The sequence below is a fragment of the Sarcophilus harrisii genome, chromosome 2 (assembly GCF_902635505.1).
Source record: "Sarcophilus harrisii chromosome 2, mSarHar1.11, whole genome shotgun sequence".
NCBI lineage: Eukaryota > Metazoa > Chordata > Mammalia > Dasyuromorphia > Dasyuridae > Sarcophilus > Sarcophilus harrisii.
Genome location: NC_045427.1, coordinates 109426426 through 109498514, shown reverse-complemented (window position 1 = coordinate 109498514; position 72089 = coordinate 109426426).

Genomic DNA, 72089 nt, shown 5'->3' with positions numbered 1-72089 from the left:
CTTGGGCTAAGAAAATCTATTCTCAGGTCTCCCTGGGCTCAGATTTGTATTCAGAAAGCTAGGGGCAAGCACAATGTGTTCTTATCCCAAAGCAGTCATTATCCGTTCCTGAGGAGAGAAGATTGTTCAATTGCACAAATATTCTGCTCCTTACTTGGAATACAGGTCTATTTTGTTGAGTGCTAGTCTGTCTTCTCAACTAGGAAAAGACAAAAAAGCAAACAGCCTGAAATAGTCTGACAATTCACTTTGCTAGATCATGAAGAAGTACCAAGTCTTGGAGTACCAAGAGTCTATCCTCCTGAGACCCAGGACTCCATTTATTTTGTCAGAAGACTAATTCACTGCTCTTTAAAAAATTGAGTTTTAATTTTAAAAAGGCACCAAATGGAATGCCCAAACTTTCCGTGTCCCAGACAAAGATTTTCAATCTGTAAGAACATCAGACTGATAGAGTCAAGTACCTGGGTTTACCAGGTTTAACAAATACTTAGAAAATGATTTCTAAAAAAATCAAAGTGGAAGAAACCCTTAGCTAAGTGCTCCATTGAAGATTTCACTAACCCTTAATTTCTTCATCAGTTCTTAAAATATTATACAGATGGGAAAGATAGTCAAAAAGAAACAAAAGTTCCCAAATATCATATAGCCATGTGATCAGTAATTCTATTTAGGATTTTATGAATATTAAGAAGGATACCAAAACTTTTTATCAAAAACCTATGAATCTTGGTTATTTATGATAATTGATATAATGAATGTGAGCAAAATATGTGAATTTGTGTTACTATCAAAACAGAAACCCTTAATAGAAAAACTAGCACTTCCTTTTCCCTTGGAAATACCCAAGCCAGAGCCGTTATTAAAGAAAAAGCAAGAGAAATGGTGGGAGAATAACCACTTCTTTTCTTTTTTTGTTTCTAGAAATTCAAAAGATAGCTCAGTGAGTCAGTTCTGAGAAAGAGTCATTGAATTCTGAAGGGAAAAAGTAACATAAAGCTAAATGAGCGTCAAGGTGAAAAGGATGGTGGGAAGGACAGTCTTCCTCCTCAGGCTATTTGATTTTTTTTTTCAATTCCCTGAGAAAGAACAAAATGACCTGGGCAGAGACCCCCTCTGAGCTCACTCTTCCTGTTCTTACAAGGTGTTAACTAGTTGGCCAACACAGGTAAAAAAGGTGGCCAGAGGGGGGCCATTTCTACAGAGGAAAGTGAGAAGTGTGACAAACTTGATATGAAAGCTCTTCATGGAGCTGAAGAGAGAAGCCATAGAGTAAAGGGGGATCCATTTACTAGAAGTGAGACTGGCAGCTGTGGAATTAAATGTTACTCTGTGTGTGTGTGTGTGTGTGTGTGTGTGTGTGTGTGTGTGTAAGAAAGAAAGGGAGATTGACAGACAGACAGACAAAGAAGGAAAGGATAAATAAGGGTAGGAGAAGGAGGGAAGGAAATTAGTATTTCTATAGCACCTACTATGTGCCAGACACTGTGCTAAGCACTTTTTACAAATTATATCCCATTTGGGGAGGGAGGAAAGAAGGGAAGAGAGAAAGGAGGAATCAAGGGAATTTTATTTACTTATTTCTTTCACAATGAATTAAAAATCACAAAACCTAGAGAAAGGAAGGAAATCTCAGGGAAATTTTTGTAAAGCTGTAACAAGTCACATTATTGTCCCATATCTCTGCTCTTTTTCATAACCAACTTCTAAGAAACAGCTGTCTCCATTCAGTTCACTCCACCCCCTTTCTCCTCACTAGCTTCTCAATCATCTGCAGACTGGCTTCTAACCAGAGCAATAGCTCTCTCCAAAGTTAGCAGTGATGTTTTAATTGCCTGATGACCTTTTCTTGGTCCTCATCCTTCTTGATTTCTTCGCGACATTTGACACTGTTGGCCATCCTCTCCTAAATATTTTTCTGGGGAGGAGGGAGGGTGTTTCATGGCACTACTTTCACTTGGTCCTCCTACCTTTTGAACACTCCTTCCCTGTCTTCTTTGGTAGTTCTTTATGCCTCTGTCCTGAGTCCTCCTCTCTCTTTTCTCTACATTCTCTTTCTCAACTACTTCTCTCTTGGCTAAATGTCATCTCTATGCAAACAACTCCCAGATAGATATAGGTATAAATATAGATATAGATATAGATATAGATATAGATATAGATATGGTATAGATATAGATATGGATGTAGATATATAGATACATATAAAACCCAATTCTCTCTCCTGAGCTCTGGTCCTATCATCACATTTCAAATTAGATGTCCCATAAATATTTCAAACAATATGTTCAAAACAAAGCTAATCATCCCCCTACCTCTTGGCCAGAGGAGTTCCATGAGAATTTTGGAGGCCTGAAGAATCCTGGGACTTACCACTGGTATCTGAGTAACATCCAAAAACAAATAAAGGTAAAGTTTACCTTGAGAGTAAAGAACAGATTGAATGAAGTGAGGAAAGCAGATTCAAGTTTCTACAAAATGTTCTACAATATTCCTAAAGCAAATATTTGAAATCTCTAATAAAACGATTTTCCAGAGCTATTAATTACCCCTTTGCCACACTGGCTTTCTCAGTTTGAGGCCAGTTTCCCTTGGACCCTTTGTATTCTTGTGGGACAGTTTATTACAGATTTTTAGAGAAATATTTTGGTCCACTCTTCTTACTAAAACATCTCTTTCTCAAAAAGAAAAAAAAAACTAAGTCTGGCTGCCTAGTTGATATCAGTGATAATGTGAGAGGAGAAGAATACTTTTTGGAGATTCCTAATCTATAGCATTAGAAAATCAGTACTCAGGGCTTCCCCTAGACCCTGAAAGGAAACATAATAGCCACACTCTGGGCATCTTTCTAATCAAGGAATAGGAGTTAGAATAGTAGCTCCAGCATATGTATCACATACAAATTACAAACCTAACATAGAAACAATGTGAGGTAGAAAATTTTGGAACTCAAAATCTTATAAAAGTGAATGCTAGAAATTGTCTTTATACATAATTGAGAAAAATGAAATCTACTAAAAATAAATTATTCTTTAAATTTTTTAAAATATAAAATTGTAACTGTATGGATATGTATACATATATTGGATTAAACATATATTTTTAACATGTATTGGAATGCCTGCCATCTAGGGGAGAAGGTGAGGGAAGGAGGGCAAAATTTGAAATGGAAGGTTTTGCAAGGGTCAGTGTTGAAGAATTACCCATGCATATCTTTTATAAATAAAAAGCTATAATAATTTAAAATTTTTTCTAAAATAAAACAAAATTGTATGAATTGTACTATATGACTTACCCAGACATTTTTGGGGAAGCTGGGGAGGGGGTGCAGTCATCATTCTGTTCAAAGCTGAATAAATTCTTGATTTACTTCATTGACAATCTCATCTCTCTAAAAGTAGAGCAAAAAATAAAAAGAGCTACTATTGGGGGCATAATCCTGACCAATAAGAACTCTCAAGGAAAGTGTCAATGACAAAAACCTGGCAAAAAATTCACTATGTCACTTTGGTATTCATAATAGTGAAAAAAGAGAATATGGATCACAGTCAAGACATGTGCCTAGACTTTAAGAAAACAAAATTTTCAATAGATTCAAAAGAAAAATATGACCCAAAATATCAAAGGAGATAAGAAATTCAGAAAACTCTAAAAAACAAAATTCTGATAATACAGTCACAAATTATCATTTAAGAGAAAGCATTTAAAGGAGGAGAGGGTATGTTCCAAGCAAGAAGAGACGATTCATTTGTGTGAAAAATGATGTGAGTTTTAACAGATGACTATTTTTCTTCTGTCTTTTCCATCAAGAAGAATGATCTTCAGACTGAAATAAAGAAAACAAGAATGGCTAAGAGAAGAGATGGGAAGAGAGCCTTAAATAAATGAAAGCCTCCAGGCCAACACAAATTACATCCCAGGGTGCTGAAACAACTTAAAAGTAAGACGTCCTAATCGCTGAATCACTGTCAATCCTTTTTTGAGAAATCGTGGAGACACGAAGAAGTACCAGACAACTGAAGACAAGCAATATTTTTGCATTTTCAAAATGATAAAGAAAGCTGGATTCCCAGAAACTGTTGGCCAAGGTGATATCATTCACTCTCAGATTTCTAAAATGAATAATTGAATTTGTAAGCAATGCAAAAGGAAATAGTAATCAATAGGATCTAAGATGGGTTCACTAATTAAACACTGTAATAGGATCAGAGTTATCCATTCCCATTTCCCTGAAATAGGGATCAGTTTCTTCAAAAGATAACAAAGCCACATCTGGAATTTGAGTGGCCCCTGTCTCCCTTAAAGCAATTTACTAAAAATAAAAAGGGAAAAAAAATCCCTATCCATGTGAAGTCAGTGCCCTTCCTAGTTGATGTGTATCTGAAGACCATACAAGTCACCACATCCTGTCCTGTTAAACAAATAATTTTCCATATGAAGATCAAGGAAAACTTGTCTATACAAGCTTCTCAAAATGGGGACAGGTTCACATAACTGAATATGAGGGTGAGGAGTAGTCACAAAAAAATTGGCAACAATAAAAGGTATCAAATATTCCACCAAAAATTCTTTATGTAAAAATTTAAAAACACATCCATCTCATTAATATGCAATTTTTCTTTCATCTTTAATAAATGATAAAATTACATGTATACTAAACAATTGTTTTAAAATAAATTTCTTTATGATTTATTATCATTAAGGGTTTAACTTATATATACCTATATACCCAAGATTATGTAAAAATTTCTTAGATTAAAAAGGGTCACAAGTGGAAAGAGTTTAAGAAGCCCTGCTCTATACAAGCTAAGTGCTGCTGTATCCTTCTTGTATTAAGATAAAGTGAACCTCCTTTTGTTAATTGTTCGATGATTTTAGTATATTTCACTTCATCTCAATATTTAACTTGAACTAACATGCTATTGGATTAAATCCACCCCTACCATGTCATTTCAAATTAACAGCATTACTTTTTTGAGGGGAATTACTAGGTCTTCAAATAATAATAATGAAAAAATAATATTTTTTGGTTTGTAAAACATTTTATATTTGATTCTCACAACAACTTTATTAGTTAGGTGCTATTATTAAGCATATTTTACTGACCAAGAAATTGAGGCTGAAATGTTAAATGACTTGCCCAAAATCACACAGCTATTAAAGACCTAAGACAAGATTCCAAATTAGTTCTCAGATTCCAAATTCAACACTTTGTATCAGCAAAGTATTTGATCAAGTTTCTGGTGACATCTTTGTGGATTGAAGAGATAAAGAAAAGCTGAGTGCCTTTTGTAATTTTAAATATCCATGTCATACTCAAGCCACTCCACCAAATCGTACCAATTTCCCCTCTTTGCTGTGTATTTTTTGTCTGTATTTTTCCAAAAAGGATTTCCCTCTCTACTGGAAACCTTCCTCTTATTCTTTTAGTATGTGAAAGACAACTAATATGCCATTTAATTGGTCTGTTATCTTGCCCAGTCCACTTCCTTTTCTAATAGAACATATCCTTGGTAACACATATTTTATGCTATTTCTTCCACTTAAGTCACTGTTAGCAGCGTATTATAGTTTGCTTATGCTGAGCATGCAACCTTATAATCCCTTTGGGGTTGTTTACAATTTTAATTCTTTTATCATGACTGTGCTCCATGATTTAAAGTTATGTTGTATCACCAGAAAAATATGAACATCATAGAAAGGCTATGTTGTAATAGTTGGGATCAGTGAAAGCACCGTGTAATTTCCCAAAAGTGATTTCTCTGTTGTTCATTTTCAGGCCCTGGTCACCATCCATCTGAAGCACTTGTTCAAAGAGAGAATATTGCCTTCACGAAATTGAAAATTCAGCTAAGTGGTGCAATGGATAGAACTCTAAACTTGGAGGCAAGAAGACCTGAAATAAAATATACTCTTAGATATTCACTGTGGGATCCTGGGCAAGTATTTTAACTTCTTTCTGCCTCAGTTTCCTCAATTATATAATGGGGAAATTAATAGTATCTATCATATAATGTGAGAATCAGATGCAATGATATTTGCAATATACTTAGCATAGTGCCTACAAAATATATTCATGCCTATGAAAAATAGGCACTCTCATACTAGGCACGTGAGAGGTTCTTAATAAATGCTTGTTCCCTTCCTCCTCTTTTCCTCGATTCTAATGATCCCAAAGATAAAGGCCTATCTTTTTTGATAGTTTTATAACTCAGCTGAGCTAAAATCTCATGCAATCTTTTATTGTTGCTTGGTCATTTAGTCATGATCAACTCTTCACGACGCTATTTGGGGTTTTCTTGGTCAAGATACTGAAGTGCTCTGCCATTTCCTTCTCCAGCTCATTTAACAGATGAGGAAACTGAGGTAAACAGTGTTAAGTGACTTACCTGGGTTCACATACCTAGTAACTGAGTCAAATCTGAACTCAGAAAGATGAGTCTTCCTGACTTCAAGTCTAGCAGTCTATCCACTGTGACAACTAGCAACCCCAATGCAATCTTAGGTGCATTAATAGAAACAGCATTCAGAAAATAAAGGGTTAATATTTACTATTTACACCACTCATTAATGCTCTGTTCTAGGTGTCTCATTTTTAAGGGAAAAATTTACAAATTAAAGCCTGCCCAGAGAAGGTACAACCATGATTATGAAAGGAAATTATATCCTATAAAGAGTACCTGAAGTGACTGAGGCAGCTTAGCTTAAGAAAAAAAGACTTACCAGAGAGATAAAAGCAATATCAAATAAAACAAGGATTATGTCATGTAAATGAAATAATAAATGGGTAATAGACCTCTTGAAGGGAAAAGAAATTCCACTTTCCCCTTAAGTGAAAAGTATGGCCTGGACCAGCAGAAATTTCAGAGATTTTGAGTTTTCACTCATATCCTAAGACCTGGAGAGAAAAAAACAGAAAAGAATTAAGGAAGAAGGAAGAAATGAGGTAGTTTACCTGTCTCCAGGTATGGTGTTTCCTGCAGCAGAAAAGATGGAAAATGACTGCAAATTGTTTTAACAGCAGTTGCACCAAAGATATCAACTGAGATAAGACTTCCCTTCCAGAGTCCATTAGGATCCATAATAAAACTAGTGGCAGCAGGTTAAAAATTAGGAAGACTGCTATTTGGCACTTTAAACTTGATTATGTGAGTGAAGCCTGGTAAACCCAGATTGTGTTCCAGTAAATGGTGAGGAACTAACTGTCCTTCTCCCTCTCTCCTGCTCCTATTTTGGCTGGGGGTAACTAGCTCTCATTTCTGAGCACTTCCATTTACTCTGCTATATATTATATTTTGATTTTATTCTTGATAAGTATCTGTTGTCAAACTGGGATATGTGTTTTTCTTGCATCCTCAGTGGAACAGCACTTATCATTTTAACCACACAGATAAAAGGATTCTTTCTTTTGACTAGAAAACTTTCCTGCTTCTAGATTAGAAACTAATCGCTGGTCCACTATTAGAAAATCTCTAACTGGGGGGCATTTCTGACAAGTCATTTCTCCAATATTTTCATTTCTTAAATATGCAAAGCAAAATTTCAAAGGGAAATTCAAGATTTCTCACTCCCAAAAAGCCTGCCTTTCTTTGTAGACCCATTGATGCGCTTCAGAGGGGTTTGGAAGGGAGATTAGAGAGATGTTGTGAATTTAGGGTCCCTTCCCCATAAACCTTGTTATATAGCGACCTCTAGTGTTGCAAATGAAGAAAAATTATTAAGTACTTACTAGGTACTTACTGGGCTAAAGGTGAAAGATATAAATTTTAAAAATGATATAGTTTCCTTCTTCAAGATATTTAAATTCTAATGAAAAATAACGCACAAAGAAGAATTTTGATCTTTTTGAGCCATTGGGAAGTAGATTCCCAAATCCCTTCTAGAAACTATGGGAGAATTGATTAAATCGTGGTTTTAGAACTAGAATAGCTGATGAGGTTGTAAATATGACTTTGGAGTGGAGAATGAAGGGAAGCATGGCTGAGAGATCTGCCTGAAATAGTGGGAGCAGATGTGGCAATCAGCAGTTGTGGATTGTTCCTTCCCAGAGTGGAACTTCTGAAGATGAAAGAATTTGGCAAAGATTATGTAATACCACGACCCAGAAGTTCAATCAACACATGAAAGTTGCAAGGAGACAAATTTCTTCTCAATAACAAGAAAAAACTTTTTGATGATTAAAGCTGCTCAAAATATAATGGACTGCTTTAAGACCAGCAGGATCTTCCCCACCCAAGTATTTAAGCAAAGACTACTATGACTATATGTTGAGAGATGCTGAATGAGAATGTATTACTGAACCAGATGGGAGGTTATACTAGTTGACCCTAAACTCCCTTCCAACTCTGACATTCTCTGAATCTCAAAGTCACCTAAAACTAAACAAAATATCATGTCTGTATCTTACTCTGTGATGTGAAGAAATTGGACTAGATAACTCAGAGAGTCACATTTTCTGCCCAAGCTTTGGACCCTACAGAATTGACAGGTCCTAGAGATTTAGCATGGATAGCCCTATGCCACAGAGACCCACAGAAAAATAGGAGCACCATAATAGAATATTGTTCTTAGTTAGTAACCTAATTGCATTAAAGCCTACTTTGAGTGACTGAGAAATTCCATGTTAAGTAAGCATCAAAAAGGGAGAGTAAATGCTGGTACATGGTAGATGCTTAAAGACCTGACTCATTCAGTCAGGGGGACCCTAGAAAGCTATATTTGTCAATATATACAATGTTACATCTATAAATGTATGTGTTATACATAATATATTTATGTATATGTATATGTGTGTATATATACATATACATGTGAATGTGTATATATAAATATATATATATGTGTTTGTTTTTTTTTATTTTCTAGGAGAACCAGTGACATCACAGAGTAATGTCTTTTTTTTTAATTAAAACTTTTTTATTGACAATACATATGCCTGGGTAATTTTTTACAACATTATCCCTTACACTCACTTCTGTTCTGATTTTTCCCTTCCCTTCCTCCACCTCCTCCCCTAAATGGCAGGCAGTCTTATACATGTTAAATAAGTTATAGTACATCCTAGATATGTGTGCAGAACCGAATAATTCTCTTGTTGCACAGGAAGAATTGGATTCAGAAGGTAAAAATAACCTGGGAAGAAAAACAAAAATGCAAACAGTTTATACTCATTTCCCAGTGTTCCTTCTCTGGGTATAGCTGATTCTTGTCTATCATTGATCAATTGGAACTGAATTAGATCTTCTCTTTGTCAAAAATATCCACTTCCATCAGAATACATCCTCATATAGTATTGTTGTTGAGTGTATAATGATCTCCTGGTTCTGCTCATTTCACTCAGCATCAGTTCATGTAAGTCTCTCCAAGCCTCTCTGTATTCATCCTGCTGGTCATTTCTTTCAGAACAATAATATTCCATAACATTCATATGCCACAATTTACCTAACCATTCTCCAATTGATGGGCATTCATTCAGTTTTCAGTTTCTGGCCACCACAAAGAGGGCTGCCACAAACATTTTGGCACATACAAGTCCCTTTCCCTTCTTTAGTATCTCTTTAGGATATAAGCCAGTATGTGACACTGCTGGATCAAAGGGTATGCACAGTCTGATAACTTTTGGGGCATAATTCCAAATTGCTCTCCAGAATGGCTGGATTCATTCACAATTCCACCAACAATGCATCAGTGTCCCAGTTTTCCTGCATCCCCTCCAACATTCATCATTATTTTTTCCTGTCATCTTAGCCAATCTGACAGGTGTGTAGTGGTATCTCATTTGCATTTCACAGAGTAATGTCTTAATTCATGGGTAAATTGGATTTAAGTGAGGCAGAGTTGCAACAAGGCATCAACCCTACTCTCTCCTCCATAATCATAGAAGTCCAAAAGCAAGACAAAAGTAAGAATGATGGGTAATGGCTCCAGATGCAGTGGATGATCCTGTTTCTCCAGTATTTTGCCAAACTCAGACATTCCACCCTGTTCCCCAGTGCTTGCTTCATCTGCCCTCATGGAAGATGGAATAAATTGTTTTCATTGTCTCGTTCCTCTATGGGAAGTTTTCACATGCTTCAGGTAGATACCCCCCTAACTCACTGATAGATTCATGACCCTTTGATTACACTCAACCTGATTTAGCCCATCTGCCTAGACAGTTTACCAGGACTTAGCCACTAAACATACTACATATTCTCCGAATCACAAGTGAGAGCTGAGTGCCAGATGGATGCCAAAGGCAGATGAGCAACCCTAAAGGAGACTCAGCAAACCCTTTCACCAGAGGTACTAGTTATCTTTTAATGTTACATATATGTACATGTATGTGTATATATGAACAAATGTGTGTATATGTATGATCAATGTAGGTATATACATAAATATATCCTATATATGTATTATAAGCATATACACATGTGAAATTATGTATATGTGTTTATGTGAATATATATGTGGGTGTATATTGTGTATGTAGAGTTAAACATATACCCATTATGTTAAACATATGTATACTAGTAAACATTTATATCATTGTTATTGTTACTCAATTAAAAAATATTGCTGATTGCCTCACCCATTCAGTTTCACCCATTCGTAACCTTGGACTTAAGATCAGAAAGAACCCGGCCAAGAAGAGATCTCTAAGGTTTTTCCATGTCTAACATTCTGTGGGAAGGACTATGACTTTTGATGATGTCAAAATTATGTTCTTATTAAACAGCCTAAGACCATATATATATTTTTAAGTCCAGCACATTCTTGAATCCTATTAGACTGGTGGCCAATTGATACTTTCAGATTTGTTTTCCCTTAAACTGCAACAATGGTTTCCACATGTTTTTCCCCAAAAGAAAAAAGCCTTCAAAGTTTCCACAAAGCAACTGCCACTAGGCGTCACTCTTCCCTAAGGTTTGGAAGGAAGTCTTGGACTATTAATTAAAGACAAGGACAAGTGAATCCAGAACTTATTTTTACTTTGTTTGAGTCCAAAGAAAGAGTTCAAAAGCAAAATTTCTGACTTTCTCCGTGGCTCCAAATTAACTAGTTCATACCAAAGTCTGAGAAATCAAACCACAGAGATAGATTCAGTTCATAAAAAGCAAAACATTTCTAATTTCCCCAGGCCAAATAAATAAATAAATAAATCAAGGCAAGGTCTCAGTGCAAACTGTATCTAAATAGGAATCTCTTCTATGGCATGTCTGACAAATTGTTATCCTGACCCCTTTTGAAGATTTCCTGTGAGAGGGAATCTACCACCTCCCAATTATTCCACTATTTGGGTGGCTCCACTTGTTAGGAAATTTTTCCTTAGTCTGCCTTTCTTGCAGCCTCTTCCCATTAATCCTACTTATGTCCTCTGGAGCCAAGCAAAACAAATCTAATCCATCTTCTGCAAGACAGCACAAAGCAACACCATGGCTCCCTTCCTTTTCAGTGGAAAATTAAACTGAAGTCCCCACCTTTCAAGAGTAGCATTACAAAAGCTTTTCTGCACTAATATACTTATTGGCAGGCCCATGAACTTTCCAATCTTTCTGGAGGGCAATTTGAAATCACAATTTTTAAAAGAGAGTAAAATGTCCATACCTTTAATCTGGAAACCCACTACAGGGCACATAATCCAAAGAGGTCAAAGACCAAAAGAAAGGTCCTTGATAGATCCAAAAATTCAGAGCAATTTTTGGCATTTTTGTTCATCAAAGTGATGAGAACAAAAAATAGATGCCCATAAATTAGGAAATGACTAAACAATTTATAGCATATGAGTATGTAGCAGGTTTTATTGTTGATGACTCCATGTAGGGATTTTTTTGGGATGATCACCCCTCTCTTTAACTGCTAATGGCCAATTTTCTTATTAATTCTCATTAGCCTATAAAAAGTATGGTTGGTTATTTCTTTAGAAATTAATAGAAATTCATGGTTCCTCTCACTAACTAATCAATCAGTTCTGATTCCCCAGTTCCATTTAAAAAAATAAGCCAGAGAAACCTCTATCTTATAAGCTTTCTCTCTTCCCTTTTTCTCAAACCCCAGTCGAAGAAAGATCATAAGCAGCTACGTAGCATAGTGATTAAAATTCTGGGCTTCCATCCTCAGCAACGAGATCAACCAAATCATTTCTAATGGAGCAGTAATGAACTGAACTAGCTATGCCCAGAAAAAGAACTCTGGGAGATGACTAAAAACCATTACATTGAATTCCCAATCCCTATATTTATGCACACCTGCATTTTTGATTTCCTTCACAAGCTAATTGTACAATATTTCAGAGTCTGATTCTTTTTCTACAGCAAAATAACGTTTTGGTCAGGTATACTTATTGTGTATCTAATTTATATTTTAATATAGTTAACATCTACTGGTCATCCTGCCATCTAGGGGAGGGGGTGGGGGGGTAAGAGGTGAAAAATTGGAACAAGAGGTTTGGCAATTGTTAATGCTGTAAAGTTACCCATGTATATATCCTGTAAATAAAAGGCTATTAAATAAATTTTTAAAAAAATAAAAAATAAAAAAAATTAAAAAATAAAAAATAAAAATAATAAAAATAAATAAAAATAAAATAAAATTCTGGGCTTCAAATCAGGATGACCTAAATTCAAAATTGGCTTCAGACCCTAAACAAGACACTTTAACCTCTGTCTACCTCAGTTTCCAATCAGGAAAGTTTACAATCTCTAGAAGAATCTCTATTCCTTCTTAAAGATATAGTAACAAAGGAGTATTGTAGCAAAATTATAAATATAATAAACCATTAAAATGAAGAAAAGCCAAAGAAGTATGGAAAGATTTTTTATGAACAAAGTAAACTTTACTTTTTTTATTTTTATGAACAAAGTAAAATTAGCAAAAGTGAAATCACAAAAAATAAAATAAATGAAATTGAATTGTATAATTATAATAACCAAACTTGGCTCCAGAGAAGAGAAGAAAAAATATGCTTCTTTCCTTCTTTGTAGAGGTGGAAAATATTCAAAAATGAATGGTCTAAGTATTGTGCTGGAAATACAAAGACAAAAATGAAATAGTTCCCATCTTCAACAAGCTAACACTCTGTAAGAGAATCTTAGTGCAGTTTTTTTCAAATATTTTATTTTTTTCCAATTACACGTAGGAATAAATTTTAACAATTTTTATTTGAACTTTTAAATTTTCTTCCTTTGTCCACTTCCCCCTTAATAAGAAGGCAAGTAGCTTATTTTTTCTTTGGGTTTTTTTTCCCCTTTTGATCTGATTTTTCTTGTTTAGTGTGATAAATTTATAAGTATACTTAGAATTGCACATGTTTAACCTATGTTAGATTACTTGCTATCTAGGGAAAAGGGTGTAAGGAGGGAGGAAGGGAGAAAAATTTGGAACATAAAGTTTTGCAAGGATGAATGATGACAGTTATCTTTGCATGTATTTTGAAAAATAAAAAGTTATTGTTATAAAAAAATTAAAAATAAAATTAATCTTTCAAAAATAAGAAGGCAAATAGTTTGATATAGGTAAAGCATGTTCAATCATGCAGAATACATTTTCATATTAGTTATGCTGTGACAGAAAACAGGCAAAACAAAAATAAAGTAAAAAAAAAAAAAAAAAAGATGCTTTGATCTGCATCCCGATTCCATTACGTTTTTCTCTAGAAGTAGAAAGCATTTTTTCATCATAAATCCTTCTGGGATCATTGTATTGCTGAGAATAGTCAAGTCATTCACAGTTGATACAATATTGCTGTTATTATGTACAATGTTTTCCTATTTCTGTTCGTTTTACTTTGTATCAGTTTATGTAAGTTTTTCAAGGTTTTTCTGAAACCACCCTGTTCATTTTTTCTTGAGTACAATAGTAGTCCATCACAATCACATGCCACAACTAGTTCAACCATTCCCTAATTGATGGACATTCATCCATCAATTCTTCAGCTTACAATTCTTTGCCATCACAAAAAGAGCTGCTATAAGTAATTTTGTACATAGATGTCCTTTTCCTTTACTTCTTCTAATCTATTTGAGATACAGACCTAGTAGTGATATTGCGGGGTCAAAGGACATAAGCAGTATTATAACTCTTTCAGCATCATTCCAAATTGCTCCCTAGAAGAGTTAGCTCAGTTCACAACTCCAACCATGTCTTGGTGTCCAATTTTCCCCTCCACCATTCTGTCATATTAGCTAATCTAATGGATGTGAGATGATACTTCAAAGTTGTTTTAATTTGAAAATTTTAATGAATAGTGATTTAGAGTATTTTTTTCATATAACCATAGATAGTTTTGACTTCTTCATCTGAAGAAGAAATTGTCTGTTCATATCCTTTGTTGATTTATCAGTTGGGGAATAATTTGTACTCATAAATGCAGCTTAGTTTTCTGTATATTTGAGAAATGAAGGGTTTATCAGAGAAACTTGTAAAAAAATTTCCCGAGCTTTCTGCTTTTCTTCTAATCTTGGCTGCCTTAGTTTTGCTTGTGAAACAAATTTTTAATAAGTTGATCAAAATTATTCATTTTACATCTTGTAATGCTCTCTTTCTCTTGTTTGGTCATAAATTCTTTCCTTATCCATAGATCTGACAGGTAAATTCTTCCTAGCTCCCCTAATTTGCTTGTGATAACACCCTTTATGTCTTAATCATGTATCCATTTTGATCCTTGTATATAACATATGATGGTCTCTACTTTTTAGTCCAGTTTTAAGCTTTAGCTGCACTAAGACTTTGGTGATAACCTGAATCAATTAAACACAAAATAAATCCAAAAAAAATAGAAGTAGGAGATGACAGCAGCTATTGGAGGATTGGAAAAACCCTCATGGAAAAGATGATATATGAGCTAGAATTTTAAAAGAAACAAAGGATGCTAGGTTAGAAATGAAGAGGGAAAGCATGGCAGGTATAGGGAACATCCAGTGCAAAGTCATGAAGACAGGAGATGAAATACTGAGTGTCAGGAACAGCAGGAAAGTCAATCTGTCTGGATCATAGAGTGTGATAAGGTGAGTAAGTTAAAATTCATTTGGAAGGTTTGGGACCAGGTTGTAATATGACATAAAAGCCAGTGATGTTTATATTTTTCTATATGATTCTATACTCTCAGTCTCTCTCTAAAGTTACCAAAGATCTCTCAAGTGACAAATTGAGTGACTATATCTTATCCTCATTCTCAGCCTCTCTGCAGTATTGGATTTTATTAACTAAAATCCCCTCTGAAATATTCTCTGCTCTCTGAGTTATTGTTACAGCTCTCTCTCGTTTCTCCCTTTACCAATCTGATCTCTTCTTCTGATTCTCCTTTGCTGCATTATCATGCATATTTCACCCTGTAAATGTGAGTATATAGCAAAGTTCTGCTTTGGCCCCTCTGTTCTTATAGATTTAGAGATAGAGGGAATATTAGAAGTTATCAAGTGAAACTTAATCATTTTCCAGATGATAAAACTGAGACTGAATTAGTGTGACCTGCCAAGGATCCTACAGTCAATAAAAGTCTAAGGCAGGTTTTGAACTCAGGTCTTCTGACTTCCAGGGATACATAAGTATTTCTCTCCCTCCTTCCCCACTTCCTTCCCTCTTTCTCTATTTCCCTCCCTCCTTCTCCTCCCTCTCTCTACTCCTCCCTTTCTCCCTCCTTCCTCCTGTCTCCCTCCTTCTCTCTCTTCCTCCCTCCTTCCCTTTGTTTCTTCTTCCCTTCCTTTCTCTCTCCCTTCTTCCCTTCCTCCCTCTCTCCCTTCCTCTCTCCCCCTTTCTCTCCCTCCCTTCCTCTCTTTCCCTTCCTCCATCCCTCTCTCTCCTCTTCTCTCTCTCTTCCTCTCTATCCTTCCTTTCTCTCTCCCCTTCCCTCTCTCTCTTTCTCTTTCTCCCTCCTTCTCTCTCCCATTCTCTCCCTCCCTTTTTCCCTTCCTCTCTCTCTCTCTCTCCCTCCTTCTCTCTCCCTCCTTCTCTCTCCCTTTGTCTCTCTCTCTCTCTCTCTCTCTCTCTCTCTCTCTCTCTCTCTCCCTCTCTCTTTCCCTCTCTACCTCCTTCCCTCCCTCTCTCCCCTCCCCACAAGCACTGGGCTCAATAAATTCTACAGGTTTAATTATCATTAGCACATTCATTTTCAAATCACTATGTCCAGCCCTAGTCTCTCTGCCTAGCTCCAGACTCCCATACCAATTGCCTACTGGATATTTTATCTCAAATTTCCTTACCTTCTTGGAGGAGACCTGGAATTAATCCTTCAATTGTATTCCCATTTTAAAAGAGTATCCAGGCAATCTGTCTCCTCATTTCTCATCCAGCAGCTGTCCTCTTTACTTCTCCATCATACCCTCACCCAAGTCCCTTCCCTCTGCCCCATTCTTTAGTTTCCTCCATCTAGTCTTTCTCTATTTAGAATGTAATCTTCTTAAGAGCAGAAAATACATTTTATTGTTTTTTTTATCCCCAATGCTTAGCACAGTGCCTGACACATAGTAGGCATTCAAAAAACCCTACTGATAAACTGAGTAACTGTATTCATCACATTGATTATCCTTGTAAGATGCAGCTGATCTAATTGGAAACCATTTCTAATTTTCTTGCTTGCAGTCAACCATTAGAGAAGGGAAGAGAAACGAAGCTTTAAAAAAAGTGCAAGTCCTCTGGGGAACCCAGGCCTTCTACTTCCTCCCAAGTTCTTCAGCAGGATTTTAAAAATTATTTCTCTGAGCCTTGGTTTCATCAAATAACTTCCTTAAATCCACAGCAAGGAAGTCTTAGCTATACATAACCACAGCCAAGAAATCCTCAGTCCCAGACCATTGCTTCAGCCACACCGGGCTAGGTCTTAACATGGGGAGGTTTGAAATGGAGGAAGGCATTCAACTGAGTGCCAAAAATGCAGAAAATATTTGAATTGATCTAGGCACGCAACAACCTGGGACAAAATCCAGTTGTGTCAGAAAATTCCTGCCAAGCCCTTTTCTAAAGGATTTAGTCAAGGGAAGAGACTGTCATACACTGGTAGCATGCTAATAGCCACTAAATAGCTTCAGTTCACCCCAGGCAAATGGGAAATTTTCAGCATATTCTTCTGCTGCATAAACTTGTCTGAATTGCTTCCATAAAAACGCTAGTAATACAGATCCATCAATAAATGAGATGACTTCTCATTTTTTTGTAAACAGAACTTGCCAGTGATGGCTGCGTTACTACATGCCCTCACTGCTCATTCTGAAGGTCCAGGACTGTCATTTCTGCAAGAACATGTTGGTCTATCTTTCTAAAAGAAAGGATTTTGAGGCTGTGTTTAAATTCACCTTCATTATTGACCCCACCTAATATTAACATTGTCTCAGAAGTGCCAACATTTTGGCAGCTTCAATTGGATTTCAAGCTGCCACTTGTTACTAGGAAACAAGCCATTCCTATTGGCATCCAAAGAGCACAGATTTAAAAAAGAAGGGACTCTAGAAGTTAATGAATCCAACCCCTTCATATCGCAAAGAGGCCTAGAGATTAGGTAAACTTTCCAGGATCACCCAGCTTGAGTCTCAGGTGGAATTTGAACTCAAGTCCTGACTCCAAGTTTCAGCACTCTATCCATTATGCTGTTCCCTACATCCCCCACCCCTTAAAAAAAAAAAGAGTCACAAGAGTATATTAGTAGCATAGACTTGTTCCCAGAAATTTTCTCCTAGACATTTTATTAGATACTGAGAATACAAAATCATGTGTGTGTGTGTGTATGTATTATGTATGTACTAAATTATCTTTTCCCTCAAGGAAAATACATTCCTGGCAGAGGAAGGAGTTGTGTTAGATAAAAAGCTAAGTAAATGTGAAGTACTTTAAGGGATGCAAAGAGCACTTATTCTTGGGGAGTTAGGAAAGGCCCCCAATAGGAGGTAGTATCTGACCTGAGCTTTGAAGGGAGGCAGGGATTCTGAGAGTCAGAGTTGAAGATGGAGAGCATTCCAGGCACGTGAGACTGCAAAAGTATAGAGACAGAGATGAAATGTTATTTGGTATGAGTCACATAATTGTTACAGAACCGATAAGGTACCTCCTTCTTCCCTCCCTCTTCCCCTTCCCCCCCACTGTGAGTTCTTCCAAAGACGGCATTTGAGGGATCTTTTTATATCTAGTTTTATTATCTCTCACATGATAAAACAAAAAAAAAAAAAAAAAACAAAAACATTCTTTTGGATGTGTGATTAAATGTTCATTTAGACCACTGAGGGAGGGAGGAAAGTGTTTCTTGGTGCTAAACCCTGAACAGGAAGTTAAAAAGGGAAGGGGGAAGGGAGGAGATTGAGACATGATAACCAGAAGGAAGAAGCAATTTAACAGAAATTACAGAATTGTTCTCTTCTACCTAAGCAGGTCAGAGAGGTTGTGGTTGTTGTTGATCCTTCTTTCTCAGAGAGGCCCATGTCATGGGAGGTGATGTCATGACATGCAAGTTGGATTTAAATGAGTCACCTGCCTCACTTTCCCCTCAAAAGCCAGCTGGGGCCAGTGGCCAGATATAGACCAAGTGGACTAGAATTGGCCCTGGATGCAGTGGGAGATCTTGGCCTTTTTAAGCTAGGGTCTTCAACAGGTTTCAATTTGACTGAGGCTGTATCTATGCAGTGATTAAGGCTAGGTAGCAATTAAGGCAAAGAATCTTCTCTTTTACTTAGTCAAAAAAAAAAATCTAAATAAATAAATGATTGCTATTTATATTCAGTCTAAGTCAATCAGAACCCAAACAGTGACTGAATGGGGCTTGGCCTAAGACTTCTTGGTGGTCAATTAGAATGAGATTGGTTTTAAGACATAGTTAAGAAAGAAATCTAATCAGTAAACACCTAGATATCTTAGGAAGGTTCTTGGGAGGGAGGAAAGAAGGAATGGAGGAAGAGAGGGAGGGAGGGAGGGAGGAAAGAAGGAATGGAGGAAGAGAGGGAGGGAGGAAGGAAGGAAGGAAGGAAGGAAGGAAGGAAGGAAGGAAGGAAGGAAGGGAAGGGAGAGAGGGAGGGAGGGAAGGGAGGGAAAAGAGGGAGAGAGGGAAGGGAGGGAAGAGAGGGAAGAGAGGGAGGGAGGGAAGGAGGGGAGGGAGGAAGGGAGGGAGGGAAGGGAAGGAGGGAGGAAGGAAGGAAGGGAGGGAGGGAGGGAGGAAGGGAAGGGAGGGAAGAAAGGGAGGGAGGGAAGAGAGGGTAGGAGGGAGGGAGGGAAGGAAGGAAGGGAGGAAAAAGAGGGAGGGAGGGAAGGGAGGAAGAGAGGGAGGGAAGAAAGGGAGGGAGGGAAGAGAGGGTAGGAGGGAGGGAGGGAAGGGAAGGAAGAGAGGGTAGGAGGGAGGGAGGGAAGGGAAGGAAGGGAGGGAGAGAAGGAAGGAAGGAAGGAAAGAGGGAAGAGAGGGAGGAAGGAAGGGAGGGAGGGAGGGAGGGAAGAGAGGGTAAGAGGGAGGGAGGAAGAGAGGGTAGGAGGGAGGGAGGGTAGGAGGGAGGAAGGGAGGGAAGAGAGGGAATAAAGGGAAGGGAGGGAAGAGAGGGAAGGGAGGGAAGAGAGGGAGAGAGGGAGGGAGGGAAGGGAGGGAAGGGAGGAAGAAGGGAAGAGAGGGAGAGGGAGGGAGGAAGGAGGGAAGAAGGAAGGAGGGAAGGAGGAAGGAAAGGAGGGAAGAAGGAAGGAGGGAAGGGAGGAAGGGAGGGAGGAAGGAAGGGAGGGAGGGAGAGAGGAGGGAAGGGAGAGAGGAGGGAAGGGAGGAAGGGAGGGAGGGAAGAAGGAAGGAGGGAAGGGAGAGAGGGAAAGAGGAAAGGAGGGAGAAAGGAGTCTTCCAATGGATCATTTCCAATTTGTGGGCCAGCTTTACTCACAGAGGTTGTTGTTTGTCTTTCATTCTTGAAGAGGACCATGATATCAGGGAGGTGATACAATGACATGCAAGTAAATTGGATTTAAATGAGGGAGGGCTATGCAAGGCCACCTATCTCACATTCTCCCCCAAAGCCATCTGGGTCCAATTACCATCTATAAATCAAGACAATTGGAGATGGCCCTGGATGAAATGGGAGACCTTGGCCTTTTTGGTCAGACAGGTAGATCCCAAGTGCAGGCTGTAAGATGTAAAATCAATGAGTACATAGGTAAGATGGAAAGTGGTAAGACTGACTTTGGCAGATAACTCCAAGGTATGATTTCAGAGAAAAATTCTGTACCAAAAAATAAATAAATACAGACACACATACACAAAACACTTTTTTCCTATCAACTGTCACAATATCTTACTACTAGAAATTCATTTCTTTGTATTTTAAAGGTTATTTGGTCTTCAGGAGTCTGCTATTATAATACAAATGTCCCTGAGGAGGATAATACTTTCAGTCTTCAAATCTATGAATAGGTGACAGCTGAAAGCAAAGCTCTGTAGGAATGAGGGGAAGAGGACAAACCAGGGAGTGGTAAGGACTTGGGGAGAGATCTGGTAGAGCAAGAAAGGGGAAGCTGAAGGAGCCAAAGATAACCATTACTGACCTTCCATTTTGCCTGGGACAAGACCTAGACACTGTGTGCCTTGTCAGTATGACTGACTTTATCCTCAACACCTATTGATTGAGCCAAGACAAGCAGAGAAGCCTGGAGAAATCACAATACATTGCATATTGAATGGTCCAACCTAACACTTGGGCTTTTAAGCAGGAACTAAATTCAGACTGTGACTCCTAAATGATCTACCTTAATAATCCAAGACTGTTCCCCATTATATCTGTGATCTCACTGGGATGGATATTCCCTCCAACATTGTAGCTAAAAATCCATCCTTACCTAGGCATGAATCTTTCCATTGCTCTGAGGCTGAGCTTTTCTGTCATTTCCTCAAAGACTATAGCATTCAATGATGTCACTATACAGCATCACCAGACAAGCAATGGTGTGTTTTAAAAAAACAAAATTTGCTTTTAGCCATTTAGTTGCTCCAATATGTGCATATATAGGATACAGAATTCATTGCCCCCAGAACATTCTTTGATTACAACTTAAAGGAGATTGAATGAAAGAATAAATATGAAAATGCTTTGAAATCTATGAAACACAGAATTAAGATGCTAGCATTAATCCTCTACTAAAGAATTTGCCCAATTCCTTATTGTAGCATGCAAGTAACCCTGGATTCTTGAAGACTATGCCAATGAAACATAAGATCTAAGAAGAAGAAAGGAAGGGAGGGAGGGAAGCAGGAGGGGAGAACAGAAGGAAGAGATAGGCACTTGCTACAGTATTTTTAACTCTAGTAATGCTAACACTACAATTTCTAATAATAATAGTATTATTAAGAATGCTAATAATATTAATACCACTAGTATTACCACTAATTATAGTTAGCATTTATATAGTTTAAAGTTTGTAGTGCTTTACATACATTATCTCATTTGATTCTCATAACAATCCTGAGAGTTGGGTATTATTATTATCCCCATTTTACAGATAAGAAAACAGGCACAAGTTAAGCAATTTGCTAAGGTCATATAGCTTAGTGTCTGAGGGAAAATTTAACCCTGGTCCAAGTCTTGTTCTTTATCCATAGCCCCACCTAAATGCCTTGGTACTATATTTGTGCTCAATGATTTATTTTTAGTATTACTACTTTATGGAATGCTCTATAGTCTCATCAATAAAGGCACTCCCTCTATTACTGAAGAATGCAACTGATCCAAGCTTTCTTATCTTGTACAATTCTTGTCATGGCTTCCTGGAAATCCTCCATAGGGGATCCACCCAACACCCCGGGAGGTGTAGCTCTGGTTCTTCTGATATTTTATGAGCATCCATGCAGCATTCAATCTGTCTGTGATATTCTTCATTCTTGTTCATTTTCTGTCTATTCAGTTAATTGGCACCTATTTAGTGCCTACTGTGTGCTAAGTTCTGGGAATATGAAGAAAGGCAAAAGGCTGCTTTGAAGAAACTCACTAAAGATGAAGATAGGAAAAATTAGAGACAATCAACAGATCAAAGGTACTACCATTAAGGAGGAAAGGCTTCTTATAGAGGGCAATATTTTAGCTGAGACTTTAAGGAAACCAAGGAAGGAAAACTTGGAGATGAAGAGGGAAAAAATTCCAAGCCTAGGCAATAAACAAAGAATAGGACTGCCATGCTTAGAGTTGGAAAATGGAATGTCTTGCACAAGGAATACCCTGTCCTTAGCGATGTTGTTTTTCACACTTCCTTTGTACAAATCATTCACATGAGTTCAAATCCAGCATCAGACACTAAGTAGTTGTGTGAACTTAAGAAAGTCACTTCACCCTGTTTGCCTGAGTTCTTTATCTGTAGAATGAGCTGGAGAAAAAATTGGCAAACCATTTCAAAATCTTTGCAAAAAGAACTCCAAATGAAGAGTTGGACATGACTGAAACAGCATATACCTTTTATATTCAACATATGGCTTTCCATTGACTTTCAGTTCATATACAGTTGTGACTACCCTAAGATCATGGCATTCCATTCTTTATAGCCATACAGCATTACCAAGAGAACACTTCAGATCTTTAATAGAGTTCTAATTTAGACTAGATTTGCTACTATGGTTAATTAAAATGTTTTAAATAACAGCGTATAATCTGTGACCCCTTACCAAAACTCAGAATTTGGATCAATTGAGTTCAATCTTAATTGCCTTCCTTCTCTTCCTTCGTATTCCACACAGTTTTTTTCCTAGAAATATCAGGATGTATATTGTGTCTACTACCACCCCCACTCCCAGCAAACAAACAAAAAAAAAAAAAAAATAGCTCCTTAGTTTTCACACAAGCACTCAGATTAATATATCTAATATGGGATCAATTTTATTTATTCAGACAAAAAACTATTTGCATGCAACTTTTTAAATAGTCAAAACCAATTCCTTTTTCTAGTTCAATGGTTCTCTACCTGTCCCAGGAACTAATACTGTCTTCCAAAATTATAGTATGAGGCCTTCTCTTAGATAAGGCTTTCCCCAAACAGGAAATAGCATGGGATTAAAAAAGAGTCATCTAGTGGAAATACATCTCCCAGAATATATTATCCTTCCTTGACTTATAACACTTGGATGAAAGATTCTCCCTACCAAAAAAACACATTTGAGATTACTAGAGAGTCAAGCAACCCTCCTCCCTAAGGAGCTCCAACTGCGCCAGGCATCTATATAGCATTATACATATTTTCTTTTATTTTTGTTCCAGGTTTATTTTATTGCTTTTTGTTTTATTTTTTATTTTAAATTTTTTAGGTTATACATGTACATTCATTTTTTACACATTTCTATATGAATCATGTTGAAAGAAAAAAATCAGAACAAAAGAGGGAAAACCACAAGAAAGAAAGGAAAACAAGAAAAAAAAGTGAAAATAGTATACTTTGATCTGCATTCACTCTCAATACTCTCTCTGGATTCAGATGTCATTTTCCATCCAAAGTTTATTAGAGTTTACTGAATTACTTAAAAGAGCTAAATCTATCATAGTTGATCATCACACAATCTTGCTGTTGCTATATACAATATTTTCCCAGTTGTTTGCTTCACTCATCATCAGTTCACCTAAGTCTTTCCAGGCTTTTCTGAAATCAAGTCTGCTCATCATTTCTTATGAAACAATAATATTCCATTACATTCATATATTGTAACTCATATGATGAACATTCACTCAATTTCAAATTCATTGCCATCACAAAAAAGAACTGTTATAAACATTTTTGCACATATGGGTTCTTTTCCTACTTCTATGATCTCTTTGGAATATAGATCCAATCTACTTTATCATTTGTGTGTGTGTGTGTGTGTGTGTGTGTGTGTGTGTGTGTGTGCAGGCACAAGCTCCTCAAAATCCCCTTGCTGCAGACCTATGTAGCCTAGATGGCCTACTGTATGGCCTACTGTACCTGTGAAGAGCAAAGACCAGGATGGCAGTGTTCTTTGTTGTGGTTCCATACAGAATTTCAAGACCTAGAATCATAGATACAGAGCTTAAAGTTACCTTAGAAACCCTCTGGCTAGATGAAGAACATGAGCACCAGAAAAGGTAAGTGAGTTGCCTAAGTTCCCAAAGGTAAATGGCAGAGGGTGGATATGAATGAAGATCCTCTGATGGCCACAAATTAAACTCTTATACTCCCATCCCTGTCTCCCTCTTCTGCTATTATTATGGGCTAATTGGGGACCACTGTGGCTGTGCAAGCTTCTTTCTAGGGAACCAAGACCCTCTCTCTATATATATATATATATAGTTCCCTTTTTCTTGCTTTGATCTATTTTTTTCCAATCTTTCTAGAACCACTATTAAAGATCAAGCTCAAGGACCAGGAGATCATTATATACTTCAACAACAATACTATATGATGACCAGTTCTGATGGACCAGGCCATCCTCAGCAACGAGATCAACCAAATCATTTCTAATGGAGCAGTAATGAACTGAACTAGCTATGCCCAGAAAAAGAACTCTGGGAGATGACTAAAAACCATTATATTGAATTCCCAATCCCTATATTTATGCACACCTGCATTTTTGATTTCCTTCACAAGCTAATTGTACAATATTTCAGAGTCTGATTCTTTTTCTACAGCAAAATAACGTTTTGGTCAGGTATACTTATTGCGTATCTAATTTATATTTTAATATAGTTAACATCTACTGGTCATCCTGCCATCTAGGGGAGGGGGTGGGGGGGGGGTAAGAGGTGAAAAATTGGAACAAGAGGTTTGGCAATTGTTAATGCTGTAAAGTTACCCATGTATATATCCTGTAAATAAAAGGCTATTAAATAAATAAATAAATAAAAATAAAGATCAAGCTCAAGAGTGTAACTCAGGTGTATGAACTAGCCATGGACCATAAATTCCAGTACAATGGCCTAGAATAATGAAAACTTTGAACCTTGCCCAAAATCCCCAAGAGAAGAAGGATTTGCACACTTACTACAGTAGTCATGTTAAAAGACATATTTTAGAATTTTTTATTTAAAATCACATTTGTTGACATCAGGTTTCTTCCAAGCCTTTCATCCTAGATCTGTAACCTCTTACTCATTTGTTCAACTAAGCACTCTAATGCTTTCAAATATGTGACTTTTTAAAAAGGTCTACTACATTCTTAACTATGAGTTTTCAATGTGCCATGTGGCATAAAAACAAAATTTCCATCAGAGCATTCCTTTTAGTTTTATAGTGGAAATAATTGAGTAAATATAATTTCACATATAAGTTCAACAAGCATTCAGTGCTTCCTAAAAGCAAGACATTATCTTAGTTATTCAGGATACAAAGGAAAAAAAATCAAATGATAAACTTAACTTCTAACTCTAGGGGTGGCAAAGTTATATTACCTCCATCCAGTTCAGAGGCTCTGTCCATACAATAAAGATGGGGGGCTCCCAAAGGACAGTACAAGAGGGGAATGTTGTACACCCTATCACACAACATCACTTTCTTCTCGTTTTTCTTTATTACATGGAGGAGAAAGGTATATCCAGAAATGATTTGAGGAAAAAACAAAAGACATTAATAAAAATAAAAAAGATATTAATAAAACTAATTTTAATTAATAAATAAATCTTCTATGTTCAAGTCAGTGCTCAGTTGATACACTCTAAATAAGATCTTTTGATCCCAGATTTTTTTATTGTTAAGTTGTTTCAGTCATATCTAACTCTTCATAAACCCATTTGGGGTTTTCTTGAAAAGATACAGAAGTAGTTTGTCATTTCTTCTCCAGCTCATTTTACAGATGAGGAAACTGAGACAAAGAGGGTGTGACCCAGGATAACACAGTCAAAGTATCTTTGACCAAATTTGAATTCAAGTCCTCCTGACTCCAGAGCCAGCATCCATAACAAGACCTCATTGCCTTGATCCCAGATTAGGATTACCTTAACTAGGAAGGTCAAGCAACTTCTCAGAAACAGGAGGGGTTTCTCACCTGACAGGGCAGAGAAAGACAAAATCATCCCTCCAGGGTTGTAAGGAAGAGGGAGGCTTGCTAGCCCTTCTACTGAGTCCAGACAGCTTTATCACACTCATATATCTTCTTACCTTCCCCAGTCCTACCTCTTCAGTTCCTTGTAGCTCTCCTAAACCATTCCATGAACACCTGAGCTCTGCTAAATTCCAACCCTAAACAAGATAAAGTGCCACATTTTGTTTTATTTTTTCATTCTGAACTCAAAAATATGGACAGAATAACTCAAAAGGAGGATTTTATATAAAACCATAAACCTTTATTTGATCGCACTTGCTTCCTTTTAAAAATATACAATAACTTTCACATGAAAAAGTCCTTGTACATATGTGTTTTCTTTTGAGTTTCTTTTTTCTCTTTCATCCATTTTCCAAAATAACTAAACTGGAAAATGGTCCAGCAGAGATAATTGAATAATTATTTCACTCTGAAATAACACAATGAAAAAAACCCTGAAAAAAACAAAATCCCAGACACAATATTTTAAGAAAACAAAAACTGCCCAGATCTATCCGAATCAGAGGGTATAGTAAAAGTAGAAAAAAAAAATCTTTCAACCACTTCCTAGAAGGAATTCCAAAAGGAAGTCTCAGCCAGACTATCTCAGCCAAAATCCAGAATTTCCATGTAAAAGAAAAATTACTTCAAGCATGTAAAAAAGGAGTATAAGTAATAAGGAACCACAATCAGGATCACAGAAGATCTGGCAGCATCTACAATAGACGAGAGGAATATTGTTTGATCATTTTCAGTTTTGTTCGAGTCTTCATGGCCCCATTCCGACTTTTCTTGGCAAAGATACTGGAAGAGGTTTGCCCTTTCCTTTTCCAGCTCATATTACTGATGAGGAAACTGAGGCAAACAGGGTGAAGTGAGTTAGTCAGAGTCAAACAGCTAGTAAGTGCCTGAGGTCCGATTTGAACCCTTCCTACCCAGGCCCAACAGTCTATCCATTGCACCACTTATCTATCCCAGATGAAAGGAATGTAGTCCTCCAAAAGGCAAATGCTATGGATTTTCTACCAAGAATAAAAACCTGAAAAGCTGAATATAATTTTACAGGGGGCAAATGGATGTTCAATGCAGTAGTTTTAATCTAGGGCCCGTGAATTTAAGAAGAAATTTTGCTGACTATTTTTCAATACAGACACTTATTAGTGGTGTGACTCTGAACAAGTCCCTTCACCTCTGTTTGCCTCAGTTCCCTCATTAGTAAAATGGGGATAATAATAGCATCCACCTCCAGAGTTGTTATGAGGCACTTTGCATATGTGAGTGCTTAATAAATTGTTCCCTTCCCCCTTATTTGGGACAGGAGGTATTGGACCAAAAGGGCCTTAGTCATATATCCTCTAAAAAAAAAAGAGGATTAATAACATGTTCTTAAATATTGAACAGAAAAAAAAAGTAGGTAAGAAAGAAAGAAACTGTTGCCACTTCTGGGGGAAATTGCTAAAGATATTTTTGTACATATGAATCTTTTTTCCTCTTTCTTTTTTTTTTATTTTATTTTATTTTTTTTTTAATTTTTTTTTTATTTAATAGCCTTTTATTTACAGGATATATACATGGGTAACTTTACAGCATTAACAATTGCCAAACCTCTTGTTCCAATTTTTCACCTCTTACCCCCCCACCCCCTCCCCTAGATGACAGGATGACCAGTAGATGTTAAATATATTAAAATATAAATTAGATACACAGTAAGTATACATGACCAAAACGTTATTTTGCTGTACAAAAAGGATCAGATTCTGAAATATTGTACAATTAGCTTGTGAAGGAAATCAAAAATGCAGGTGTGCATAAATATAGGGATTGGGAATTCAATGTAATGGTTTTTAGTCATCTCCCAGAGTTCTTTTTCTGGGCATAGCTAGTTCAGTTCATTACTGCTCCATTAGAAATGATTTGGTTGATCTGATTGCTGAGGATGGCCTGGTCCATCAGAACTGGTCATCATATAGTATTGTTGTTGAAGTATATAATGATCTCCTGGTCCTGCTCATTTCACTCAGCATCAGTTAGTTAAGTCTCTCAGGCCTTTCTGAAATTATCCTGTTGGTCATTTCTTACAGAACAGTAATATTCCATAATATTCATATACCACAATTTATTCAGCCATTCTCAACTGATGGACATCCATTCAGTTTCCAGTTTTAGCCACTACAAAAGGGCTGCCACAAACATTCGTGCACATACAGGTCCCTTTCCCTTCTTTATAATCTCTTTGGGATATAATCCCAGTAGTAACACTGCTGGATCAAAGGGTATGCACAGTTTGATAACTTTTTGAGCATAGTTCCAAACTACTCTCCAGAATGGTTGGATTGTTCACAACTCCACCAACAATGCATCAATGTCCCAGTTTTCCCGCATCCCTCCAACAATCATCATTATTTTTTCCTGTCATCTTAGCCAATCTGACAGGTGTGTAGTGGTATCTTAGAGTTATCTTAATTTGCATTCTCTGATTAATAATGACTTGGAGCATCTTTTCATATGACTAGAAATAGTTTCAATTTCTTCATCTAAGAATTGTCTGTTCATATCCTTTGACCATTTTTCAATTGGAGAATGGCTTGATTTTTATAAATTAGAGTTAATTCTCATATATTTTGGAAATGAGGCCTTTATCAGAACCTTTGACTGTAAAAATATTTTCCCAGTTTATTGCTTCCCTTCTAATCTTGTCTGCATTAGTTTTGTTTGTACAAAAACTTTTCAGTTTGGTATAATCGAAATTTTCTATTTTGTGATCAGTAATGATCTCTAGTTCTGCTTTGGTCATAAAGACCTTCCCTTCCACAGGTCTGAGAGGTAAACTATCCTGTGTTCCTCTAATTTATTAATAATTTCATTCTTTATGCCTAGGTCATGAACCCATTTTGACCTTATCTTGGTGTACGGCGTTAAGTATGGATCAATGCCTAGTTTCTGCCATATTAGTTTCCAATTTTCCCAGCAATTTTTATCAGACAGTAAGTTCTTATCCCAAAAGCTGGGATCTTTGGGTTTGTCAAAGACTAGGTTGCTATATTTGTTGACTGTTTTATCCCTTGAACCTAATCTATTCCACTGATCAACTAATCTATTCCTTAGCCAATACCAAATAGTTTTGGTAACTGCTGCTCTATAATATAAATTTAGATCTGGTACAGCTAAGCCACCTTCATTTGATTTTTTTTTCATTAATTCCCTTGAAATTCTTGACCTTTTGTTTTTCCATATGAACTTTGTTGTTATTTTTTCTAGGTCATTAAAATAGTTTTTTGGGACTCTGATTGGTATAGCGCTAAATAAATAGATTAGTTTAGGTAATATTGTCATCTTTATTATATTTGCTCGCCCTATCCAAGAGCATTTAATATTTTTCCAATTGGTTAGATCAGACTTAATTTGTGTGAAAAGTGGTCTGTAATTTTGCTCATAAAGTTTCTGATTTTCCCTTGGCAGATAGATTCCTAAATATTTTATATTATCAGTAGTTACTTTAAATGGAATTTCTCTTTGTAACTCTTTCCTCTTTATTGAATCTCTTTGGGATGCAGATCTAATGATGGTATTGCCCTGTCAACGTCAACATGCTTTGGGCATGGTTCTACGTTGTTCTGCAGAATGGCGGGACCATTTCAGAATTCCACCAACAATGCTTTAGTGTCCCTACAATTACACATCCTCTGGCATTTGTCGTTTTTCTTTTCTGTTGCATTGGTCGGTCTGGTAGATGTTGGAGTTGTTTTGATTTGCAATTTTCTGATCAGTACAGATTTGGAGCATTTATATTTCATATGACTGTTGATAGCTTTGATGTCTTCTGAGCATTGCCTGTTTGTGTCCTTTGGCCATTTGTCACTTGGGAATGAAAAGAAGAATTTAAGTGTTAAGGGAAGAGAACCTATAGAAATAGGTTTCCTTAAAATAGATTAAGAAAAAATAACAAACAATAATATCTTTAAAGAGGATTTTTTAAATGCCAGTTTAGAAAAAGAAAGTCATATTAGAAACAAGGATAAAAATATAAACTTAACATAACTTTACGTGTGAATGGATTAGATAATCCAATAAAACAAGAATTAGAAATTGAATAAGAAAACAAAGCCCAAAAATCTGTTTATCAGTATTGTTTAGTTTTTTCCTCCATTTTTTCCTTTAAAAATTGTCAAAAAAATAAGATTAAAAAAAGAAAAAATTATCATATTTGGAATGGGTATAATGAAAGAAGAGGGATACTAAAAGAAATTAAGCAACATAGCAACAACTTATATCAATAAAAATTTTTAAAGACTTTTTAAAAAAGAAAGGAGGAAAGAAAATATAAGCTACCTGATATATAAAATAACTAAACTGGGAAATAGTATTAGTGATATCTCCACCCTCTTACCTCACTCCCACTCCCCAGAAAAGTTTGTACTTCCTTTATTTATTTTATTCTAATATCCCTTACTATCTCATGGAGTCATTGATTTCTATTTGACATAATTCCATTTTTATGAAGTTCATTACTTGGATGAGGTTTACCATTTACTCTTCTAAACTATTCTTTTTTCAATTCTTTCCTACAGAGTTGTTTTTTTTTCCTTATTTCTAGCCTGTATCATTTCTTCTATCCTGTATTTATTCTTTCTTATGAAAATTTTATTTTTCTCTCAAGGTTCTTCTTACAGTTGTTAAAGAGTTGTTCTGTCCTTTTTATGCTAGATGTCTGTGCATCAACTTTTTTTGAATGATCAATATCTTTTTTTGTTTACTCATCTCTCTAGCTATAGTTTCTGAATTCAAGTTTTGTGTCAGAGGCAGATTCTCCCTGATAGACTTTTAGATAGAGTGTTCAATCCTGTTTGGTCTCACCCTGGGTCACCTGAATTCCTATCTGGACCTACACCCCCCTCCTGCAGTTAAGCTTCTTCCTCCCCTCCCCACCCCGATCTTTGAGGTTCAGAGTACTTCAGGGTTTTCTATGGTGTTTCAAAAGACAGTGCTGGAGACTCGCAAGTCCCTCTATATATGGATTGCCCTCGTCTGAGCACAGCCATACCTAGACTGATTGCTACCAACTCAGGTCTCTTCTAAGATCTCTGTTGTGGATTTATGACTAATCTAGATTCAGAGCAACTTCTCCTAAACTATGTCTGGATGCAGAACCTTGAAAGTTGCTTTTGTCTCTAGTCATTCTCTAGTCAAGTGATCATGCATTCTAGTTCTGGATTTTCTGAGAGGTCCTTTTTCTTATTCCTATTATGTGGTCTTCTGGCTAATTTTTTATACAGTTCTGGGATGGAAGAAGTCATTGTACTTTCTCATTGGCTTTTTTAATCATTATTTGATCTGGTACAAATTTTGCAATTTTTATGAAATCAATATGTGAGAGTTGAATGTTCTGCCATTGTTCAGGTGGCCATCTTGGCCAAAAAATCCAAGGTTTCACATTTAGAAAAAACACTGGTAAGCTGGAAAGCATCCAAAGGATGATAATTTTGATGGCAAAAGGCCTCAAGATTTTGCCATATGAACTTCAATTGAAGAAACTAGCAATGCTTAACCTAGGGAAGATAAGATTTAGAAAGGGGAAAGTTGACACAATAATTATTTTCAAATATATGAAGAATAGACTTCTTCTAATTGGCCCCCAGAGTTCAAAAGCAGAAGTAATGGTTAGAGGTTGCAGAGGCAGATTTAGGCTTAATTTAAGAAATAGTTTCTTAACAATTAGAAGTATCCCCAAGTGGAATGGCCTACTTTAGTAGTTAAGTTCTCCTTCACTAGAGGTCTTCAAGCAACACTGATGACCACTTGTCAGGTATGGTAATAAAAAGGATTCTTTTTCAGGAAAGAGTTAAATTAAATGACCCCTAATACCTCTTCCAAAAGAGATTCTATAAAGCACACGTCAAATTGCAATACTCCCAAGAGTGCCCAAACCAGAATAAAAAATAATTTTCTCTAAACTTTAAAAGACTGATAATATTTTGATATAGGGAACACATTCCATCTGAGGTAAGTGAAACAAGAAAAGGTGTATATATATATATATATATATATATATATATAACACATAATGTCATGTAAATATATATGAAGGGAGACAGAGACACAGACCTTTTTAATTTTTTGGTAAATTTTTAATTTACCATCAACAATGTTTAGTGCAGTGCCTGGTAAATTATTAATTAATGTTTTATCTATTGACCCAAGATGTCAAAATAGGCCAGAGAGGAGGTAAACAAAGGAGGCCCGAGAAAAACACCAGAAAACCTATGATCATTATCTTACTTCAGTCACTTAATTTCTCTAAGATCAAACACTATCTAGCAGTACTACAGATTGAGTTCCAGAGGCTTCAGAGGTCCCCAGAATGTCTTGGTTTAGGACTCAGAATTGTAATTTTGCCTTGATGTATCCTACCCTCCCTTGCATTCCTAAAATTGTTCCTTTGTGTGCTGGCAACCCACATTTGGTCTAAGTAAGGCTCCTCTCTTCTCCCACCCCAAGGCAGTTAACACTTGAAATTCTATACAAAGAGATAATGTAACCTAGATATGTATGCTCCCATTCAACCATATTAGATGGCGCCTGATTCTCTTGTCATGATTGACTTAAGTCTTACTGTCTAACTATGCTTACTAGGCATATAACCATGAGCTAGTTATTTAACTTCTGTTGACCTTAATTTCCTAACCTACAAAATGAATGAATGAATGAAGTTCATTTGTTTCCTATGTGCAAAGCACTAAATGATGCAGACTAGACTGCAAAATAGAATAGATAGAAATACTAGAATAGAAAATAGAAGTACTAGACTGACCTTTACTCTTAAAAAATTCATGTTCCAATAGGGGGAGACACCCACATACATGAGGTTTCAGTTACAAGTCAGAAAGTTTCCATGGTCCTTAAGGGCACAATAGCAAAAGTGATGGTAATGTATCTTCTTTAATGTCATTTCCATTTTCACACTATTTCTGTTTCTTATGTTAAAGCATTTGAGAGAGCCAAAGACAATAATTTTTTTCAGTAAGAGTAATTCTCTGAATGATGAGACTACAGAGACTAGGTTGGAAACAGAGCCAGTGGTCTAGGGAGACAGGAGAGGAGAGGGTACTTCCTAATGAGGGTCCATTCCTAGGAGTCACCTCCCCAATGCTTTTATATGGCTATTTCCAGCCCTTTTGAGTTTCAGGTCCTGGGCTGCCTCAGAGAAGGTGGTGGTTGAGATCTGACTTTCCTGACACATGGTACTTCTAGTCTCTTTCCCAGGATACCTTGATATTAAGGAAGGAAGGGAGGAAAGGTGGAAGGAAGGAAGGATGGAGAGAGGGAGGGAAGAAGGAAGGACCAAACTGGGAGACTCCCTTCATGTCCTCAGCTATCTCTCTTCTGTAAAAAAAAATAAAATAAAATAAGTGAAGATAGTGATGGTTATTTGACTTGAGTGTCAGTCACTGACTCTATATTTCCCTCAGAAGGACTTGCAGCTTCAACTAAGCTGGAATGCTCAGTAGATAGTAGTTTGCTAGCAGTTGATAGAGAATGTCTGGTCCCTTCTATTCAGGAGTTTTTCTAGAGATAATGGTTGTGAAGGCTGACCTAGAAGTGGGATTTGTGACTTGAGGAGGGCTCCTACTCCCAAGGCTACAGTCCTCACCTGTCGACTGGTAGTATTTGGTTAGCAATCATTGTTTGTGGTGATGAAAAAGGTAAGTCTCAATTCCTCAATGATAGCTGCTAGATTTGAACTAGAAGCAAGCCCAGAAGACTAGTAGACACTGCTATTTCCAAGGCTCTTGGATTTAAGGTTTTGGGCTGTCTCAAACATGATTAGTGATCAAGGCTATAATGGTATTTTAACTTTGCTTGGGACAGGCTACCTTCCTCTCTTTTTTTCAGAGTGCCTTGATGCTTCTGGTAGGTGTTTGCCTACCATTAAGTGTGTGGCAGTTTGTTAGCAGTTGGCGAAGATGACTGGCCCCTACTCTTTGATGATCACTTTCTCAGATAATGGTTGCCAGGATTTGGCTGAAAGCAAGACACATAGCTTTGGGATAGGGAGAAACTGTCATTCCTTGAAGGCAGAATCATCTTTTTGCATTTCTTTGTATTGTGATGAATTTTTATACATGCTATGGATTGCCATGCACAGTTAATTCTTTACCAAATAACCAACAACTTAATGATAAATCTCTCCAAATATAATTATGCTACTCCTTAGACAACAAACATAATCCATTACCAGGCCCAACCTTAAAGTCTTTTCCATCTAGTAAAACTTGCCAGTATGTGTATATTCACTGGGACAATCTTTTAAAATATAGGCTCATTTCAACACTATAATGGACTATTCCTGTTAGATTTATGTGGAATCTACAATTGAAAGTAAATAAAATTGAATCTGAAAAGAAAAAGATTTTTTTGGAGCTCAGTTGTTTGACATTGATCTCAAAAGGTTAGTGATTACTACACACATAAAGCCTACCTAAAAACACGAATTGTACCCTTAAAATAAGATATCATTTCAAAGAAATAAAATATATAATTGCACATTGTCCCAAAAGTCTTAAATTGCACTAATATTTTTGGGACAACTTGTAAAAACAAAATTTAAAGAGGATAGAAATTGTGGCCTACATTTGGATAAATATGATAATTTTTTTTTGGTTTTCAGCATTCAGAAATGGTTACCTTATATAAGACTGGATTAATCAAGCATTAAGCATTTTTCCTAATGCATTAAGAACCATTTACCCTGTGTCTTTGGAGACAACTCAGTGCTCTAACTAAAGATCAGGCAAGCTATTTACAGATTTCCAGGGCTGGAACACTAAGTGTAGGTACTGTACCAAGGAACTAGTGACTCTTCCTGTCTTGTACCTTTCATAGCAACTGCCAAAACTCATCTTTGCACAGTGTCAGGACAAGATCAATCAAATGATTGATTAAGCAAAGTGGAAGGCACAGGATATCCAACTGGTTTTCTATAACTCAACCAATAAATAGCCATCTTTCTTAGGAAACTATTGAATATGTCCACCATGAGACCAACAAAAAGGTAATCATGTGCTTTTCAATCTGCTAGCTCAGTCTATTACAAATTAAGACAAATTAACGCTCACTTCACTTAGGTTCCCAGGTCTATGCAGCAATCCTTATATTCAATTTTAGGCTAATCCCTTTTTTAAAATTCATTTTTAATTTAATTTTAGTCAATAATTTTAAATCCAAAATTTAGCATTAAATATGTATCTTATAATTCCCATAAGCATTCATTTGTCCGTATTTCCATTCATTTTATTAATCTATTTTCCTATTTATCTTATATTCAAGAATTTTTCTTTTTTGATTGTTCTCAGATCATTCTACCTATTACTTTAAATTTATTGAAGCTTTTTGCTTTTACATCACATTCATCTTTGATGATATCCCTCCCTTCACCCCCTTTGTGTTGATCCTTCCCTTGTAACAAAGATTGTAAAATAAAGAATTCATCAAAATAACTAGTGCATCAACTTCTGACAACATATTCAATATTCTCCTACTTTTGTAGGGACTTCTGTAGTGCCCTACTTCTATAATAAAGGAAGAAAAATTCATTTTCTTCACTTTTCTCTCTGCCTGAGCTTTGTTTGAATGACTTTTTTAGAGCATTTATTAAGTGCCTACTATGTGCCAAGCAATGCTCTAAGCACTTTACAAATATTATCTTATGTTATTTATCACAGAAACATGTTATTCTTTTCTGGTTCTCTTCCTATCTCTCAGAATCCTGCCTCTTCTTTTTCAGTCTCCTTTACTAGAAGTTTAATTTTGTCTTTTCCACTGAACATGAATGTCCCCCAAGGGTCTTCCCTCTCCCCTCTTTTTCCAGTATACTCCCTTGGTGATCTCACTTATCCCATGACTTCAGTTATCTTCTCTATGCAGATAATTCCCAGATCTAGATTTCAAGCCCTCATATCTCTCCTGAGTTCAATCCTGCATTAGCAATTGCCTTTTAGACATCTTGAATTTTATGCCTTATAAATATCTCAACTGCAACAAATCCAAAATTGAACTCATTATATTCCACCCAAATCCTCTCCTCATTCCAAACTTCCTTTCTACCTTCAATGGTATTACTGTTCTTCCAGTCACTCAGGATCATAGCCTCAGTGGCATCCTTGATCCTTCATTCTGACTCACTCCATATACTCAATTAGTTGCCAAATCTTATTCTTTCCACATCCATCTGCCCTTGCAAGCCTTCTCACCCTGGAAAATCCCATTGCTAATCTAGTCCCCTCTCCATTTGTGAGTTCCTCCATAGATCTACATTTTGAGAAGGAGCCCAAGGTAACTAATCTCCATTCTCTTCCAAGCTGTGCTTCTGATTTTCCACACTTCTATACCATGTCCCTTAACACTTACATTGCAATTAGTGTCACTCAGAAAAAACATTGAGATTAGCAGTTTGACATTTGAAAGATTTCTAACCCTTGCCTTGAGACCCAAAAGAAGAGAGGCAGATGATGGAAAGTTTAAGCAATGCTTAGGGTTATTCTTTGAATCTACTTCATAAAGCTTTTATTTTCCCCCAAAGTTAACCATCTATACACTCTACTACAAAGGCCTATCTGTAAATAGATAGATAGTGTGTATTACTTTTAAAGTCTTACAGTCTAGAATTCTAACTCAGCACCTATCAGAAGCCTTCAGACTCCTTAGCTAAACTTGAATCAAGGTCAAATGAATCACAGACTGCATGATCATCATAGCCACATAACACGATTTTTCTTCTAAAGGGTCTCTTCAATCTTTGTGGGTTGGAGGCAGTGGGTAGAGAAAAAACTCCAACAATCCTTCTTGGGCTTTGTCAGTTACAACAAAAAAGTGATTGCTTGAGCATGCTGTGTTTAACTATTAGATCTGGTATTTTCTTTCTGCTTTTTGCCTGTTTCAGTGGGAACAACTACAGCCCTAAGATGCTCCTGGGTCCCATTTCTTAGTTGCAGATAGTGAGTCGGTTGTTTGGCCCAGTGACTTTAACATAATACTTATTCATAAATGATAATTTTAGCATAATAGGACATAGCTTTAAAAATGAATGTATGAGAAAACCCACCCACATATGTATGACACACACCAACATGCTTCTCATCTCCCCACTCTGGGTGGACATGCTCTTAGTCACAGGAGAGCATCTGAGCCCATCTTGTACAGTTTCCTTCCCTGATTTCTGCATCTCTAGAAATTTTATCAAACAGTCACTGAGTCAGAATAAGGGGGTTAGCAATTAACATCTGTGTGGAGGCTGCCTTCAAAAGCATTTGGAGGATTTGACAGTAAATATTCCTGTACTGAAAATCAAATACCCATTGTAACAACTTGAATGTGATATTTATGAAGATAAACTTATGCTGAAATCTTACTGGATAATCGTTTTCTATCTCAGCAAGGAATATAATGGATCCTTCTTCCCTTGTGGTAAAGCCTGAGTTAATTCATAGTAGGATTGTCTCTGTGGTACAATGAATAGTCACACAACATCAAAGAAAACATCTATTCCATTTCTGGGTAAACAGATTTCCACCAAGAACATTACTGGGCCAAGGAATACCACTAGACACATTGGATCCAACAAACTCCCATATATTAAACTCAAACACTGTGAGTCAGGCTGACCCAGAGCACACAGTTTCCAGTCAAGACACTCCTTCAGCTCTCTCCTCACCCACTGCTTTGGGACATTCCAGCAATCTGAGCAACAGTAAGTGACCTCCCTCCAGCTGGGCTGAAGAAAGAAATCTGATGTAGTACTCTGTCCTGGCACAAAATGGGATGAAAACCTTCCTCTGGAGACTGCAATAGACTTGCCTCAGATCAGCAACCCCATATCACTACTGAACAGATGACAATTTTCCCTTGGCAAGTAAATATACTTCTCTATACTAGAGTTCTTAACCTGGAGTTCATGAACTCGTTTTTTTTTCTTTTTTTCACAATGGTATTTTATTTTTCAAACTACCTGTAAAGATAGTTTCAACATTGATTTTTATAAGATTTTGAGTTCCACATTTTTTTTCTTTCCCTCCCTTTCCTCTACCCCAGTACAGCAAGGAATTTGACATAGGTTGTTGTTTTTGTTTGTTTTTAGTGTTTATAACTTTATTTCAATGAAGTTGGTTTCCTCCATAATTTTTTGAATTCTATTTTATGCATTTAAGAACTCGATGCTGAGGGGCAAGTAGGTGGTGCAGTGGATAGAGCACCAACCCTGAAGTCAGGAGAACCTGAGTTCAAATCTGATCTCAGACACTTAACACTTCCTAGCTGTGTAACCCTGGGCAAATCATTTAACCCCAATTGCCTCAGGAAAAAAAAACCAAACCAAGAACTTAATGCTGCAAATGGGGTCCACAGACTTCCACAAACTACTGAAGGCATTCATAGTACAAAAAAAAAGTTAAGAATCCTTAAACTATTGGTTTTCTCATTCAAATCTATGAGCCTAAGTTTTAGGGTGGGGAGATGGTAGAAAAGTGGTGAGCAAGGGGAGTTTGCTTTTTTTAAAATGCTATGATTGATTTGCTCATTGAACTGGTTAGTGTTATGCAAGTGTGAGACTCATTACTTTAGCCATCCTAGCACAGGCATGTTAATTTTGCTACATTCTTCTACAACAGAACCCTGACCCTAGCCACCAGTCTCACAAGTATCCATTGGAGGGCACAAGGATAGAACAGGATAAGTGGATGTGCACAGGCTATTAGAAATCCAACAGGGCACCATGAGGAAGGGTCTGTAGCCTCACCCTTCACATAGGGGAATACTTCACAGCAAGCAAATATTCTCTGGAGAGGATGTGAGAGGTCCCTGCCAGAAAAGGAAACCAGTTCACAGTCAGCATCAAACAGCATCCAGGATGCTTCATAAAGCTTGTTATCAAAAGACTTCATACAGCTTTGTGAATGAAATCCCTTCATTTTGTAACCTGAAGGCTAAGAGGGTAGAGGGCAGGGACTTCATCTTTTTAACTCTCCTTCCACTACCACTCCCTCACTCCCCAAAAGTACCTACAATGCCTAAAAATCCACAGGAATTAAAGTGGAATTGCACAAATGACAATTAACCTATTTCAATACACACACACACACACACATACACACACACACACACACACACACACACACACCTCTTTAACATAAATCTTTGATAATTCCTGTGTTGGGTAGCTAATTCGTGCAGTAGATAGAACATGGTTTTCGAGTCAGGAAGATCTGAGTTCAAATACAGCCTCAGTACACCTATTAGCTTGGTTACCCTGGACAAGTCACTTAACCCAGTTTCCTCATCTGTCAAGTGAGCCAGAAAAGGAAATGGCAAGCAACTCCAATGTCTTTACCAAAAAAAATCCCTAAACAGTATCATAAAAAGTCAGATAACACTGTAACACTTGGACAATAATAACAACAAAATTCCTCTTGAAATTAAGTTCCTCTGGGAGCAGTAACACTTAAGTTGTTGCTTTCAGTTATATCATCAGGCTAGAGCAATGAGCCTGGAGTCAGGGAAACCTGAATTAAAATCTGGCCTCACATGCTTTCTAGCTATGTGATGATGATGATGATGATGATAATGATGATGATGATGATGATGATGATCTAGATGGCAAAGTATATAGACCACTAAGCTCCAAAGTTAGAAAAACCTGAATTCAAAATCAGTCTCAACACTTAGCCATGACACCATAGGCAAGTCTACTTTTCTGTGCCTCAATTTAATCATCTGCAAAATGAGGATAATAAATAGGCCCTATCTCCATACGGTTGTTGTAAGGACAAATTCAGATAACATTTGTAAAGAGTTTTGCAAACTTAAAGCATTGTAGAAATATTATTTATTGGCTATAATTAAACCTGGAAATGGAAAGCTCTAATAACAACTTTTAATTAGGGGAGAAGGACTGAGAAATGGAGAGAGGGAGCATAAAAACATTGAGTTTGGGAAGAAGAAATTTGATGAGAGGTACTGGTGGGTAAGTATCTCAGCAAACCAACTTGATTTTTTTTCACAATTTTTTCCAAAGTCATAGTGACTGTGGCTCATTTATGTTGCACCTCTTTCTGTATCCCTACTGCTCCTGAAATCTCAAGTGAGAATAACTGAGACATAAGTCCATTCTACTTTAACCAAGCATCATCCGCCAAGCAAACATAGACATGGATGTGTTCAACATATATTAGATCACTTGCCGTCTAGGGGAGGGAGGAGGGGAAAGGGAAGGAAAAAATTAGAACACGAGATTTTGTAAGTGTGAATGTTGACAATTATCCATGTATATTTCTTAAAAATAAAAAGCTTTGATTTAAAAAAAAAGGAAAAAATAGGCATGAGCAGTGTATTTCCCTGGGCTATGCACCCAGGGAATGTTACTTTTTAAGAAGAATATAGTAATTACCCACTCACAAAGCATATTATTTGTATTCATCAAATAAGCTAAAGATATGGAAATGTAACAAAACATGAATTTTCATTAACAACTAAACTTTACTTTAAAATATATACTTTAGAGATAGATATTAGAATGTGCTTAGGCACACCCAGCCTGCACTATATGCATGCCTGTGCAAGCAATATATATTTTGCTAAAGTAAAAACACTGACTATAATCCAAAACTGTATGTTGAGAGAGTTATCAGAAAAGTTGGTTACTCCTTGTTTACTAAGTAGGATTGACTTTTCCCTTCCTGTTTGGAAGAGGAATAAATACATTCCTTTGAGAATGTCTACTCTTTCAGGATTTGTATCAGGGCCAAAGATAGAAAACATTCAAACTAAAAGGAAAAAAAATCTTTATCTCATGATGTATTTTCATTTATGTTATTTTCATTTTATGTGATTCATACATGTGATTTTCATTTATATAAATTAAATAAAATTTGAAATCAAGCATAATATGGGTGTAGAGTTTTGCTCACCTATGATCAAATAAATCTAAAAGTTTAATGTTGATATTTCAAAATTTCTTAATTATAGAATTTATTTCAATTAAATAATTTATTAAACACTTTCCCCTATATAATAAAAAAGGCATTTATCAATTAATTACTATGTGCCAGGCATTGAGCTTTGCATGATACAAATATAAGCCAAAAAAAAAAAAAAAAAAAAAAAAAGACAATTCCTGTCCTCCCTCGACTCCCAGAAGCTTACATTTTAATGGGAAAGATAACATATAAAGGTGAAGAGAGAGGTACAATTTTGGCATCAAGGCTCAGAAATGTCAGAGAAGTGACAAGGAGGCCTGGTATCAGGCAAAAATTCACCTATCAAAGCCCAGAATTCAAATTCCAGGGAAAATGGTTGAGGAGGATGAATAGATATAAAGTAGAAGGATTTGGAAATAGGCAGGAATACTGGTGTGAGATCTATAACTGATTGTGTGACCTTGGACACATCACTTTTACTTCTCTGGGCCTTAGTTTCCTCATCTATAAAATGAGAAGTTTAGACTCAATGACTTCTAATCTCTTTTCTGGCATTAATTCTATGAGTCTATGGACCAGACCAAGGTCCTGGAGATACAGTGACAGAAACAAAATAATACCTGGCTTGAAAGGCTGATATTCTACTGAGTGAAGAACAAATCCAATTTCTATGATCACATATACTCACTATAATTGACTTTTTTTGACCAATGTCATTTGACAACATCCATCACTTAAATATTAAAAAAAATTTAAACTATCCAGCTAAACATAAATTATAGGTAAAGTACAAAAGTTGCTGATAAGTTAACCTTACCTTATAAAGGAGAATAAACATTTCTACAGAGTCTACTACATGCTAGACAATGTAATAAGAGCTTTACAAATATCATAGCTAATATTAGTGAATATTGGAGGCTTAGGCAGCATAGTGTCCCTTAAATCGGAAATTCTTATGCCTGATCCACTATAAATCTGTGCATGTCCTTTGATCCATCAATACTATTTCTAAATACCAAAGATAGCCAAAAGTTCTGGTTTCAAATCCCTGACACCACCTATATAACTTTGGACAAGTAATTGAACCTGGACCTCAATTCTGTCAGCTGTAAGATGAGAAGACTTGACTTAATCTCCTCTTGAGGCCCCTTATGGTTCTAATCTATGATCTTCTGACTACAGTGATGAAAGGGAAAAGAAGAGCAGGAAGGAAGAGTAAAACCTTCTCAGCAGGACCTCTCATCACCCCCAACACACAGTCATTTCCTGTGATTTAATGTCCTAGAGAGTGTTAGGCTTCTTTGAAATGGAGATGAAATTTAGGATTTGTCATCCTTTTTCAGGCCTAGCCCTACATTTTGCAGTAATAGACTCTCAATAAATGTTGAGTTGGATCTATTTGATATTGAATGTAACTTTGTCTTTCTTTGTGGGGATTAAGGGAGAAAGAATGGAGGACATAGGAATGTCCTAATAAGGAACTTTTTTTTAACTCCTGTTTCTCCATTATTAATACCATGAAAAAACCTGGGGAATATTCAAAAGGAATAATCTAGGATGCTTCATGTACTTGCACTGAACCCTGGAAGGAGAGAAACCCTAATCAGAAGGAAAAGATTATAGCAGAAGAAAGAATAGTATACAAGTCAAGGAATCCCAAGCATCCTTGGAGGAAAAAAAAAAAGGGGGGGGGGGAGGAGGTGTTCCTGGAGAGCCAACGAGAAATTAGCAACCTCTCTAAGCATAAAACTCAGTCACCACTACCTCTGATGCCCTGGAACCTCAGTCCCATTCCCAAGTTTCCATCATCCTTAATCTTCATTGCTCCCCCCTCTCCAGTCCCTGATCTTCAAAATCCCCTGCCTCAAACCAGCAGGGCCTCCTTCCTGCCTGTCACTACTTATTGAAGCAGGAAGGAGAAGAAAGGGAGCTGGAAACTATCCCTATACCCTTGGGAATGGGAAGGGAGAAACTTAGAAGGACCATTGATATTTCAAATTGTAACTGAACACATTCTCTTTTAGAAACATTGTTACATATGTTGGTTGGGTCCTATAGAGTGTTAGCAGCACTTTTAAACAGTTACCATGGGCTCCTGACCATATCAGCAACTAACTGGAACATGTTTGTTAAAAGTCACATCTGAGGATGTAGCAAATGTTTCAATCTGGGGTCTAAAGCAAAACATGAATGAATAAAGAATATATGAATCAGAACGCTCAAAGACACATTTTCCTTTCCTTGATCTTGTTACAAAATAACTCCCTTATATCCTTCCCCATTACAAACATTAAGCAAGAATAAATCAGTAGTCAATTTAAAGAAATGGGGATTTTTGAAGTTTAATGCTCTTCTGCTTTATTAGATTTTCTTTCAACATTTATTAAGCACTATGTGCAAAACACTCTGCTAGGCATTAGTGAAACAAAGACCTGAGTTTGGGGGGGGGGGAATATTAGGGCAGAGTTGGTTATTTTTTACTAAAATACTCCTTCCTCATCTTTCCTCCTGGCTTCACTTTCTTCACTTTCTTCAACTCTCAGGCAAAGTCTCCTCTTCTACAAGAAGCCTTTCTCCATCCTCCTTAATCTTAGTACCTACACTCTGAAATTATTCCCAATATATACAAGTATATATATCCTGTTAGTATGCAGTTGATTTCATGTTATCTCCTCCATTAAACTGTGGGCTCCTTGATAGGAGTGTTTTTTGTCTTTCTTTGTATACCCCATATGGAATACATGTATGGCATATGCTAGGTATTTAATAAATGTCTGCTGTCGAACTAACTGGACCTGTTATAGGAAAATCCCAGTGAAGATACTTCCTCTTCCATTTGAGGTTGGACCCTTCTCATTTTAGAAAGTTGCTTCTAGTGATGAGAGATGAAATAAGACACCCCAGGGAACACAACTAGTCTGGATTTGAATCTAGATCTTCCCTGACTCCAAGATGTGCCCTCTTATCTGCTCTACTTCACAGCTTCACTGTTAACATTTACAAGTTAACATGTTTTTTTCTCATCATCATCTCATAAGGGAAGTAAATAAATTTCAAAATTTAGAACATTTTTGTTTTTCATTACCATATATACCAGGAGACATATTTTAGAACAAAGGCATAGATAGTTAAAATGGCACTCTCCTTCAGCTTCATTGTGGGTTAAAGAGGCTTCTTGTGTTGAACTGGCAACCTAACCACTACATATATTATTTCTGAGGGGAAAGTATTCTGAGTTCTGAACAATATACTTTTGGAACTAAGCCAATTTGTGAGCAATTGAAGTCTACTCCAGAATACCACATTTCTTTGGGTTTTGTTAAGTTGTTCAGTCATTTTCAGTCATGCCCAATTCTTCATAACCCCATTGTGGTTTTCTTGGCAAAAATAGTAGAGTGGCTTGCCATTTAGTTCTCTAGCTCACTTTATAGATGAGGAAACTGAGGCAAACAGGATTATATGACTTGCCCAGGGTCACACAGCTAGAGGGTGCTGAAGCTGAATTTGAACTCAGGAAGATGAATGTTTCTAACTCGAAGTCTGGTACTCTTATCCATTGTACCATATAATTGACTTCTTTGGGTAGAGATGGGGTAAGTATCATGGGTTCAAAGTGTGGATTGCTATGCATAGCTACTATGCACTATCTATGCATGTATTTATATACAATAGCTATTTTCTCTTTCTTACATAAATAAGCACATAGCAAAATCTTATTAAACTTATTTAAAAAAAAAAAACAAGCTATGTAACAATTCAGTATCTTAAACAATTATCTTTCTTATTCCTCTATATATTGAAACATTTGTAGGTGTTATTTACTATTAAGGTCAAAATAAAGAGATTTTTTTAAAATAAAATAGTGAACAAAATATGTTTTATGAACTTAGAGTAACTCAAAATAAGTGGTAGGGACAATGGATAATATGAAATTCCAAAGGAAAAGATAACCACTGAGTTCTAGGATAATGAAGAAAGACCTTCCTTACAAAGATAAAGAAATTATTGAATCCTTGAACATCTGTCCCCAGATGGGAGACAGATCTTGAGTAAAGTAAAAATCAAAGACACTGTGGTGGACAGATGAGACTTGAACCATCAGCATCCCCTGTGGAGTCCTATGACCTCAAACCTTTTCTCTAAGGCTTTTCTCTTCTGGTATTGTCCTCTGTCTTAATCCCTGACCTCATTCTCACTCATTTCCCTTTTGAATTGATATAAATGTAGTAATGCCATGAATAACATGAGAAGTAAATGTGCTACCACAATTCAGGTTGTAAGGAGTTTTATGTTAGTATAACTACAATGGATTTAGACCTGGTCCTCAGTCTTGAGAGTTCAGAACCTCGGTTTTATTAGTTTTCGAAAAGAAATCGGTCCCTGAAGAACTGATTCACATTTAACCAAGTTGACAGAGCAAAAGAGTGATTTATAAATCAGAAAGTTAATTTATTCAATTACAGCAAGAAATATAACTGCCAGACACACTAGATATTCAAGTTGTCCCATCAGCACATTCCCTTGCCAATAGGGATACCTACTTAGGAAAATGAATTCAAATCAGGTTACTTGGTGAATAAGGAGGCACAACTAAGGGAGCTGACTATGCTTCCTAAGCAATCGTTTTCATCTAGTTATAACAGCTAGTCTGCTGACTCAGCCTTCTCCACTGGATAAATATACCTGCAAAGTAGACTGGAACCCTCAGGTTGGCCAGTCAAGGAACTATCTCCTTTCTTCATTCTTGGAGACACACTGACCACTTCTTAATCTCTTTTTTTCTAGATATCATGAAAAACATACCCTACCCCAAATATTTATATTTGTCATTAATAATATCACCATTTCTAATTTCAATATACTTTATGATCATGTCACAATTTCCAAGATTATGAATTACTTTCCATTGAATTTTAGATTGGCTGCTTCCAGGCCACAGAGGAGGAAGTTTAATTTCATCAACTATTTCCAAATAATACTGTAGGAAGATTTCCTGTAAATAGCTCATCCCATCAATAGTGTGTAGATTCCTAGTCAGAAAATCTGTCAGAAAAGACAGATTTTTGGATCCAGTTGTTCTGTCTTCTTCCTGAACCTTTAGCTTTAGCAACATTCTTATTTGATTTTTTTTAATATTCTAAACTTAAACACCCAAACATGAGCGTTTCCATACATACAGCACAATTCCCAAAAAGGATTTTATTTTTTCAGAGACCATTAACCTCCATTTCATATATTTTATTTTGCTTGATTTTTTTAATCGCACACATTGCTTTCAAAATTGTCCTGCTTAATTATGTTTCTTTCTGTTCTTTCTGTTTACATTTTAAAATGTTCCAGTGCACTTCATTTCTCTTCTCTTTTTCTTCTTCTTCCTCTCTCCCCCTCTCTTTTTCTCCCCTCTCCCCCACTCTCCCTCTCTCCCTCTCTATCTCTCCCCCTATTTCTCCCTCTCTTTCTGTCCCTCTCCCTCTTTTTCTCTCCCCATCCCTCCCCCTCTTCTTGTTCCTCTCCCTTTTCCTCTCTTCCTCCATCTCCCTCTCTCTGTCTCCCTTTTCCTCTCCCTCCCTCCCTCCCTCTCCTTTCCCTCTCCTCTTTGCTTTCCTTCTCCTCTTCCCTCTCCCTCCCCCTTCCCCTTTCCCTTTCCCTTTACCTCTCCTGTCTCTCTCTCTCTCTCTCTCTCTCTCTCTCTCTCTCTCTCTCTCTCTCTCTCTCTCTCTCTCTTATTGTTTAATTCCTACCCCCGGGGAAACCACCTGGGTTTTTTAAGCAGTCAAGCAAAACAAAACCACACAGTAACTTTATATAAAAATGCATGTATCTTTCTGTACCTTGAGTCCCTCATCTCTGTCAAAAGGTTAGTAATATGCTCTTAGTATACTGTGCATGTATTAGGATTCTGAAGAGACCCTTGTTTCTTTTTAGTTGGGATTAGTAGGGAAAGTATATAATAAGACTTCCTGTCAACCCCAGATTCCTCCAAATAGATCTATAAAATGCACCAAACCAAATCTTGTTGGGAAAATCCAAGAAAAAGTTATGAGTCATTATTCTATCCCAGGTCAACATAGGAAGACAGAAAGAGACACATGAAGGACAATTGGAAAGTGCAACATAGACGACTCCAGAAAAAAAGAGAAACTATACACCGAAACAAGAAATCCCAGACAATATTGGGCAGATGATTATCACCAGATGCTGGATTTGGTAATAGATGCAAGTGGCAGCTTTGTCATCCACCAAGCATTCTGGGCCACAGATCCAGGGCAGACTAGGAAAGGTACCTAAGCACAATGATAATATTTTGGGGTGGGAAGCTGTTTAAGACCCTATGAGAAATTCAGAAATCAGCAGCAGCAATGTAACTCAGATTCTAGAATCAAAGCAAAATCTTCATTCCAGCTTTTAAACCTGTCAGAAGCCTTCAAAGTGTAATCAGGGCAGAAATACCACATCAAAAGGGAAGCTGCAATCTTGTCCTTCTGAATTAGCAGAGCTTCCCAGCTGACTGATAATGACTGAGTGCAGCATCAGTCTACCATTGTTCAGCTCCAAGCACATCAGGAATTTGCAGAGCTCAAATGAGGAAAGAATTAATCAGACTTTTCCCTGTATAAAAAATCTTTGAAATCTCTGAAAGCTTGCAAGTCCCCAGTCTGAGCAATGCTTGAGATCTTGGAATAACATAACTCATTATTCCAAGAGAGCAGAATCAGCCTAGATATCTCTTCAGAAGAGCTTAACCCTAAAATTAAGTTTAAGGTCAGGAAATAAGCTGGAAGAATGAACAAACAAGAACAAAAATTCAACATAAAAATCTATGATAGTGACAAGGACACTCGACACAAAACCAGAAGACAAAAACGATTCCAAAACATCTATAAGCAAATCCAAAGAGAAAACCATGGCTTGGACACAAGTTCAAGTAGGATTCCTGAAAAAGATAAAGCAAAAGTTTTTATAAAAGAGTTTAAAACATGTTTATAAATAGAAGAGTGCTAGAGGGAAAAATTAGAAAAGAGGGCTAAGGAAGAAAGAATCTAAAAGGAAATTAACAGCATGGCACAAGAAATTACAAAATCTCACCCAAACAGCAAACTACCTAAAAATTAAATTGGACTAGGTAGAAGTCATTAACTTCATGAGGCAGCAAGAAATCTCAAAACAAAATTAAAAGACTGAAGAATAAAAGAAAATGTAAGACATCTCTTAACAAAGACAATTGACCTTGAAAATAGATGAGGAAAGGAAAAAATAAAAATTGTTAAACTAAAAAAATGTTATTATAAAAAAAGAATTATTAGACTACCTGAATACCACAACCAAAAAGAAAAAAGAAAAAGGAAATCTTAAAACAAAATGTTCAAATCTTTTAGAAACACAGGACAAAGTGAAAATAGACAGACTACACCAGTCACACCTAAAAGAAACTAAGTTAAATTAAATTAAATTAAATTAAAATTCTTAAGAACTTTATAATCAAAATCCAGAAATGAAGCAAAATTTCAAATCTAAGAAAGAAAAAAATACTGCAAGCAGCCAGAAAGACTCATAGGATCATCACACATGATTTTATAGTCATCACTGTAAGAGAACAGCAAACTTGGAATACAATATATCAAAAGGCAAAAGATATAGATTTACAGACAAGGATAACTTACCTAGTAAAACTGAGCATAAATTTAGAAGGGCAAATATCTATTTAAAGAAATAGAAGATTTTCAAAAATTCCAGAATGTTGTTGTTTTTCCTTCATTCTCAAAGAGGACCATGATATCAGGGAGGATAATTTCATGGCATGCACATGAAATAGATTTAAGTTAGGACTGGGCAACAGAACCTAGCTCACTTTCTCCTCCAAAGCCATTTTAGACCAGTAGCCAAATATAGATCAGTACAACTGGAGATGTCCTGGATGCAGTATGTGACCAAAACCATGCCCATTCAGTGACTAAGGGTAGGTAAAAATTGAGATCCTTTCACCTAGTCAGAAAAGAAGATGACAAACTTTTTTTTAAAGTAAATTCAAATAAACAATGTAAAAGGATTAAACTAGAAAAAATTGCTTAGATTTAATACAGGGATATGGCATATATGTCTCCTCTGCCCCCTACCATCATCAGAGCTCATTCAGGGAGGTAATTAGACAAGGCCTGGGAGTGGTTCTGTTATGTTCTGATCTTAAAATAAGAATGAAATGAGAAGGGAAGTGGAATATGCTGGTGATGAGAGGAAGGAAAGGAAGATTAGGGGAAATTATCTCATATAATCATAGTACGCAAGTCGAAGTTTCTACAAAGTAGGGAAGGAAGAAACTTGAACCTCTGTCTCATATGAACTATTCTAAGGAAGGAAGAACACACATACACACACACACACACACACACACACACAGAGTCAAAGTCAAGAGTCCGGGACAAAGCTGCTTTTCACACAACAGGGAAATAGGAAGGAAAGGGGAGAAGGAAAAAGGAGGAATTAGAAGAAAAGTAGATTAAGAAAAGGATTAATCCTGAACAAAATAAACCCTAAAATGTGAAAAAATATTTGCACATTTGTACTTTGAATTCTTGCAATTTTTTAATGTCAGAATTCTGATTTTTGGCTATGACATTCCTAGGAACTTTCCTTTTGAGTTTCTTTTTAAAAACGATTGGTAGATCCTTTCTTTCTTCACTTTGCCCTCTAAAAGATCTAGGCAATTTTTATTTATGAAAACTGATTCTTGAAATATGGTGTCCAAGCTATTTTTCTTTTGGCATGGTTTTCAGGGAGTCCTGTCATTCTTAAATTCTCTCTCTTTCACATGTTTTCCAAGTCAGTTGCTTTTTTATATCAGATATCTTACATTTTCTTCTATTTTTTACTTTTTAAAGTTTTGTTCTAATATTTCTGTTTCATGGAGTCTTACTGATTTCTCTTTGGGTTATTCTGGTTTCTGGTTTCTCATCTAAACTATTCAAATATTTTACTCCAGAATTTTTAATCCATTCTTTTATCTCTTGCATCATTAAGGCAGCCCTTCTGGAAAATCCAATTTTTTTTCTTGAATCTCTTTCTCAGTTATTAAGCTTTTATTGTATCCTTCTAAGTTGAATTTTTGGCCATGTCTAAAGCTACAACAAATTTTATAGTGCTCATTATTTTCTCTGGCTTATTTTTCTCTCCAGTCGTAGTTCCTAAAATGGGGCTTTGTGTCAGGGATGGGTATTGTCCCTGTGCTTTCAGATGGTCAGCTCTGGGTTACTTGATTTCTTACAGGAAATTGATTACCTCCATTCCAACCTGATCTTTGAGATTCATAATACTTGATCCTTCAAAACCCTCTACAGACTTTCAGGAGAGACAGAGACCTCAGAGTCTTGGGGTGGGGGGAAATAATCCAAAAGTCCGATCATTGCCACTCCAGTCTAGTGATTTCAAAGGTCTGAACTGTGGGTTTCTGACAACCGTGGGCTTTTCTGAAGGAATCTTCCTCTTTTGTTGCCTCAGGACATAAAGCCTACCAAGCTATGCAAATTTCAATCTTTCTCTATGGAAGCTGAGAAACAGCTTTGTTGAATGATCCCTTTCCTGCTGCCTATGGGCTTTTGGATGACTTCTTGTACTATTCTTGAATGGAAGAAATTACTGTACTTTCTCATTAGATTTCTTATTATTATTTAACCTAGAGAAATGTTTAGGTTTTTGCTAGAATAGGTATAGGAGAGCTAAACAGTCCATCTCGCCACAGGGAGAAAGACCAGCCATTTTCTTTCTTCACTGAGTAAAAAACAGGAGAAAGCTAGTTTCAGCTGCAGCAGAACAAATACAGATTAGGACTTGGTAATAGAATGGTTAAACATTGGACAGGATTGTGAACAGGATTATGAAGTGAGAACTGGAACCTCCTTAACTGGAAAGCTTTTTAAAAATATATACAAGACAAGAAACCCCTATTTTCTAGCATAAAAGGTAAGCATTCAACCACAAAGAGGAAAAAGCATTTAAAAGATTTTTTTAAGTGTCCTGCTGTCTTCTCAGTAATTGCTTGTCAGCCTGACTCTTCCCGTTGGAAGAGCCTCCTTCTGTTGGAAGTGTCTCCTCCCTCATTCACCCTCCCACTACCACATTCCACGTGGCAGCTACAAGGCTGCCCCATAGTAAACGTGCCTCACGGGAAGCACCCACAGCCTTGCCAGCATCCTCAGAGAGTATGCTCTGAGGGTAATATCATCATGGGGCTGAGCCTACTCCAGGAAACCTTGAGCACTTTGGCAGGAGCTCCTGAGCAATTTGCATGGTGGCCTGACCACATGACAGACAGGCTCAGGCAGAGCCACCCCCTTTTTATTTTTTTATGTCAGTTAATTTCTTTTCTTTACCTGTACAGACTCCAGGAAGGTGGTTACCAGTCAGTCCAGAAATCCAAAAAGGCATAAACTGAAAAACATTAAAGCAAATGAGTCACAAGAAATGCGTTGAGCCTTCTGACTTTAAAATCTAGCCTTTGAATAGAGAATCTCACACCTGGATACAGAAGGGGGGCAGAGAAGAGGGAGTTTGTTTTTATATTTTAAAAAAGTAATTCTATCAACAAGGTATGAAAGACTCAACATCAAATCCTCCTACTCAATCTCACTGCAAATTTGGAAAGATTGATAAGGGACAAGATAGAAACAGCAATGTTTGTGATATGGGCATGGAGTGAATCAATCATATCTTCATGTTATGAAGTAAAGTGTGGGGCATTTGTTTTTTCTTAACGAGTAAGATCTGTTGGCCAGAATTGCTTGGAAGGGAAATATTCTCATGATTCAGAGATTAAAAACAGTGGATTATAGAATCCAGTAATTTAGATCTGAAAAAGCTCTTAAAGATCATCTACTCTGATCATTTTTCCAGAGGAGCAAACTGAGGACCAAGAAGGTAAAGGCCATCTCTCACTCAAGGTCACAGAGATAAAAAGGGGAAGCACTGGAATTGGGAGTCAGCTCCTCCAACGACAAATCCATGTTCATTTCCATTTGACTGAATGATGATTGAATAACACTCTGAGATTTCAAGAAAAAGGGGAAACACTAGTTTCAGGTTGCAGAAAATTCAAAGGAAACCACTGAAACTGAATAGAAATAACAATTTGAAACTTTAGTATGACAGGAAAGCAAACCAAAATAAAGCAGGCCAAAAAGCTAAAACCACAGAATAAAGTTAGTGTCATTAGAAAAACACCCTCTTAAAAGAAAAATATAGTAAAAAAGAGAGTGAAAAAAAGACAAGAAAAAGCAAAAGGGAAAAATGTCCACTCAGAGTTTAGGGAAACTTTGTTGTTTAACTCTAACAATTCATTTACTGACCACACTAAAACAGTACATTTTTAATAACAAAGAAAATTCCCCAAAACAGCTTAGTGGTGAGAGTATGGCCTAAGGAGACAAGTTGTATTGGTTTTTACGTCATTCATACCTTTGTCTTTCACTATATCACAAAAATATGTGGTAGCATTTTCAAGTCTAAAACTGGAGGAATGTAGGATCATAGATCCAGGACTAGAAGCAATTTTATTTTTTACATGAAAAAAACCTGAAATCTGGCAGGTCTTCTGCCATGTTAGCTAGAAGGGATACATAAGATCATTTAGTGATTAAACTTTAGTGTAACCCCTCTACTTTATAGATGACGAAACTGAGTCACAGAGACTTAGCCATGAATATATAAGATATTCAACAGTACAGTGAGGACTAAGATCTGTGTTCCCTGAGTGAGTCCTCAGTCCCTCCTAGAGTCTAAGAGCAGTAATATGAGAATCCATACAGCATCACTCTGGGCAACTAGGTAGCTCGGTGGATAGAGTGATAGAACTGAAGTCAGAAAGAGTCATCTTCCTGATTTCAAATCCAACCTCAGACACTAGCCATGTAACCCTGGACAAGTCATTTAACTCAGTTTGCCTCAGTTTCTTCATTTGTAAAATTATCTGAAGAAGGAAATAGCAAACCATTTTATCTAGTATCTTTGCCAAGAAAGTCCCAATTGGAGTCACAAACAATCAGACATGACTGGAAAACTCCTGACTAACAACAATTTCTAGTACCTTTCACCTGCAGAAGAGTAACCTTCAGTGTAAGGGAAGAGATTTTACATTCCACATGCCCTACACCACATCACCTTTCAGTGACCTTTTCCCCTATCAGATGTCTAGCCTTTTCTTACCTATCTAGCTATTTGAAGAGTTAAAATATGTCATCTTTCTCAGAAATACTTGCATTTTTAATGAAGACTGATAGGAATATCTCCAAAGAAATTAATTTCTGATAAAGGAATTTCAGGATTTTAACTTAGATCTTCCTGACTCTAAATCCAGTGCTTTATCCACTGAGTCACCTACCCATTGCAGGGTCCTGTGACATCTAAGTAGGCTAAATGTTTGAATCATGGGACCTCCCTATTATCTCCTAAATTGCACCACTTCCCCACCCAGACATAACTCCTACTCTGGACATACTCTTTTATATCTCTTCCAAACTTCGACCTACCTCATCAGTCATGGCATGCTTGCACATGGCAATTGGCAAGAGAAGGGTGGAGGTCAGCCAGGGAAATATACACGTCGCAGCAGATCCCAAGGGAGTGGGCAAAATTTTTAAATGACACTGTTAAATTTTGTGGCTAGAATCTGAGGCATACAAAATAAGCTCCAGTTCCTCTTTATTAAGACTGGGACCTAAAGGTAAGAAACAGTGGAATTAAGCTAAAGCTTGTCTTCCTGATGTTAGGGACATAGTTCCCCAATTACTTCATTTACTTGCTTCAAGCACAAAACAAACTGTTGACAAAATTTTCAAACATTTCTTCTCATTTTTTATAGTGCAAAATTATTATTGAAGCTGTGGAATAGAGTAGACAGAGTGCTAAATTTGGAAAAAGAAGACATGGGTTCAAATCTCTCCTTTGTTATTTGCTGCCTGTGTGATCTTGGGCAAATCATTTGCCTTCTCTGAGCTTCAATTTCCTTATCAGAAAAGAAGTTGTTGGACTGGAATCCTAGCTTCTTAACCTGTGGTTTAAGACCCTACATGGGGTTTCTCAACTGAATATGGGGGTCATGAAATTATAATTTATTATCAGTAAATGTTTGATTTGCATATCTATTTTATATGCCATTATCCTGGGATCATGTAAAAATTTCATGGGTGAGAAGAAGTCACAAGTAGAAAAAGTTAAGAAGCCCTAGACTGGATAACCTCCTAAGTGCATTCCAGATCAAAAATCTACTATGCCTTTTTAGTAGCACCACTAGAAGTTACACACCTATCTCATTATTTCACAATGATTACTCTAAATCTTCCCTCACTGAGTTTCCAGCTTCACTCCTACACCCCACACTTACAACAGATAATTTGGCCTTGTACTTCAATGAGAAGACAGCTCATCCAATAAGAGAGCCTTCAACTCCCTTCACTCATTGCTCAAAACTTTATTGTACTGGTGACCCATTCTCTTTGAGGAAAATAAAGTATCCCAACTCCTCATTAGAGCAAATGACTCAGCCTCCACCCTTGATCCCATAGCCTTTCATCTCCTCTAACAGTTTGCTGCAGCAACTATACTCTCTCTCTAATAAATTTCCAATTGATTCTTTTCCTCTGGCTTCCTTTTTGTTTCAGTCAGCACACATACCCAGTCCTAAAAGAACCTTTCTTTTAGTTTTCAGTCCCTTCTCAGGTCTCTCCTTTTTTTTATTCCTAAATTTCTTAGGGGAAATCTCCTTAAAATGCAAATTCAAACAGCAATGTCATCTCACTTCATACTCATTTAGATGAATAAAGTTGTCAAAAAAGAAAAATGACAACTGTTGATGGGACTGTAGTAAACTAGGCACATTTGTACAGAAGAGTTATGAATTCATAACTAGACATTCTGGAAAGCAATTCGGAACTATGTCCAAAGTAGTTACTTTAACCCTGCAAATATCTCTCCTAGTCCTATGTCCCAAAGAGATCAAAGGAAAAGAACTAAATGTACCAAAATATTGATAACAGTTATTTTGTGGTGCCAAAGAACTAGAAACCCAGGATGTATCCATTAATTAGGAAGTGGTGGGATGCATTATGGCACATGAATGTAATGGAATATTACTATTCCAAGGAGAAATGATGAAAAGAATCATTTTTTTTTAAAGGGAAGTTTTATATGAACAGATAGATGTACAGTGAAGTGAGCAGAGTCAGAACAATTTACACCATAATTTATAAAAAAACAAATAATTTTGAAAGACTTAAGAATGCTGATCAATACAAAAACCAACCAACTTTTCAAAAGAATGATGATAATGCATGTTTTACATTTCCTAATAGAAAGGTGATGGATTCAAGACACCAAAAAGGAAGGAAGGAGACAAGTATTGATTAAGCATCTAGCATGAGTCAGGTATTTTGCTAACCACTTTACAAATATTATACTTTTATAGGTAGGTACTATAATTATCCCCATTTTACAGTTGAAGAAACTGAGGTTAATGTGATTTGTCCAGGGATCACACAGCTAGTAAATTCTTGAAGCTGGATTTGCCCAAAGGTCTTCCTAATTCCAACTATAGTATTCTGTCCCGTAGGTTACCTAGATGTCTCTAGGCTGACATTTGTGGGAATAAGGCAATTTTGTAAGTGGTGGATTTGTTTTGTTTGACTAATCAAAAAGTTTATTTTCTGCCTCCCCAAATTTGATGGGGGAGGGAGTGGAAGGAGAAAAAATAAATGCTTGTCATTGAAAAAATATTAATGTAGCTGAAAAAATAATATATCTTTCAGTATTTTCAATTTCTCTGTCCCTTATCCCATTCAATCTGGCTTCCATCCAGACTACTTCATTGAAACTACTCTTCTAATTGTCAAATTTAATGAACTTTTCTCAGTTCTTATTTTCCTTAACTTTGTTCATTTAATAATACCGACTACTTCCTCCTACTAGATATTTTCTGCCTCCTTGACTTTGGAGATAATACATCTATTTTTCTAATGAGCCTTCTCTACCCCCTTCACTGATTCCTCATCCTCTTTCTAGCTATTAAAGATGTACTGGTGGTTTCAATAATCTTGTGATGAAGAGAGTCATCTACACCCAGAAAGAGGACTGTGGCAACTGAGTGGGGATCACAACATAGCATTTTCACTCTTTTTGTTGTTTGCTTGCATTTTGTTTTCTTAATATGTATATATATATTGGATTTAACATATATTTTAACATGTTTAACATATACTGGATTACTTGTCATCTAGGGGAGAGGGTGGAAGGAAGGAAGGGAAAATTCGAAACACAAGGAGTCAATGTTGAAAAATTATCCATGCATGTGTTTTGAAAATAAAAAGCTTTAATAAAATAAAAAAGGATGTACTGGTAAATGTTCTCTCGGGGGGGGGGGGGGGGGGGAGACTGAAAAGCACATTTAACATTTAATCTGCTGATCTACTATCTCTTGAAGTCTGTCCAAGTTCAGGTTCACTGTTTCTATAACACTATCTATCCATCTCATGTTCTGCCATTCCCTTTTCCTTTTGCCTTCAATCTTTCCCAACATTAGGATCTTTTGTAATGATTCTTGTCATCTTATTATATGACTAAAATATTTAAGTTTCAGCTTCAGTATTAGACCTTCCAGTGAATGATCTGAATTAATTTCTTTAAGTATTTACTTATTTGATCTTCTTTCTGTCCAAGGGACTCTCAAATGTTTTCTCTAACACCACAATTCATCATAGGATCATATAATAAAAACTAAAGAGAACTTTAGGGGTTCCATCTAGTCAACTCTCTTATTTTACAGATAAGGAAACTGAGCCCCAGAATAGTGAAATGTTTTGACCAAGATTGTGTCAGAACCAACATCTAAATTTGGATACTCAGACCCAAAATCCATTGATCACTTCATGACAAGAGGAAAAGATTACCAAAGAGTACTCCAGAGGTGATTCTCATCACCCTTGGCAAAATAGCTTTTGAATTAGTCTTCCTGACTTATCTCCCTCCATGATGATCCATCCTTCATCCCTCTGCCAAGGTAATTTTTCTAATGTGTAAGTCTCACAATGTCACCACCCACTGTACAACTTAACAAATTCCAGTGGCACCCTACATCCTCAAAGATGAAAAATAAAATCCTTGTTTGGCACTTAAAACCCTTCATGACATGACCCCTTTTCTACTTAATCATTCTCCTTAATTTCCGTTCTTATTCTCTACAATGCAGTCACACTATCCTTGCTATTCCTCTCACACAGTGCTCTCCCTCCTCACCTCTGGCTCCAGGATCTTTTAAGACTTAGCCCAAAGGGGTCAGGAGAACATGAGTTCAAATCTGACCTCATTCACTTAACACCTCCCAGCTGTGTGACTTTAGGCAAGTCACTGAACCCCAATTGCCTCAGCAATAAATAACCACTTAGCTCAAATCCCACTTTCTGCAGCAGATATTTCCTTGTCCTCCAATGGCTAATATTTTCCATCTATGATTACCTTCCAGTTATATTATAAATATCTTATATGTACAATTTTTTTTGCATATTGTCTACCCCATTGGAATGTGAGCTCTTCAAGGACAGGGACTATGTTGTTGTCTTCCTTTGTATCTCCAGTATCCCCAGAAATGCTTAGCAGATAGTAAATGCTTAATAAATACAATTGTTTCCAAAGCAATTCCAATAGACTTAGGATGGAAAATGTCATCTGCATCCAGAGAGAGAACTACAGAGATTGAATGCTGGTCAAAGCATAGTATTTTCACCTTTTTGTTGTTGGTGGTGGTGGTGGTGGTTTTTCTTTCTCATGGGTTTTTTTCCCCTTTTGGTCTGATATGACAAATATGGAAATATGTTTAAAAGTATTATATATATTTAACCTATATCACATTGTCTGCTGTCTCAGGAAGGGGGGAGATAAGGAAGGAAGGAAGAAGAATTTGGAACATAAAGTCTTACAAAAACCAATGTTGAAAACTATCTTTTATGTGTATTCAGAAAAATAAAATACTATTAGCAACAAATAAATAAATAAATGCAATCATTGACCTGACAGGTTGACAATTCTGAAAGGTAAGGCAAAGGAAGATAGTGACTAGGTGAGGGTTATGGATGAGTTTAATATAGGAGGAGAAGTCCATAGCCCTCAACACTGATCTTCACCATCTGAATCCATACTGGCAATATTCCTGATAAGGGTGGGAAAAGGGGGGAGATTCATGGTCTACTTGACCTAGAGTAAAGGGGTCTTAGGAGAAAGATATACTAAACACAAAATCATGATAGAAAGTGGCAGCCTAGGACCACAGGAAGGAGCAAGCCATCAGGCATATGGGGCTGAGAAGTACCCCTGGGATATTAGTTTCTAGGGCACAGTCCCAGTCCTCCTAGGTTAATTGTCTTCTAATTCTGAAATTCTCTGAATTTATGGCAGTATGAACTGTATATTTGGACTCCTGAACTCTACCTGTCCCCTCCTTTACCTTCCCAGGCCTTTTTTCATTTTTCTTTGTTATAAGGTTGCATAAACTTATATGGTTTCTATCCCATTTCTACCATTTCATGAAGTTATGAGTATGTACATATAAAGTATGTGTATACTTATGTGTTTATTTATACACATATAACATATATACATACAACATTCCCTCAACATTTCTCTTTTTCTTTTCTCTTCTTAAATTTCCTCCTTTGCTAAATTCTGCTGTTTTGCTCCCAGAGAAGGTTCAGATCAGGACAGGAGGCAGGAGTTGAATGAGAAAAAGTGACTCATAACCATAAAGTGATGATAACAGTCATGACAGTAGGATGTACACATAAGGAATAGCATCATCACTTCCTGTTTCAGTAAGGAGGGAGAGAAGTGAAGATAGAGTGAGTTGTGGGGGCATGAAGTGGGCAGAGACACAGAGTTGCTAGGGTTCAATCTGTACCCACCACTCTATCTTCATTAAAAAAATAAGACTGTGTGTTGTTGTTGTTGTTTCTTCATTTGAATTGCTCTAGACAATTGCTCTACCCCATCCTATATTGATCAACTGTTAATTTTTAGTATAAATGAAGGACTTTATTCTCAGCTCTATTAAATTTTATCTTATTAGCTTATATGCCCACCATTATTTTTGGATCTTGAGCCTGCCATCCATATTCTAATTATCTCTCCTAGCTTCATGTCACCTATACAGTTGATAAGCATTAAATCAATATTTTTAATAATCCAAATTAATCAATAAGTATTTATTAAGAACTTACTATGTTTCAGCACTGGCATTTTTTTAAAGGGGCATGTAGGCGGCTCAGTGGACAGAGTGTTGTTCCTGGATTGAGGAAATCCTGAGTTCAAATCTGATCCAGAAATTTACTAGCTGTGTGTGTCCCTAACCAAGTCATTTAACTTCTGTTTACCTTAATTGATCAGAGAAGGAAATAGCACACTGCTCCAGTATCTCTGCCAAGAAAATCCCATTAACAGTATTGGTGTGCTATGGTCCACAGAGTCACAAAGAGTCAGACATGACTGAACAACTGAACAATGTGCTTGATGCTAGACAGCAAGGATGCTAAGACAAAATCAAATCAGTTTCTGCCCTCAAGGAGCTTATATTCTAACACTGGGGAATAATGTATAGGGCTAAAAAGAGAAGAATCCCAAGTAGTGAAGAGTCATAAATACCAACAAAAATAATTTGTATTTGATTCTAGAGATGATATGGATCCACTATGGGGGGAAAAGGGAAAGGGGCAGAATTGGGGTTGTCATTGTCAAACCTAATTTAGAAAAAAGCACTTTGCCTATTATATTGATGAAGAATTGCAGTACAAAGATACCTGAAATGAGGAGACTATTGCAATAATCCAAATGAGTAGTGATAGGAACCTGCACTCAGGTGGTAGCTGTATGAGTATAGAGAAGGATATGGGGACAAGATATTAGAAACAACACTGACAAAATTCATCAATTGATCTGGATGAGTGAGAGTAAGGTGAGAATGACACTCATATTATGACCAGGAAAATGCTGATGTCCTTGACCTAAACAGGGAAGTTCAAAAAAAAGATAGGTTTAGGGACAAAAAAGAATGAGTGCTTTCATGAGACCCCAATGTCTATAGGACAACCAGTTGTGAATGTCTAATGGGCATTATATGCTATGTTGGAACAAAATCACTGAATAGCAAAAGACAAAAGAGAGCCCTGTAGCATACTACTAAAGATCACCTTCCTCATTAACATTGATCAATTATTCAATATTGTTTAGGTTTGATTTTTGAGAATTTATATATGTACCTCTTTTCTCCATTTGCAGATTCTTCTCTCTGAGTTTGCTTTTAAAAACAATTCTAAAACCATTTTTCCATACAATCATAGAGTCTGTATTTCTCCATTTTGCTCATTGAGACATATTGAGCATGTTTGTCAAACATCTCACTGAAACCTAGATACACTAACTTACATTATTCTCCTTGCCTACCAGATTAATGTCCCTAATTAAAAAGGAATGTTTGTTTGACAAAATTTTGTGATTAAATTTTAGTGATTAAATATTCTGTAATGCAGTGGTATCCAAAATGGGAACTAAGATCTTATATAACTACAAGAAATCATGGCCTGGCCCCATGATGAAGAAAATGATTCAAATCCCACTCTCCTCTCTGTAGTTAGTCCTTAGGCTTGTTTGCAAAAAAATCATACCTATCCCCCCAATAGTCTCCTACTCTGTTCCCTTCTTCTACTGAGAAAGCTCATAATCTGTGCTTTCTTAGATGGATGTTGGTTTCTTATGGCACTAATAACTTAGCCACTATCCTAGTACCTACCTGTACAGGTATCATTGGAAAAATTCCTCCCAATCACTATGCCTACTTTTTGTTCCTCAGATTCTTTAGAAGCTCTAGAAAATATTCTCCAACTGAATGTGGATCAAAGCATTGTATTTTCATCTTTTTGTATTGCTGTTTGTTTGTTTTCCTTTCTTTTGTTTTTTCCCTTTTGATCTGATTTTTTGTGCAGCATGACAAATATGGAAATATGTTTAGAATAATTGAACATGTTTAACCTATATTGAATTGCTTGCTTTCTAGAGGAGGGGGGAGAGAAAAGGAAAGGGAGAAAAATTTGGAACCCAAGGTTTTGCAAGGTAAATATTGAAAACTATAATAAATACTACATTTATCAATAATAAAATACTATTGTAAAAAATAAAATATTCTCCAGAGAGCAAGGCCTTTATCTAGAGCAGTGACTGCTGAGTAAGAGTTCCACCTCCTCCATTTTTTTTCCCCACAAGACAAAGTGAGGAGAACAGGATCAGCAAGCAAAGATGAGTTATGATCTTCATTGCAAATCTCATTATATTCTCTATCACCTGAAGCCCACCCATTTTCCAGAGTGTTTCATTGCTACTTTAAAGGGTACCATTTTTCTTCAAGTCACCCACATTCCCAACTTCATTGTCATATTGACTCCTCACTACCTCTCAACCCACATATCCCATTGGTTGCTAAATCTTGTCATTCCTACCTCCACAACATCTGTCCCCTTCTCTCCACTCACATAGTCACTAGTCTGCATCAGGCCCTCATCCATTCTCACCTGGACTATTGAAATAGTATTTTGGTCTCCTGACTCATATCTTTCCCCTCTGCAATATATTTTCCATAGAGATATCAAAGTGAAGCCATGATTCAAATCTGTAGTGTTCAAAGACAAATAATTCTTATCCTCTACAACCTTTCAAAGATATTTCCAGATACATGAAATTAGTGATATGCTCAGTTTCTTGGAATAAAGTTGACATGTAAATTCAGTAAATTATTCACAGACCAAAATATATATGCACACTAGCCTTCATAATCCCAGTATCCCCCTAATCACACTCTTCATGCTATTAATTGTGAAGTCCGGGTTAGCTCCCTATTGACCCGGGATCAGCCAGAGCCAGGAACAGTAAAAGTCCTTGGTCATTAAGGGGAGAAGTAAAGGAGATAGACCAAGCCACCACAAGCTCTCTGCCTACCGACTTCCCTTCTTCTCATTCTCCTCCAAAGTGACTCTGGCTTGTCTTCCTCTAGGCCCTAATCTCTCCTACAATTATCAGTATACACCAAAAGATCCAGCCAGCACAGAATAGTGAGAAAAGTCATTTTCCAAGCATATGCTAATAGAGTATTGTCCAACAGGTAATTAGCCTTAAGTGCTCAGTTGTCTGATTCCAGTGAACCTATTCAGAGTTTCAGCCCTTTACAATTAATCATAGGACTTTTCCTTGAAGAGGACATTTAGTTCAATCCCCATTTTACAGAAAAGGAAAATAAGGACCAAAATGGAAAATTATATTTGCTTTTACAACAAAGTCACATAGGTGGTATGAAGCAAAGTCAGGATTCAAATCTAGCCCTAGATCAATTCTAAATGTTATGTTCTTTCCACTGTACCCTACTATCTCCCAATCAATAAGTATTTATTAAGCATATATTAAGCTAGATGTCAAAGTGAATAGAGTATTGGAATTGGAGTCAGGAAGATTCATCTTCCTGAGTTCAAATTTGGCATCAAACACTTAGTAATTTTATAATCCTGGGCAAGACATTTAGCCTTCTTTGCCTCAATTTCCTAATCTATAAAATGAGCTAAAGAAGGAAATGGTAAACTATTCCAGTATTTTTGCCAAGAAAACCCAATTCTAAATGGAATTAGGCATGACTTAAATGATTCAGCAATAAAAACATATACCTATTGTATACCAGGTATTGGGTATATATAGAAAAAAGCAAATAGGCCTTAACCCTCAATGATTAATTTTCCAATGATTGCTTTCTGCCCCATGAAAATACAAACTCCTTAAAGATTATTTCACTTTGTGTTTGTTTGACACCCCCCCCACACATGCAGCAGTAAGCAATTAGTAGACACTCAACAAAGCTCTAAATACAAAGAATAATTACGTCATTGTAGATTGAAAAGTCAGGGGAAAAAATTGTGAAGGGCATATCAGACTAAATCACAATCTTCTCCCCTTCTCAATCACAAATTTTAAGTTCACTACTCCCCTACTCCCCCAACTCCCACTATTACCACCATCACAAATTTCCCATCATTTCCAACCCAGCAATCTGTTTCTCCTTACTGGTAAAAATTAGTACCAGAATTCTACCTCTCTTTGTTTCTTTAATTCTTGAACAAAGAGATAATTGTGATGGAGATAATTGAAAAATCCTTTTCTATCTGTTCTGGTAGAACAATTGTGGTACTCATCTGAACTCCCTGGGCCACTTCCAATAGGCCAAAAGTGCTCTGACAAAGCATTGAAAGACTTGGTGCTTTGGAGTAATGACACAATCAATTGAATTCTGTGAGAATAGCAAAAGGAAGAAAATCCATCAATAGAGGACTGATCTCTGAGACAGAAGAGCCACCCATTCAACATGCTGAGGGCTTTGGAGTTATAGAGTTCTCAAACTCAAAAGATGGTCTCCAGGCTGAAAACATCCATCTCAGAACTGCTGGTTGGTCAGGGAAAGAAACACAAAACATGATCTTCTGTCCAAGAAGGTGGACAAGTGAAGGTCCAGGCTCAGAATTACTTACATAGGCCACACATATGCCCACTACAAAGTGTAGAGTTGGATAAGGCAAGAATAAATTCCCCTTCCTTCCCTAAAAAAGGCCAAGGAAGATATTCACATGCTTAAATAAGCAAGAAACCTAAAGGAAACTTGGTCAGTTAAGTCAACAAGCTTTTGTTAAATGCAACTATACCAGGCACCATGCAAAAATCTGGGAATGTTAAGAAAAGTAAAAGACAGTCCCTGCCTTCAAAGAGCTCACAATCAATAATGGGTAAGAAAACATAAAAACAAGTATGTATAAAAAAATACTAATAGAGGAAAAATTGAAGGTAATAAACAGAAGAAGTCACTATCATCAAGGGAAATTCAGAAAGATTTCTTGTGGAAAATGAAATTTTACCTGTAATTTGAAGGAAGCCAGGGCAACCATGGGACAAAAATGAAGAGGAAGAGAATTCTACTAGAAGAGACAGTTAATGAAACTATTCAGTCAGGAGCAAGGGGATTTCAGAAAAACCTAGAAAGTCTTACGTGAAACTGATGCAGAGTGAAGTGAGCAGAACCAGGAGAACATTGTACACAATACACATTGTAAATTGATCAGTTATGAATGACTTAGTTATTCTCATCAATACAATGATCTAAGACAATGCTAAGGGACTCATGATTTCAAATGCTATGCACAGCCAGAGAAATAACTAGTGGCATGTGAATATAGATGAAAGTATACTATTTTCACACTTTTGTCAGGGGTTTTTTCTTTTGGTCTATTTCTTCTTTTACAATATGAAAGAAATGCGTTTCACATGATTACGTGTACAAAACCTTTTTCAAGTTGCTTACTGCTTTAGGGAAGAGGAAAAAATTTAGAGCTCAAATTATAAAAAATAAATAAATGTTAATGTATCTTTTCAATGAGGGAGGAAGGTAGAAGAAAGGGAGAAAACCTGGAACTCAAAATTTTAAAAACAAATATTAAAAATTGTTTAATATGTAACCTGGAATAAATAAAATATGGGAAAATTGTATTTACACATAACTGGAAAAAATACTGTTTTTTTAAATGAAAAAGAAAATACCCAGTCAGGGAAATTGAAAACTCTGTGTGAGGAACAGCAAAAAGGACAACAGATAACTAGATCAAAAAGTTTTAGGGATGACCAAGTAAAAGAAAATTGTAAAGGGAGAAGGGGACCAGGTAATGAAGAGATTTAATTGCCAAATGGAAGATTTGATAGTTGATCCTGAAGGTGATAAAAAGTCACCGAGTTGATTGAATACGGAGGTGAAATAGGTAGACCTATGTTTTAATAAAGTGACTTTAGCAGCTGAATGGAAGATACCTGGAGCATTAAGAGATTTCATTCATTCATTAAAGGAAATCAACCAGAAAACCATTGCAATAATCCAGTTGTGAAGTAGATAATACTCCCCTACCACTCTTATCCTCACCCTTGTACAAATACTGTTCTTAAAAAAAAAAAAAAAAGAATATACTAATCCTGAACTATATTCTAGTTATAGGTTTCATGCTGCCACATCACAGTGATGTCCATTATGCTTGATGAGTCTCAGCATCAGAGCCGTTTTTAAAGTTTCCTCATTACCCATACACTGTGTATTTGTATATAGTTATCTAAAGTATCTGTTTTGTTGTTAATTGATTTCTCAGCACATTAACATTCATTATTTTAAACAATTTGAATTTCAAATTTTCTCTTCTTCCTTTGCTCTTGATTTCTCTACCACTGTCCTTCTGGGTTCTCAGTACTACTAAAGGTAATACCCCTTTATTTTCCATTTAAAGTTCTTTTCATTAGATTTGGCAAGATATGGCCTAAAAAATCCAAATCCTGTTCACAGAAGTTCACTTCTCAAATTGCCTTTATTTTCTAAAGCTCATGCCTTTGTTTGGTACCAATGATGAAAATATCGTCTGTGCCCCTAAGGTCTCCAGTTTTTCCCTTTAAGAAAGTACATCTTGTCTTTCATTTAAATTGGCTTCATTACACCTGAATGTTCACTTTTGTAAGAATTAATTAGACTTCTATCTAAGTGACCTAAAGTTAAATAAGTCTTGTATCTTTTCAGTAAAAAAAAAAAAATGGACAGAGAAAATCACTCAAGTTGATGAACATTTGTTAAAAGTCAACTGTGTAAATTAATTGTTAAATGTAAAAATGTTAAATGTAAAAAAATTGTTAAAAGCCAGGTACTGTACTGGGAAGACAAATAGAAGCAAAAAGATAAACAGTCCCTACCTTCAAAGAGCTTACATTCTAATGGAAAAGATGATGACAAGAAAAGAAAAATGAAAAGAAAGGAAAGGAAGGTATTTAAATGGGGAGGTGGTAGAGAAAGAAGTTAGGAATAGAGCCCAAGAAAATAATGGAAGAATAAACATGACTGGCCTAAGTCCTTCCTTAAAATGGAGAGTTGAAAAGAAACTCACCAATCAGAGGAAAAGACTAGATGGAAGGAGGGATTTTCCAGAGTGAGAATACTGATGAAGAATAGACTAGGAAAGGAAAGGCTAGAGTTAGAAGCAGAGGCCAAAGAGGAATGAAAGAATGAATATTACTGAAGTGTTTTATAGATAGATAGATACAGATATATATATATATATATATATATATATATATATATATCCTTTTGCTTCATTTTTACAAAATGTATCATGAGGTAAACAATATAAGTATTATTATTCTTATTTTATATATCAAGAAACTAAAGTTCAGCGTGATTAAAATAATTATTTAACTGATAACTAGCAAAGTAATGACTAGAACTTTTGATACTTGACTCCAGGTATGATAATGTTAATTCCATTATACCATACTCCAATTTCTGTTTAATACTAGCTCTCTACAGCTTGATTGGTAATGAATATTTTTTAAAAGGCAAAATATATTTAATATCTTCATAGAAGAAAAAGTAATTAGATCATCATATTTATAACCTCTACACCCATTTATCTCCCCTATGCCCTCCAGAAACCTCTTATTACTAAAAAATCTTGTGCTGGTATTTTTAAAGAAAGTTCTGAGATATTAAAGAGGGAACCAAATGAAAATGAGCTATAATTAGGTACAGTTGTAATCATAACTATAGGGTAGGTTGGTGACAATGCTGTAATATTTTATTAGCCAGTTTCTGCTATGCCACATTAAACATTGTTGTATTTCACTCCCTGTTGACTAGGTAATCATTCTAGCCATTGTTCCCAAGGGCTAGGGGGAGATTTCTTTGCATCCAGCTAAAAGGGAGGAGTGTAATTAACACCTTGTTACTTTTTTGCATATTTATAGTTGATTGCTTTTAATATTAGTCCCAGTTCATTTTTCCTTGCTCAAATCTCAACTTAATAATTAGCCTAAACTCATTCATCAACCATCAACAGATGGTTTCCTTAATAGTGCACACAGTTGTATTTCAAAACTCAATTCTCAGTTTTCTGAGCTCCATTTCCTAAATTTTACAACCAGGGAGATGATTGGAAGCAATAAATCTGAGTTGCCCTTTTCAACAAGAACCAAGAAAAAATTGGCCACCCTGTTGTAAAATTCTTCCAGTGAAAATGTTTTCACTAAGAAAAAGGAAACCAACCTCTGAAAGAAAGAAAAGAGATGCCTTTCCCACAAAAACATAAATTTAATGACTTCCATTCAAAGGTCATCGTCTCCTTTATATATACTTCTGAAACCATACTTATCTTTTGAAAAGAAAAATCGTTCAACAAGTTAACTTTCAAAAAGGAACCTTCCCTCTACAAGAAAATCCATATGTCCACATCAAGTCAAAAGGAAAACTATTTCAAAATTGATTGTATTCATGGTCATAGACACTTCAGACTAGAATAAATCTTCAAGAAATTATTGTGCCACTATTTTACTTCCTCAAAGGCAATACTTGTTCTAAATCAAGGATTCCAAAACATGATTTTTCAATACTTTGGAAGTGTTAAAACAGAAAAAAAAAAAAAGAAAGAAAAAGAAGGAAGGAAGGAAAGAAGGAAGGAAGGAAAGGAGGGAGGGAAGGAGGAAGAGGAAAATGCTGAAAACTGCCATGGTGTTTTCTATCTTAAGGGTTTATTTAGTTTTTCCAAATCAATATGATAATTTGAAAATGCTATGAGCAAGCCAAGTGATGCATAATACATTTTTTATATCCCTAAACTAACAAAATAACTTTTTCTCTGGAAAGAGAATTAAGTACTAAAATAATATTGCATGCATTTTAAATTTTCCAAAATTTCCATGACTTCAAAATTTCCAGAAATTTTGTATCTCCTAGATTGCTCCATGGTGTCTCGAATTATCCTACAAAATATTCACAATATTGTCTAATGCAAAATTAATCTTAATTCACAAGATTTTTTTAACATGAGGGACTAGATTGTAGGGGGTAGGGGGCAAAAGTATGGCAATCTCAAATATACAAAAGGGGATATTATGACTCCTCCAAGCTGAAAATTACTAATCCAAACCATTTCCAACAGATGTCTAAATTCATTCATTGATTCAACAAATATTTCACAAAATTTATTAAATGCCTACTATATGCAAGACTCAGTGCTAAGGAAGGAGAGATGGGAATATCTTTCTCTTTTAGCTCTCAAGGAAACAAGATATATAAGGAACTGATTCAAATTTATGATAAAAAGAGCCATTCCCCAATTCATAAAGGTTGCCAAAGAATGTGAACAGGCAGTTCTCAAAGGAAAATATCTAACCTATCAATAGTCAACTGAAAAAAAATTGCTCCAAAACACAAATAATTAGGGAAACAAAAATTAAACAAACTCTGAAGTCCCATCTCACGGTCATTAAATTGAAAAAGTTGGCAAACACAAATAGGAAACAAACACATTAGTGCTCTGTAGGTAGAGCTATGAATTGGAAAGCAATTTGGAACTATGCCCAAGTCACTCAATTGTGTATACCCTTTGACCCAATGATATATCTAGGCCTATATCCTAACGAGATCAAAGAGGAAAGGATCCCATGTGTACAAGAATATATAGTAGATCTTCTTTAGTGGTGAAGAACCAGAAATGAAATTCCCGTCAATTAGGGAATGGATAAACAGTTGTGGTATGTGGATATAATGGAAGATTATTGTGCCCAAAAAAATTCTGAAAGGGAGGGTTTTGTAGAAACCTAAGAAAAATTATATGCACTAATGCAGTAACCAGAATTAGAAATATAATTTGTATTAGAACAACAATAACATTGTAGAGATGAGCAGTTTTGATAACTTAAGAATTCTGAGCAATGCAATGACTAACCATAATTTTAGAGAACTAATGATGAACTCTGCTACCTACCTCCTAAAAGACAGGCGATGGATTCAAAGTACAGGAGCTATATATTTTTGGACATAAACACTGTAAATTTTTCTTTTATTTGAATATGTATATTTATTATAAGGGAGATTCCCCTTTTAATGGAATAGAGAGGAGAATGGATAAAAAATAAATTATTTTAAATTGATAAATAAAGTGAAATGAAAGATTTTTTTTAAATGCTAAGGAAGCCAGTTTTTTTAAAGCATTGTTGTTATAAGATTCTTCATTATTCTTAAACAAAATTGCTCCCAATGCCAGTTTGCTTCCTATTGTTCTGCCCTCAGAGTTTTATCTATCCTGAAGTCATATTTCTACCAAAACATCCAGAGTACCCTTGTATAATTGGGAAGGTATCTATGAAGATGACTTTTTTGCTACTGGAAAAGGTGAAATAAGCTCTTAACACTGTCATCATATGAACTCTAATTTCAAATAGTTTTAATCAGCTTTATTCCCTCTATCAAATTTAGAAGGTCCAATTGTGGTCCTGCTCTACTAAGGAAAATACTTCTCACAGAATCTTGGATCTTAATGTTGGAAAGGGCTTTGAAAGAAATTAAAGGTATAATCATTGGCTAAACGAGACAAAATTATCTTCATCTATAAACATGATATATTACAAAGAAAACCCTATAGAATCAACAAGAAGTTAATTGACATAATAGCTCCAGTAAAGGAGCCAAAATAAAGCCATTAAAGTCAAATGTATTTTTTATGCTAGACCAATAAAAATGAGAAAAAAGTTAAAGAAATTCCATTCAAAATAACTCTAAAATTCATATTATATTTAGAAGCTAACCTATCATTGTAATGAAACTACAAAGCACTTCTGAAAGATATTTTTAAAAAGTACAAATCATTAAATGTTTGCACAATTAGGCACAAGTTGGTACAAGCCAAGTTGTCAACAAGCATTTATTAAAGCATTATGTGCAGACACTTTATTAATCACTAGAGATATAAAGAAAGGTAAAAATAGTCCCTGCTCTTAGGGAAGTCTCATTTGAATGGGTAAAACAACATTTAAACAAATTATGTACATACAAATAATAGAAAAGACAACAATCTCAGAGAGAGGGCACTGGCATTGAGAGAATGGGAAAGACTTCTAGACTAGACTAGACTCTCGGGTTCCTGCAGCACTTTCTCTCAATTTGAAACTTCTCTTCCATTATAATAGACAATAATGAATGAAAAGATCGTAGGAAGCCTTGTTTCTCAGGAGATTTGGGGCCTCAGAAGGAAACCGATTTTTCCACCTGGTCTCTCATTTGACATAAAAGAAAATTACCTAACTCCTCCAGATGAAAATAAAACAAAGAGAAAAGGTCAAAATTAATTCAGATCTCTTTGAAAAAACCCACAGTTCTGGTGATGTCACCAGTCCAAAAAGGTTCTTCCCAACCTTTGATTAAAACAAATGAGATAATATTTGTAAAACACTTCATAAGTAATATGCCTAGCATATAGTAAGCACTTAATAATTGTTTATTTCCACGCAACGAGGTGGTATAGTGGATAAAGTACCATTCCTGAAGGCAAGAGAACCTAAATTCAAATCTGACTTCAGACACTTGACACTAGTTGTATGACTCAAACAAGTCACTTAACCCCAATTCACATACATACATATTCATTTAGTCCTTTCCCTTACACTTTAATGAAGTGGAATCAGTTATAGAATACCTTACACATACTCTTAGTCTCTCAAAAGCATTTTCTTTACATGTCATCATGATTATCCTAAAGCAAGTTTCTCAGGTTCTTTACATGCTATGGGTAACATCAGCTGAGCAGCTGATGGGGGTCTGTGCATGTATCAGACTCCTATTAAAGCCAGTGGAATCACAGGCACTGGTTGTTTCTATAAACATTCCTATCTACATTGTCAAACTATTAGTCTACTCATTTCCCAAAGATGTAGAAAAAGCTTTAGCCTACCCAGCCATCCTGTATGCCCAATTCTGCTGCACACAGAAAGCATTTTGAATTATCTCATTTTTTTAATTATTCTGCTCCAAAAGCAGAACATGACAAAAATGTAAGTCAGCCAGCTTAAATTACAACTTGCGTAAATTACAACCTACATAAACACAAACACGGAATTTCTAGAAAATATAATTGAAATCTATAATTGTCAGCAGTTCCTAAAGAGCCTAACATTAGTCAAATGACCACTCCTGGTGCAATATACACTCCCACACACAGTTTGATATTGAAGTTATGATGCCCCTTCCTATCTTCCTGACCTTGCCAACCACCTTCTTTTTCTACAGAAGCTAGAACTTACTGAGAATGTTTAGAATAACCATTCAAGAGCCAATCTTACAAATAAACATACTAGGGAATCAACAACATATTATGTCTTGCAACAGTGCTGGGAAGAGCTTTTCTGTCAACCCAAGTCTCTAAATATCAACCTCATTGTTTTTCATTTTATCCTTATAACTTCTTTCTTTTCAGCTCCTGAAAAGCTCTTCAATATTCCTGTGCCTCCCTTTAAAATCCCAGAGACATCCAGAAAGCATCACACATAAGCCAACAATAATGAGTCTAACTATGTCCAAAGGGCAATAAAACTGTATACACCTTTTGATTCAGGTATGCCTCTACTGGATCTGCATTCCAAAGAGACCATAAAAAAAGGAAACAGACTCACATGTGCAAAAATGTTTATAGCAGCTCTTTTCTAGTGGCAAGGAACTAGAAATTAAATGGATGCCCATTAATTGGGGCTGAATTAGTTATGGGATATGAATGGAATGGTGTAATGTCCAGGCTAGCTTTCTGGAGGTCCTCCAGAAGGGCGTGGGTTTCAGCAGGATAGACACCACAAGAATGGACAAAAATAGAGTCCAAAGTCTTTATTGTCTCTTACACAGTCTGTGTCTGTCATAGTCTGACCCAGTCTTAGTCTGATAGTCTGCCAGTCTCACCCAGTCTTCCTCTCCCAGTATGACTTTGGTCTGACTTCCTGTTCCCAGTTCTTATATACTCTATTACAATTACATCATTACAGCATACTAAATATGCATGAATTAGAGAACTATTACATCACCATGTTAAGTACTAAGTATATGTAAACAAGATAACCATTGTCTCATCAATTCCACTGAGTTAACACCTTCTGTCCTCTACATTTCCTACTTTCTTTTGTTTTAGAACACAGGTGGTCACACCCTCCCTGACTTCTCAGGAAGAGAGGTGAGAACACTAAGAATATTGCTACCAGTTTTCCCCTGGGCTGAAGGGTCTTACTTGAAACAGGTATACATAAATCCATCAGCT